At 49.0% G+C, this 72,089-nt stretch overlaps 1 protein-coding gene and 1 long non-coding RNA gene across 2 annotated transcripts; both read right to left on the bottom strand.

The window, feature by feature from the left end:
* Positions 1–24,952: 24,952 nt before the first annotated feature.
* LOC125518216 (26S proteasome non-ATPase regulatory subunit 7 homolog A-like) lies at positions 24,953–44,266 on the bottom strand. The gene is made up of 5 exons (XM_048683131.1): positions 44,080–44,266; positions 43,749–43,841; positions 28,608–28,610; positions 26,609–26,615; positions 24,953–25,046 (listed from the first exon to the last, which is right to left on the bottom strand). The coding sequence occupies exons 1-5, from the start codon at positions 44,264–44,266 to the stop codon at positions 24,953–24,955; spliced, it is 384 nt and encodes a 127-aa protein (XP_048539088.1).
* LOC125524046 lies at positions 41,101–42,763 on the bottom strand. The gene is made up of 3 exons (XR_007290525.1): positions 42,668–42,763; positions 42,464–42,567; positions 41,101–41,386 (listed from the first exon to the last, which is right to left on the bottom strand). It is a non-coding gene; the product is annotated as an uncharacterized LOC125524046 (long non-coding RNA).
* Positions 44,267–72,089: the final 27,823 nt, after the last annotated feature.

The raw sequence follows: 72,089 nt of genomic DNA, 5'->3' as shown, positions 1-72,089 counted from the left end.
CATAGCATTCATGATCTTTAATCTTAATTTTAATAGTAGGTTCCCACTCATCATAAAGTTTCCTAGGGATATAAACTTCTAATTCAAGCCTTTCTTCATAGGATTGCATTAAAGCATCAACGATATGATTAGTAAAAGCTTTATTTTGATCATAAACATGAGGAGAATTTAACACGGATTGAAACAAGGAAATACAATCTATCAAAGAGCAATTATCATAATTAAATTCCTTGAAATCCAAAATAGTGGGTTCATTGCTATGTAAAGTTTTGACCTCTTCAATCCCACTTTTACCAATTTTTTGCATCAATATCTAAAAACTCTGAATCATTGGGACGCCTTTTAAGTAAAGTTGACTCATCTCCAGTCTCATCTTTATCAAGATTCATATTGGAAAACAAATATTTAATAGGAGACACATCTATCACTTTTAGATCTTCATCATTAGTTTTATCTAGATCTTCCGGTTTGGCGGCCATCTTATTAACTAAGGTGGCTTGCTTATCCAAAATTTGGGCTATTAAGTTTTCAAGATGAGCAAACTGAGATTTCAAACCATAAAATTCCTTAGACATATCATCGAGCTCTTTATTCATGTACTCCATAAAACCTTTTTGTTCTTTAAGCTCGTTTCTGAAGAAATTATTATGCTCAAATTGCAAAGACATAAAGCTTCTAACATTGTTTTCAATTTCTTCCAATCTTCTAAAGTGATGATCAATGCTTTTTGGCAGAGCCATCTAAGCAAACAGGCACACTAACACCCAAGAACACAAGAAGCAAGCGAAAAGAGACGAACGGAAAATGGGTGAATAAAACGGCAAGGGTGAAGTGGGCGGGAGGAAAACGAGAGGCAAATGGCAAATAATGTAATGCGAGGGATAAGAGTTTGTGATGGTTACTTGGTGTGTCTTGACTTGAGCGTAGATCTCCCTGGCAACGGCGCCAGAAATCCTTCTTGCGACCTCTTGAGCATGCGTTGGTGTTCCCTTGAGGAGGAAAGGGTGGTGCAGCAAAGTAGTATAAGTATTTCCCTCAGTTTTTGAGAACCAAGGTATCAATTCAATAGGAGACTATACGCAAATCGCCTAGTACCTGCACAAACAACCAAGAACCATGCAACCAACGCGATAAAGGGGTTGTCAATCCCTTCACGGCCACTTGCAAAAGTGAGATCTGATAAAGATAATAAGATAAATATTTTTGGTATTTTTGTTATATAGATTGGAAAATAAAGATTGCAAAATAAATAGTAAACTAGAATTATAGATCGGAAACTTATAAGATGTAAAGTAGACCCGGGGGCCATAGGTTTCACTAGTGGCTTCTCTCAAGATAGTATATAATACGGTGGGTGAACAAATTACTGCCGAGCAATTGATAGAAAAGTGCATAGTTATGAGAATATCTATGCATGATCATGAACATAGGCATCATGTCTGTATCAAGTAGACCAAAACGATTCTGCATCTACTACTATTACTCCACACATCAAGCGCTATCCAGCATGCATCTAGAGTATTAAGTTCATAAGAACGGAGTAACGCATTAAGCAAGATGACATGATGTAGAGGGATAAACTCAAGCAATATGGTATAAACCCCATCTTTTTATCCTCAATGGCAACAATACAATACGTGTCGGTTCCCTTTCTATCACTGGGACTGAGCACCGCAAGATTGAACCCAAAGCTAAGCACTTCTCCCATTGCAAGAAAGATCAGTTTAGTAGGCCAAACCAAACTGATAATTCAAAGAGACTTGCAAATATATTAAATCATGCATATAACAATTTAGAGAAGAATCAAATATTGTTCATAGATAATCTTGATCATAAATCCACAATTCATTGGATCTCGGCAAACACACCACAAAAGTATTACATCGAATAGATCTCCAAGAACATCGAGGCGAACTTGGTATTGAGAACCAAAGAGAGAGAAGAAGCCATCTAGCTAATAACTATGGACCCGAAGGTCTGTGGTAAACTACTCACACATCATGGGAGAGGCTATGGTGTTGATGTAGAAGCCCTCCGTGAGCGAATCCCCCTCCGGCAGATCGCCGGAAAAGGCCCCAAGATGGGATCTCACGCGTACAGAAGGTTGCGGCGGTGGAAAAGTGGTTTCATGGCTCTCCCGGATGTGTTCAGGGTATAAGAGTATATATAGGCGAAAGAAGTAGGTCGGTGGAGCTACGAGGGGCCCACGAGGGTGGGGGGCGCGCCTACCCCCCTAGGCGTGCCCTCCTGCCTCGTGGCCGCCTTGTTGTGTCTCTGACTTCCACTCCAAGTCTCCTGGATTGCGTTTGTTCCAAGAAAGATCCTCACGAAGGTTTCGTTCCGTTTGGATTCCGTTTGATATTCCTTTTCTGCGAAACACTGAAATAGGCAAAAAAACAGCAAATTGCACTGGGCCTTCAGTTAGTAGGTTTGTCCCAAAAATAATATAAAAGAGTGTATTAAAGCCCATTAAACATCCAAAACAGATAATATAATAGCATGGAACAATAAAAAATTATAGATACCTTGGACACGTATCAGGCAACGGTGATGATGAAGTTACCAACGCAGGGCTTCGCCTATGCACTACGATGATATGACCGAGTTGTTAAACTGTGGAGGGGGGCACCGCACACGGCTAAGAGAAGACTTGTTGTGTCTCCAAGGGGTGCCCTGCCCATGTATATAAAGGAGGGAGAGGGAGGAGGCCGGCCCTAGAGGGCGCGCCATAAGGGGGAAATCCTCTTAGGACTCCTAGTCCTAGTAGGATTCACCCCCCCATTCTTTTCTTTCTCATGGAGGGGGAAAGGGGTGGCGCCCCCTTCCCTAGTCCAATTCAGCCTCACTAGCCGTCAACCTGTGCACCTGCACAGGCTAGCAATTTTAACAAAGCTTCGTGAAGTCGGAAATGTCAAACAATATTTTGCATATGTTGATACAGGTTATTATTATCACACATGCATATACGGTCCAATGACGTTACATTTTTTTGACTATTTTGTGATTAGATTGTTTGCATCCAATTTTATCAAAATGGTATAAATAATATCATTATGTGATGGTGAACCACCTTAGATTTATGGTCAATTGGTGTAAATATGGATTTCCTACTTTATCAACATTACATAAGGGTATATGTGTTATGTTGGTATAGGGCATGGTTACAAACGTAGAAGTTGTTGCATGCGTCATGTACTCGTGATCTAGAAGTTTCTAACATGTGGAAAGATGAAGTGCCCTATTGTACTCCCTCCGTTCATTTATATAAGGTGTATTTTTTTGGGTGCGGTGACCAAGCCACATGATTGAGGAGAATTTTGGACAAAAATACCCTTAACAATTAGGTTTAATTAGCGGCAACTAAATAACCAATGGCCCAATAAAAGGCAACTAAATCTCGCTGCACCAGAATAAAATCAATCGGTGGGATTGGATAGAGGAAAATGTGAGTGCATGTAATCAGGGAGAGAGATTCTTTTTTTACTACCTTCCTATTGAAAACTAGGTAGTATTTTTCTATCTAAGGTAGGTAATGGATGGTGGAAGGGCCTACACGGAAAACTGAAAGGAAAAGAGAAATACACCTGACATTGTGAAATTTTTGGGAAAAACAAATACACCTTATATAAAGGAACGGAGGGAGTATCATATATCTTCCTTTCTTATTCAACCTAAAAAAAAAATAAACTTCTTCCTTTCTGCCATAAAAGCATGGTAGAATTAGAAAGCCATTGTTGTATATAGAATAATTGACACATACATATGCATGACATTCTATCAACATATGTCATATCATAGCGAATAATATACATATTTTAAAAAGAGGTAGTTGTATATTTCTCATTATACTATATGCACCATAGATTACTCCAACTATAAGTTCTTGTCTGTACGAACAAATTTTTAATTAATTTTTTGATTAACATACATCAGAAAATTTAATATTTTCTATCCATACTATACATATCTATATCACACAGACAATCATGTTTATATGAAGAGGGAAAGTAGTGGCTGTAGAAAAACTGTACTGTTTATATGAGATCTTTGTGATGCATGACACAACCAAATTCTTTTTTATTAGTTCAGCAATTTATATGTATATAATGATGTTTTTAGGATAAAAAATACGTGCATAGACATACTATATATGCAAACACGTATTAGCAATCTGCACCTCCAAAGAATCAAATTAATCCTTTTTATACAGGAGAAAGCGGCCATGTACAGGGGTCAAGGGGGATGTTTTTTTTTCCTTCTTTCATTTTTAGGGAGAGATGTTGTTCCTTTCTTACGTGATTGTTTTTTTCCTTTATCAATCGGTAGAGGATTTTATTTGTAGACATTCAAGGGAAATCAAATGGATCTGTTTTTTTTTTTCATTGGTGGAGTCTTTATGGAAGGAAGCTATTCCTTTTTTATATAAGGAACCGATGTATGCTTTCCTTCTTTTCTTGCACCAAAGTTACGTGTAGGTGCTTTTTTTTGTCAGGGCCATTTATATGTTACATATATAAGTTTCAGCCGCCAGGAGTCGTGTGAGAGACATTTTCCCTTTTCCACGTGACCTTCTTTTTTTAATCGGGAAGTCAAACATAGCTGTTTTTTTTCAATCGTTGTAGTTTGTATGGAAGGAGATTATCCTTTTTTAAGGAACCGTGGAAGCTTTCTTTGTTTTGTTTCATCAAACTTGAACGTGTCACATGCGGCCTGTTTTTTTGTCTCTTTTGACCGTCCATCTTCTACGGAAGGAAGCTATCTTTTTTTAGGGGAAAGGAGGACATCTTTTGGAAGGAACCGTGGCTGATTTTTTTTGTTAAGCTTTCCTTGTTTTGCTTCACCAAACCTGAACGTGTCACATACGATCTGTTTTTTTGTCTCTTTTGACCGTCCATCTTTTACCGAAGGAAGCTATCTTTTTTTTAGGGGAAAGGAGGATATCTTTTGGAAGGTACTGTGGCTGATTTTTTTTTGTTTTCTTTTACCAATGTTGAACGTGTCAGATGGTCTTCTTTTTTAAAATCGGACCATCTGTGTTACATAAGTTTTCCTTTTATCTTAGATGTTAATTCTACAATCCAACGGTGTATTTAATTTTGAAGATGTGGATTAATAAGAAGGCTTGAAAGGTGCCTACAATTAGTAAATATACTAGTCCTCAACCCGTGCATCTGCACGGGCTAGCATTTGTATTATTAAATACGACAAAGTGGGTACCTATTATAAATGTTGGACAATAATATGGTAATGTTATTATTATATTGGTAGACAACATGGTTACAAATTCAAAATTTGTTGCATGTACCATGTATTTGTTACATATAAATTTTTAATAGGTATATGATCAAGTTCCCTATTGTAGCATACATGTTCATTTTCTTTCGCTATCTAAAAAAACATACATCTTCGTTTTTACCTCAGAATTACAGTAGAAGTTTATCTTAAAACCTCTTTGTGCATTTGTTCAACATTTAAGCAGACGTCCACCCTCGGGAGCATTGGATTGCACCTAGTTTTGTTTGATTAGAAAAAAAATTGTTTCTATAGACAACAATGAAACAATAGACATACACGGTTTTCTATCAACATATGTGAAACAATAGCAGAAGATATACATAAGAGAATTCTATTTTCTCATACCTTTAAGAGCCATACATTATTTAGATTTTAAGTTATTGTCTGAACCAATAAATTCTGACAAAATTTCTTTTATGATTAATGGAGCAGCCGGTAACTGTGATCGATTATTCGGATTTAATTTATGCACACCAAAAAATCTTAAATAATTTATTTTATAATTGTGCATGTTTTTTAATACTTTCTATTCCTACTACACACATACGTAATGATGTGTATATGAGATCTTTGTCGCAAATGGTACATCAAGATTTTTTTTGTTACTGTATAACTACATCATGAAAATTGGTACATGTGGCAAGCTGCGCTCATCCACATACTGACCAAATAATTAGTGAAGCAGATCGGCCTTGCCTTGCAGAAGAACGACATGCTCCCTCGTTCATACCGTTTAAAGCAGTAGAAATTTTGACTGGGTTTAAATTTTAAAAATACGTGTGGAGATGCAGGATAGATCTAAACGTTCTTTGATCACATGGATGTCCTTCGCTTTTCAATATTATGGACACATTTACTAAAGATGTTCTCTGCTTACAGTTTTATGTAGGACGCCCAACAATATAAATATGCTAAATTGCTTGACTGGACCATATACGTAATGGATTGCTGCACTTAAGAAGTGAGATTCAAAGGATGAGGTGGAACACAATTAACATACATGATGGCTTACCCCACAAAAAAAAATACTTGATGGATTATTGTAGTTAGAAGGTGAGATTAAAAGGTTGGAGAGGAACACGATTCGGAGAGCCTAAACTTTATTTGATGGAGAGCAGGAGGTGGCAGCCACGTACAGGAGTTCATAGTGATTTTGATCGGCTGAATTTCTTTTGAACAGCAGAATATTTTATTGATGCAGGCTTCTATGGGTAATCAGTCGGGCCATGTGTATTTCTTTCCTTTTTTATTGTACTTTTTATGGATGGATGCTTTCCCTCTTTCAGGACGTGGGACTTCCCTTTTTTATTCTGATTGAGGGAACGGATTGATGCTTTATTTGTTTTGTACATATCACTAATACAGTTGGAGGTGTCAAACGCCTTTTCTTTGAGACGGGACCATATGCGTTACGCATCTTTTTCCTTTCATGCTGAACATAAACTGCACAATCCAATGGTATATTTTTTCAAGATCACCCGCAAAAAAATCAAGATGTGGATTAATAAGAATTTGAATGGTGCGGGTAATCAGCCAGGTCGCTTGGATTTATTTCCTTATTTCCGTTGGACTTTATATGGACGGTGGATTTCCTTGTTTTTGACATGAGGCTGTCTTTTTTTTCATGAACCGATGAGAACTTTCAAGGTGCGGGTAATCAGCAGGGCGTTCTGATTTCTTTCTTTTTTTACGCTAGACTTTTAATGGCGGAGGCTTTCTTTTCTTTTTTATGTGAGGCAGCGGGGCGTTCTGATTTCTTTCCTTTTTTACGCTCGACTTTTAATGGATGGAGGCTTTATTTTATTTTTTATCGGAGGCGGTCCCTTTTTTTGGAGCAAAACTTTTTTTTTATTTTGAAGAACATATGAGAACTTTAATGGCACGCGTAATCAGCCGGGTCGTGTGGATCTGTTTCTCCTTTTTAACCGATGTACACTTTTTATCGCATGGAGACCTTCCTTTTTTAAGGTGCGGCTATTTTTTTTATTTTGAGGAACATATGAAGGCCTTATATGTTTTGTATGCGACTAACTTTTTTTTAAAACTGGGTATAACACTAACGTTGGACGTGACACATGACTTCTTTGTGGGATGGGACCATCTATGTTACGCGAGTTATTTTCTTTCTATCCTGATCGTTAATTCTACAATCCAACGATGTAATTAATTCTAATGATGTGGATTAATGAGAGATCTTGAAAGATGCCTCCAATTAGTAAATATAAGATAGAGAACGCGCCCCTCTGTCAGGCTGTGGACGCGGGCGAAGGTCTTCCATCCACGACGAAGATATATGACATGAGGGGCGGGGAAGTCGACATAAACCCGCATGTCGCCGTTCCCGCTGTCGGTGTCAAAACCGGCGGATCTCGGGTAGGGGATCCCAAACTGTGCGTCTAAGGCGGATGGTAACAGGAGGCGGGGGACACGATGTTTAACCAGGTTCGGGCCCTCTGGATGGAGGTAACACCCTACTTCCTGCTTGATTGATCTTGATGATATGAGTATTACAAGCGTTGATCTACCATGAGATCGTATAGGCTAAACCCTAGAAGCTAGCCCATGGTATGATTGTTGTTGTCCTACGGACTAAACCCTCCGATTTATATAGACACCGGAGGGTAGGGTTACACATAGTCGGTTACAAGGGAGGAGATCTACATATCCGTATTGCCAAGCTTGCCTTCCACGCCAAGGAGAGTCCCATCCGGACACGGGACAAAGTCTTCAATCTTGTATCTTCATAGTCCAACAGTCTGGCTAAAGTATATATTCCGGCTGTCCGAGGACCCCCTAATCCAGGACTCCCTCAGTAGCCCCTAAACCAGGCTTCAATGACGATGAGTCCGGTGCTCAAATTGTCTTCGGCATTGCAAGGCGGGTTCCTCCTCCGAATATCCCATAAAAGAATTTGAACACAAGGATAATGTCCGGCTCTGTAAAAAAAATTCCGCATACCACCGTTGTTGGAGTAATGGGCCACGGGTAGGCTCACCCGAAGCCCAGAACCTTTCAAGACATCGGGGCTGACTGCGCCCCTCAAGACGCCAAGATGAAGAGCCGCCTTCTGGAGGCCGGCTGGAGGAACGACCGACTGCCCACACGCGGCTGAGTCCTAGAGGCGAGGTCAAGACAAGCCGACTCCTACCTGGCGGCATCTAGAGAAGCCGGCACCGAGGAGTCGGCCCACGGCACTAGCAAAGCCCATGCCCTCATCAAGCGGGACGTGACAGGGGATGGCTACAGTATGGCCCATTCCCTCCCCTTTCTAGGGGCTGGCGTGGCCACAGTGCGCTGTACCCGCGGAGATCTCCGCCCGGCGCGGCACTGTTGCCATGTCATCCCTAACATCATCACCAGCAGGCGGAGTCCTGCTCCCACGACGGCCTGTCTATACGGCCCCAGGACAATGGGCCCCACCAGTCAGCGAGAGTGCAGAAGACGGCGGGAGCTCTACCAGCCGGACCCAAGGGAGGTCGGCTCCTAGGAGTCGGCCCGCCCCTCCCTCGGGCTCTACGCCATTAATTAGACGAGACGGGGAGTGGCTACATTAATCGCCCGCCAGGCGGCGGAGCTGTAGCCACGACCCCCTGACCAAGCCTGCGTCATTGGAGGCACGACTACAGTAATCAGTAGCCAGCAGGACCCACAAGCGGCGGGTACGGCCTGTCGGCTCCGTACCAGACCAGTCGGCTCCGTACCAGACCAGTCGGCGGGCCCAGGCAGTCGGCGAAGAAGCCAGCGGCCGCAGGGACTAATGGCTGGGCCCTGCGCCCAGCCGGATTACCATTGTACCCCTTGGTAGTAGGCCTATATAAACTCCCAGTGCACCCATGCAAAGGGTTGGAACCCATTAGATCTAGACCAGATACAAAGGAAGGAGAGAGCTAGCCTTGCCTTCTCCTACCTCCAGCATACAGCTCGAGGAGCACCCTTGTACTCACTTTGCCTTAGTGATCATGCGGAGACCCCGCAGAGGAGGACTAGGTGTGTTATCTCCTAGGAGAGCCCCGAACCTTTGTAAAGTACGCCGGCGTTCGTGTCCACGCCTGATCCCGCTTCCGGGCACCGGCGACGTTCTACTCGCTCCCACCATGATAAGCCATCCTTTGACATATGTCGCACCCAACCCCTGACATTTGGCGTCCACCGTGGGGCAAGGTGCACTGTCGTCCGGAGATCTGTTCAGGATAGGAACCGTTTTCCTCCCTGGCAAGCGTAGCCAGCCCGGCATGCCAGACGGAGTCTGCGCCGACGCACTGCATGGCGCGTAAATCGCCTGCGCGGCCAGTTGCCTCGCCGATCTTGTTGGTGAGTTTCGCCTCTCTGACGAGCCCGCGTCCGACGAGGGCACAGACGGCCCCGAGAGCCTCCTCGGGGGCCTCCTCGATCAGCTTCACGTTGCCAGCGAGCCAGCTACGTACCTGGAGTCTGTAGGCTCCACCGACCCGATGCTGGTCGACTCCGACACCGCGTCGCTCGACGCGTTCCCCACCAACGTGGTGGTTTATGATGAGCTGCTCCGTTGCGCGGAGAGAGGCGGAAGCACCGTCATGGAGGTGTTCGTCATCGGTCATGGCGAGCACTCCGGCGGGGGTGCTCATGACCCGCTCGACGCGGCGCTGTAAGACCTGACTGCACCCATTCCCGAAGACGCCGACAACGAGACGCTGGAGGCACGCTGTCAGTGTCAAAACCGGCGGATCTCGGGTAGGGGGTCCCGAACTGTGCGTCTAGGCGGATGGTAATAGGAGACAAGGGACACGATGTTTTTACCCAGGTTCGGGCCCTCTCGATGGAGGTAAAACCCTACTCCTGCTTGATTAATATTGATGATATGGGTAGTAAAAGAGTAGATCTACCACGAGATCGGAGAGGCTAAACCCTAGAAGCTAGCCTATGGTATGATTGTTGTTCGTCCTACGGACTAAAACCCTCCGGTTTATATAGACACCGGAAAGGGTTAGGGTTACATAGAGTCGGTTACAATGGGAGGAGATCATATCCGTATAGCCAAGCTTGCCTTCCATGCCAAGGAAAGTCCTATCCGGACATGGGACAAAGTCTTCAATCTTGTATCTTCATAGTCCAGGAGTCCGGCCAAAGGTTATAGTCCAGCTATCCGGACACCCCCTAATCTAGGACTCCCTCAGTAGCCCCTGAACCAGGCTTCAATGACGACAAGTCCGGCGCGCAAATTGTCTTCGGCATTGCAAGGCGGGTTCCTCCTCCGAATACTTCATAGAAGTTTTTGAACACAAGGATAGTGTCCGGCTCTGCAAAATAAATTCCACATGCCACCATAGAGAGAATGATATCTACAGAAATCTAATCTGCTGACGTATTCCGCAGCGTGACATGACACCACGTCCAAGCCTTTATTCGAATCATTTTACTGTCCCACCTCAGTGCGTTTAGCAAGGCGGTTTCCTTGGCACGTCTTGTCGAAGCAGAGATCGTGTCCCCTTATTCCGGGATTCTCATCAATACGATCGTGGGTAACCCAACCGTGCCATTGATTACGGCGCTTGGGAGATAAGCGAGTTTTACCAGGCGGGTGGGATGCGCAGTTTTCATCCGTCCATATAAGGGGATAAGGATCCACCTTTTCACCTACGCCTTCTTCCTCCGTTGCTTATTCATTTCCGCGCACTCGAGCCCTAGCACCCAAGTCTGCACACCCCACATCAACCTTCTCCAGCCATGTCCGAAGCGGGAGGCAAGTGGATGGTCTCCTCCGTCACGGAGGGACACATCAAAAAGGTGAGGAAGGCTGGATACTTGTCTAACGACATTGCGCACCGGCTTCCAGTAGAGGGGCAGCTCATCCCCACCCCCATGCCCCATGAGAGGGTGGTGTTCCTCACCCATTTCCTCCGCGGACTGGGCTTTCCTCTCCACCCATTTGTCCGGGGGCTCATGTTCTACTACGACCTGGATTTCCACGATCTGGCCCCGAACTTCATCCTCAACATCTCGGCGTTTATCGTCATGTGCGAGGCCTTCCTATGCATCCCACCCCACTTCGGCTTATGGCTGAAGACCTTTAACATCAAGCCGAATGTAGTGCACGGCTGCCAGGCAGAGTGCGGAGGTGCCATGGTGGGCAAGATGCCCAACATCCTATGGCTCGAGGGCTCTTTCGTGAAGACCCTAAAGGGGTGGCAATCGGGGTGGTTCTACATCACCGAGCCACGTGACCCTGAGTAGGTCGCAGCCCCCGAATTCCGATCCGGAGCCCCTACGCGGCTCACCTCCTGGAAGGAGACGGGCCTGTCGTGGGGTAAAAAAGGAGAGCTGACCGGACTCCAAACATGCGTCCAAAGCCTGGTGAGCAAGAAGCTCAAACTTGTCAATGTATTCCAGGTCATGCTCATCCGCCGGATCCTCCCGTGCCAACAACGGGCTTTCAGCTTGTGGGAGTTTGACCCGGCCCAGCACCGGACTCTGAGTAGGCTCTTCGACACAATGTACGAAGATGCCTGGAAGGTGCTATTTAAGGGCGCCGAGGCTCCCGCATCCGCTACCGAGGATCGCGGATTTAGTGCGCAGCGTCAAGCCAGCGCGGTAAACTATTTTTACAGGATATTTGTCTTTCATAGTTTGACTCTATGCAGGATCTAAACTCCCTTACCTTTGACAGGATTGGCAGGAGACGTCCGGACAGATCAGCTGTCCGGCTCCTGTCAGCACCGGGTTTTCGGGATATAATTTCCAGAAAATGGCCCTTGTGCTCACCAGCCCCAAGATTACTGTTAGCTGATGAGGCACCAACTTGATACAAAAATTCCAAGCAAAAAATACATAATATGTAGTACAGGACCATTCTGGTCTGTGAGTACTTTTGAATGTACTCGCAAACATTAAGAACACAGGTATAATATAGCCACTGATAATCATGCTTTAAAATATTCTCTGATCACTTCGTCAGTTATGCGATAAGGTTCATGATGCACGCAAGTAGATCATTTGAATAAATCATGATTAAACAAACGGGGTGTAAAAATATAAAGCACCGATCCGGTGTCTGAAGCGACGCCTCGAAAGGATAATAATATGCATCATGCCTCAGTCGGGCGTCTGAGCGACACCACAGAAAGGGCTTATATATAAAAGGAATAACAAGCATGCCACAGTCGGGTGTCTGTGCGACACCACATAAAGGGCTTATAAGTAAATGAAACAACAGACATGCCACAGTCGGGCGTCTGTGCGACACCACATAAAGGGCTTATAAATAAATGAAATAACGAACCTGCCACAGTCGGGCGTCAGAGCGACGCCACATAAAGGGCTTATATGAAAATGAAATAACAAACATGCCATAGTCGGTCGTCTGAGCGACGCCACATAAAGGGCTTATATATATACATAATCATAGTGACTATCCAGGAGGTGGTACTGTCCCAAGGATATTCATTATTTCAAACAATGCAAACGGTTAGTCCACAATGATAATAACCATAACCATCATATATCACAAGTCATAATAAATATTCTGGTTTAGTAGTTTCTCCTCCGAAGACCGACATTAAGACCGACACTTGACCCATCCCAGACTGTAATCCTTACCCGTGGACACGGCTATTCGAATAGATTTAGTACCTCTGCAGAGGGTGTACTCTTTACCCACGAGTAACGGATTTCTTTAGTCCATCGGAACTAATTCCGTTTACGGTCTTTTAGTCGAAAACATGCCTGACTTGCACACACCAACTTAACTTTACTCGTGTCTGGAATCACCCACGACACTTGTTAAACAAAACTCTAAGTGGGGAGGCTACAACCTCGCGTAGCATGGGATCAAATTTCTATCGCGCGCTCTAAGGGGTGGCCTCCCCTCTCGGTCCCAATCGGAAACACCCATGCCCCCGGACCAGGTGGCATGCCTACCGGCTACAACCGGTATCTTCCACCATGGCCTCTCTGTACGGTGTCTGCTAAGACAGGGGTTGACAACTTACTGAACCGTACCCTACCTGCGGCAGGGACAAGTGGCAGCACGAAACAAGTATGGGGGTTACTGGAACAAGACTCGATCTATGGCCGACTCAGGAGGCTTAAGTATTTCCTGCATGATTAGCTTAAAGGTAATATTTCACATCCGTCGGACACAGCCACCACTCATCATACCTCCCCCTGCCCCACCGGTCATAACCGTCTCGACGAGGGACAAGCTCGTGTCTACCCAAGACAGAGACTTTCCCGGATCCTTCCCGTAGGCATGAGAAGCATATGAGGGCGATTGCTATCACAAGTATGTCCATCTCCAACAGCAAAATTTTCGTTATGCACTCAATGCGTATGATCATATCGTTACATAAAAATAGCCGGTGCTTCATGTCGAGGTGGTATTATAACCGTATCAAACAACCCACAAAATATTATGCCAGGGATCAGAATGCTTGCCTTCAAGGTTGTGTAGGGGCAGGGTGCATCCCAAAACTTCTTGAAAGTTTTCTTCTCTTCCAAAAATCCTATTTTGAAAATATTGGAATTAACACACAACTTCAAAACAGCGCAAAAAAAGTTGTTTGAAATTTTTTCAAATAAATCTTAAAATAAACTAGACAGAATTTGAGAGATGTAGGAAAAAGAATCAATTCATTTAGAGTTATATTTAAAAAGTTATAGCCAGTCAAAGTCTAGGTCAAATCTGTTTTTAAAATAACAATAGAAAAGAAAACGTTTCAGACAGAATACGCTTTCTAAGTAGGGGATACGTACTGGGCAAGTTTGCGCTTCCACTTAACACGAGTGGCGGCGCGGTGGGTCACTGACAGTGGGTCCAGGGGGCCCACTAGTCAGGTTTGACCAGTCCCCCGTCCCTCTTCTTCCTCTGGCCGAACAGAGGCGGGGGCTCCGGCGATCGTCGCCGGCGTTTGGCGGCTCCTTGCGGGCCCCCAAGGGTGGGGATGGATCCACAATACTGGGGCGGTTCTCCCGGTGGTCGAGGGAGTGACGGGCATGGAGGGACTCACCGGCGATGAGCCTCATGGCGGACGGCGGCCTCGGGTGGATTTGGGGGCCGGGGCTATGGTGGTTCCCGACCAAAATTGAGCGTGGGGGTGTACTCATGAGAGGGAGGGAGAGCTCTTGGTGAAGAGAGTGGAGCGGGGGAGGCCCTGGTGGCGTCGGAATGGCCGGGGCAGTGGCGGCGGCTGTGGTTGCCGGAGAGGAAGAAGACGACCCCCTCTGATCTTTCCATTGCTACGGGAGGGTCAGTGAGGGAGTGAGAGGGTTTGCTTGAGGCCTGGACGAGCTCGGGTGCCTCTTATATAGCGTGGCCATGGCGGTTCTACGGCCAAGGATAAGGTCGCCGGCGAACCGACGTTCTGTAGCTTGCAGGGCGCCGTGTCGGGGCTGGGGATGGCGGCAGGAGCTAGCAGACGAGCGGGCACTGCTCCAGGGGCGAGCTGGCGAGCGGGAGTGGCTCGGGCGGCGCCAACCAGTGCAGAGGCTGTCGGGCGGCAGTGGCGGCTAGCTGAGGCGGCGCTGTGGAGCGCCAGGAGGGGGCCAGGCGGCTCTGCGACGAGGAAGGAGCCAGGGGCGTGCTGGCTATGCGAGGTGAGTGGCCAGAACGAGCGCGGGGAGGCGGCCGTGCAACGCGGCGGCTCGGGCGCGACACGTGCAAAACGCGCGCTCTGGGCGCGCCCAGAGCACGCGCACCAGGTGCTCGACGAAATGCCAGCATGGGCTAGAGAGCGTGGGTGAGGCTGGAAATTTGCAGGGTTAGGTTAGGGTCGTCTAGGTGCTTAGTGGACATGCTAGTTTGTCCAGAGGTGCAAGGTCACAGTGCAATGACAAAGTCATGTCAAAGTTGTTCATGCACTCAAGGTGTTTGATAAAATGCCACAGGCACCTAGGCATTTCTAGGAGTGGCCAAATCTTCCAGATTGGGGTCTCTTTAGATGATTAAGAGAGTGGTGAGGTTAGTTTGGCAAAACTAGAAACTTGCTAATGCAGTTTTATAGTAAAACCAATTCTGGACAGAAACAAAAAGGCATAGTTTCATGGTCCAAAATTTTTCCAATGAGCCCATCCTCCTGGACATAAGGGTTTTGTAGGGTGGTCTACAATCAGGGGAAATAATCAAGGGCTAAAGAGCAAGCAAAAATATGGTTGCTGTACAAACCATCAAGTTGGACCAGAATGAACATGAGGTCGATTCACTCAAAATTTTCAAATAACATCACTGGGTTTTTGCATGAAGTTGAATCATAGGCTACAACAAACATCCCCTAATTTTGGTGGAGGCTAGAAAGAAGTATTTAAATGTGTTGTAGTGCAAAATTGCCCACTGGACCAGAGAAGAAAATTGGTTGTAGTGCTCAAAATATTTCATGTATAAAAGATGTTTTTGCATAAAAGTGATTTAAAACCATCACATGACATCTCCAAATTTTGGTTGGAATTATGAAAGAATTTATCAAATGGTTGTAGTTCAAAAATGGCCATAAAACCATGGAAAAAAACCATTTTTCAAGAAATAAAGGTTTAGGAAAAAATTAAATAATTAATTCCATTGACAAAAGAAAGTTTTCTTGAGAGGGTAAACAAGTCCAATAACATATTTGAAAGGTTTTCTTTTTGGGGAAAAACTTCATTATAACAAGGGAGGAAATGGTTTAAACTCAAAAGGGAGTCCAGAAAATAAAAGTTTTAATCTCCTGGCAAAATTTTAATTAATAAAACAAGGTCAAAAATTTAGGATGTCACAGCTCCCTTGCATGAAGACCCAGCGGACGCCCGCTTGACGGGGCTGCTGGTTCCGGCAGCCTATGTGGTGCCGGAGAAGAAGGCCAAGAAGAAGGCCACGAGGACTCGAAAGAGTGCCCGACGCCTGGTGGTGTCAGATTCATCGTCCGACGACTCCGAGACGCACTCCTCCCGTGAAGACGAGGAGGAGAAAAAAGAGGCCTCTCCCCCTCCAGTGGGGGGAGGAAAGAAAAGGAAGGCCGTCCCAACTGGGGAGGCCGGAGGGTCCAATAAGGGGCAGACCCTTCCTCCGGACTACTCCACCAACGCCGACCACGGCGAAGAGGAGTGGCCGCTCAGGGCCAAGCCCCTAGCAAAATCGTAAATTTCTGAACACCAGAGTGATTCATAGTGTTCCTTCATTGCGTAGCTTTTCCTGACGCCGCATATAATTATGCAGTCCGCCCAAAGACCGGCTCGACGTGTCTACGAGCGGCTCCCTGGATTCGTTGGATGTGGACAGCACTTCACTTCCGCCCGCCTCCTCCCCTCACCCTACGGATAATGCCGAGGTGTTGTCGCAGGAGGCTCCATGCCAGGAGGAGGTGGTCCTGGAGGCGCCGCAAGGCGACCTCCCGGACTCTAGGCGCCAATGGGACAGAACCCCGGAGGGTTCTATGTCCGGCCCCAGGCCGGACACCGCACTGGAACCTTCAAATGTTCCGGAGTCCGGCAGGCTGCCCCCTAAGAAGAAGGGCAAGCCTACGACACCGGTGACCTCCGCCCAACCGGAGGCACCGGATAACTTGCTGGAGGTGCTTAACGGCGCCTCCATCTATGAGGAGCACCGCACTATTATGAGTGCGGTGATTCAGAAGGTTTAGTCCGCCAAGAGCGGGCTGACCGAAGCCTGTGCCAGCCTGCTGATAGGCTTTGAGGTATGTAAAAAATATGTGAAAATATTATCGCATAGACAGTAGCCCCTGATGCTCTGTTTGGCGGTCGGAAAGAAGAGCCAAATATAGGATCTAATAACATTCGCAGGAGTCTAACAAAAGTAAGTCAATATGCGTATGCAGGCTTTGCTACTGGCGTCTGCCGCACTGACTGCGGAGGTGGACACGCTGAGGCAGAACCTTGAGCGGTCCGAGCAAGAGCTCGGCCTTTCCAAGAAGCAGCTCGAGGACAAGGAAGGTAAGAGATACCTTACTTAAATATATAAAAGGTGCAATTGCAAAAAATGATAGGATTAACGTGGCTATTGTAGGGGCCACAACTGAGGTGGCGACCCTTAAGCAAGCGATGTCTGAGGCTGAGAAGAGGGCGGCCACGGAGCGCACCGAGAGGGAGAAGCATGAGGCACAGGTTGGCGAGGTGCGGCAAGAGCTCCAGGCTCTCATGAAAAAACATGAGAGTTTGGAGCTTGACTCGAACACGCGAGAGTCCGAGCTCGCGGCGGCCATTGAAAATGCAAAGTCTGCCAAGGCTGAAGCCCAGAAGGCCCTCCAGGAGGTGGAGGCGATGAAAAAGATAGCGGCGGGTAAGGCATTCTTCATGCAAAGCAAGCACGTGAAAGTGAGTTACTTGTTACTTACCCGAATCCGGAGCTCTCCAGGAGCATTCGCAGATTTGCCCCGTAGCGTGTAAGATGCTGTCGCCTTCTACTGGGCCGAGGAGGGGAGCTCGACGGAGAAGGTGTTTTGGTCTTAGTATGCTGAGGCCGGACACCCTGTGCCCTTGAGCGACCAGCTGAAGCAACTGGTCGAGCTCCATAAGGTGGCCGAACAGGCCATGAAGGGCCTCATAGTTCGGCTGTGGCCTGGAGAGGCTCTACCTGGGAGCCACTTCGGGCTGGTGAGGCGGCTGGTGGAGGCCTGTCCAAGGCTCGAAGTCATCAAGCGCTCCGTCTGCATCGAAGGTGCCCATAGGGCACTTGCTCGTGCTAAAGTGCACTGGGTCAAGCTGGATGCTGAGAAGCTTGTGAAGGACGGGCCGCCGCCGGGCAATGAGCATCGCAAGCCCGAGATGTATTATGAGGGCGTCCTGAAGGGTGCCCACCTTATGGCAGATGAATGTTCCAAGGATGTAATTTTTGAGTAAACTCGCTCGTTTTGTCCTGTGCGCTGAAAACTTGTTCGTATGCGCTAAGCAACGCTTTTTGAATTTAAAATATTACCTTCTGTGCGGCCGTTTATTCAGTCTGAGAGATGGCGGGTCGTCGGCTTCCGCCCCCGAGCCACTAGTGCTGGGGTGTTCGGGATAAACCTGAGCGCTCTTTTTCCCATTTTTGGGTCCTTCGAGGGAGGCGCTCAGCACAACGAACAAGGCAATCGGACCATAATGCTTGAACACTCTCACTTAGCAATAGAATTCTATAATTTTAAATTTCGGCGACGCCCCTAGTATTCGGAAGGCCGAGTTTGGGGCGCTATCCACGTCTAGGCCGGACAAAGCCGGCTCCTCGCTCTAAGCGGCATAAGTCTTTAGGGACTCGAAACCTCTCAAACAGCGATCAGCTCTCGCCCTATCATGACGGTCAATTTTAGCTTTCTCTACTGAGGTGCTGAACCCAGCTCAACCGGGGCACAATCGCAGTAGTTCTCCTAGCGCTACCTTAGCCAATATAACGGAACGTAAGGTACCATAACATAGGAGCCGGGCAAACCCAACTATTGACCCAAGACATGATTCGGAGCTGATGCATATAATGCTTTAAGTTCGGAGTGCCACACTTGTTAAAGTGTTTGGACTTCTCATGCCGTATTTATGGGGTGTTTGAGCCCCTGGCATATTAGCCGTACCAGAGTGTACGAGTGCATAATGTCATAACTGAACATATATATTGAAAAAAAGGGAAAAAATAGAGAATGCAATAATAAGCTGAAGCTAAGCATTGTTTATTAAAAGGCTGCTGTAAAAGCAGAACGTTACAAATAGTGTGATAAGCAAGAGATGGGACTATTTGACATGTCCCCCTCCAGGGGCGATCTGCGAAACGGTATGTAAGACAGGTATATTGCTCGTTATAGAGACCACCTGGACACTTGACGTAGCTTTCTGCCTCCCTGGCTGTTGCATTGTGTGTTCGGCGATTGTACTGCCGGACAGGCCTTCCAGAGAGTGGAGTCCTGAAAGTAAGAAAAGAAAAGTGACAACATCGGGAGCCCTAGTGCAGTTGAGCCGTATTTTGGGCATGCCGTGGTTGTGCCCCTCCCCCTACGCCCATGGTATTTCCAAAGCGTAATTATGTACGCGTAGTACTGGTTTCGCAATTTCGCAAGGGCTGGGGTTGGGGTCGCATTGCTACGCTTGCTTGGAACGTACGAGATGGTTTTGCTGTAGGTTACTCCCGGCACGTTTGGCGGTGTCCGGACCTTTGTTAGCCGGACTGGAGAATTGCCTTGAGAGGCTACTTTGTACCTCTGCTGCAAGGGCCGCCATATGCTCCTCCATTTGGGGAGAGCGTTCGGTGTTTCCATTGACCATAATTACTCCTCGAGGGCCTGGCATCTTGAGCTTGAGGTATGCGTAGTGCGGGACCGCATTGAACTTTGCAAATGCGGTTCGTCCGAGTAGTGCATGACAGCCTTTGCGAAACGGGACTATGTCGAAGATTAACTCCTCGCGTCGGAAGTTATTCGGGGATCCGAAGACCACCTCAAGTGTAACTGAGTCTGTACAGTTGGCCTCTACACCTGGTATGACACCTTTAAAGGTTGTCTTTGTGGGTTTAATCCTTGAGGGATCTATGCCCATTTTTCGCACTGTATCCTGATAAAGCAGGTTCAGGCTGCTGCCGCCGTCCATAAGGACTCTAGTGAGGTGAAATCCGTCGATGATTGGGTCTAAAACTAATGCGGCAAATCCGCCATGGCGGATGCTAGTGGGGTGGTCCCGTCGATCAAAAGTGATTGGGCAGGAGGACCGTGGGTTGAACATAGGGGCGACTGGCTCCAACGCATATACATCCCTGAGTGCACGCTTCTGCTCCCTTTTGGGGATGTGGGTTGCGTATATCATGTTCACCATCCGCACTTGTGGGGGGAAGCCCTTCTGTCCACTATTGTTCGGCCGCCGGGGCTCCTCCTCGTCATCGCTATGCAGCCCCTTGTCTCCGTTTTCGGCATTTAACTTGCCTGCCTGCTTGAACACCCAACAGTCCCTGCTGGTGTGATTGGCTGGTTTTTTGGGGGTGCCGTGTATCTGGCACGAGCGATCGAGTATTCGGTCCAAACTGGACGGGCCTGGGTATTTCTCTTAAATGGCTTTTTCCGCTGACCGGGTTTAGAGCCTCTGAATCCGGCATTAACTGCCGTATCCTCAGCATTGTCGCTGTTAATGCGGTGCTTGTGCTTGTTGCGACACGACCTGCCATTGCTGTCCTTGGTATCCGAATTACCAGGGCTCTTGGTCATGTTATTACTATGAGCTAGCAAGCTGTCTTCTCCCGCGCAAAAGCGGGTCATGAGTGTCGTGAGGGCTGCCATGGATTTCGGCTTTTCCTGTCCTAGGTGCCGGGCAAGCCACTCGTCACGGATGTTATGTTTGAAGGCTGCTAGGGCATCTGCATCCGGACAGTCAACGATTTGATTTTTCTTGGTTAGGAAGCGTGTCCAGAATTGTCTGGCTGATTCATCTGGCTGCTGAATTATGTGGCTTAGATCATCGGCGTCTGGTGGTCGCACATAGGTGCCCTAGAAATTGTCGAGGAATTCGGCTTCCAGGTCCTCCCAACAACCAATTGATTCTGCTGGCAAGCTGTTAAGCCAATGCCGAGCTGGTCCTTTAAGCTTGAGTGGGAGGTATTTGATGGCGTGTAGATCGTCGCCGCGGGCCATGTGGATATGAAGCAGATAATCCTCGATCCATACCGCAGGATCTGTTGTGCCATCGTACGATTCGATGTTTACGGGTTTGAAACCCTCAGGGATTTGATGATCCATTACTTCATCTGTGAAGCATAGCGGGTGTGCGGCGCCTCTGTACTGGGCTATATCACGACGTAGCTCAAATGAGCTTTGTCTGCTGTGTTCGGCCCGGCCGGATTTGCTGTATCCGGCATGACGGTTATCGTCTCGTGTCGTGGTGCACCCACGCGATCTGTAGATCGATCTTGTTTGCCTTGCCTTGTCCTCCAATATATCTCGCAGGTCTGGTGCATTTCCCCATGTCTTGGTATTTTTTGAGCGACGCCGGGGTGCGGCTTGAGTGGAGGGCCAAGAGGCCTCTCTGTCGCGGCCACGAGGTGGCCGATCGGCCGCGTCATGCGCTGGTGATGTAGGTTTAGGTGCTTCCTCCTCTAATCGGGGTAGCAGCCTACACTTGGGGTAGCTCTTGTAGGGGCGTTCGAGTTCATACTCTTCGGCCGCAAGGACTTCAGTCCATCTGTCGGCTAGCAAGTCTTGGTCAGCTCTAAGCTGTTGCTGTTTTTTCTTGAGGCTGCTCGCCGTGGCAATAAGCCTGCGTTTGAAACGCTCTTGTTCGACGGGATCCTTAGGTACGACAAATTCGTCGTCGTCGAGGCTTGCCTCGTCTTCGGAGGGAGGCATGTAATTATCGTCCTCTACCTCTCTGTCTGCCGCTCTCTCATGAGGGCTGGCTTCTCCATCCTCCTATGCAGAATCCTGCTGGAGGGGGTTGTCTTCGGCACTATCCGGGGTGTTATTATCTCCTGTGCCGGAATCACCATTTTTGCTTTGGTGGAATTTAGAGGGGTGCCACTGACGCCGGCGCTTAGGCTGCTTCTTGGAGGGGTCATCCTCCGCTGTTCCATCGCCATTGCCTTCTTTTGGGGTGTCCACCATGTATATGTCATATGACGAGGTGGCTTTCCAGTGCCCTATAGGCGCTGGTTCCTGTTCGTCTCCTACATCGTCGTCCATGCCGTCGATGTCTTCCGAGTCGAAGTCAAGCATGTCGGTTAAATCATCGACAGTGGCTACGAAGTGTGTGGTGGGTGGGCTTTGAATTTCTTCGTGATCCGCATCCCAACCTTGCTGACCATAGTTCGACCAGGACTCTCCTGATAAAGAGAGATACTTTAGTGAGTTCAGAATGTCGCCAAAGGACGAGTGCTGAAAGATGTCCGCGGCGGTGAACTCCATGATCGGCGCCCAATCGGATTCGATTGGCAGGGGCGCGGAGGGTTCGGAGTCCGGAGAGGAGTCCGACACCTTGGAGCCACGGGCTTCGCAAAGAATAGGGATGGTGTTCGGCTCGATCGCCGTAGAGATTGCAGCCCCCGAGGCCGTGTCCTGCCACCCGTCCTCAATTGGCGCAGTTGGCTACGAGCTAAGGGTCGGAGCGGACACGGGTGCGGCCTCCAGGGCACTGTTCGGTGGCAGAGCTAGATCATGCCCGCCGTGACAGTGCGGCACGCCCGGCTGTGGCTCCAAGCCGTCGAAGATCAAGTCCCCGCGGATATCTGCCATGTAGTTCAAATTTCCAAATCTGACCTGATGGCCAGGGGCGTAGCTTTCGATCTGCTCCAGATGGCCAAGCGAATTGGCCCGCAGTGCAAAACCGCCGAATACAAAGATCTGTCCGGGGAGAAAAGTCTCACCCTGGACCGCATCGCTGTTGATGATCGGAGGAGCCATCGGGCCTAAAAGCGACGACACAGAGGAACTCTCAATGAAAGCACCAATGTCGGTGTCAAAACCGGCGGATCTCGGGTAGGGGGTCCCGAACTGTGCGTCTAGGCGGATGGTAACAGGAGACAAGGGACACGATGTTTTTACCTAGGTTCGGGCCCTCTCGATGGAGGTAAAATCATACTCCTGCTTGATTAATATTGATGATATGGGTAGTACAAGAGTAGATCTACCACGAGATCGGAGAGGCTAAACCCTAGAAGCTAGCCTATGGTATGATTGTTGTTCGTCCTACGGACTAAAACCCTCTGGTTTATATAGACACCGGAAAGGGTTAGGGTTACACAGAGTCGGTTACAATGGGAGGAGATCATATCCGTATCGCCAAGCTTGCCTTCCACGCCAAGGAAAGTCCTATCCGGACATGGGACGAGGTCTTCAATCTTGTATCTTCATAGTCCAGGAGTCCGCCCAAAGGTTATAGTCCGGCTATCCGGACACCCGCTAATCCAGGACTCCCTCACACGCTGCCTTCAGCTTGTCGAAGGCGCCAAGAAACTGACTAGCATGAGACGCCTGTCAGAGGCCTATCAGCGCGAGATGGACTACGCTGTGGGCGGCACGCCGGGTCCCATCGGGTCCAGCCGCCTTGGCGTGGTCCAGCAGCGCGGCGTAGCCATCGCCAACCCGTTCAGGCCAAATTGCCCCGTCTACGCCACACCTGCGGAAAACATCCGAGCTGCCCAGGCGGCGGCAGACGAACTAGACAAGTTCGAGGGCGAAGAACGTCGCCTGATGACGAAGCGCGTCCAGTTGTTCCTCGACGTGGCCGCCGAGCAGAACGAGGCCGGCTGCCGCACTGATGCGCTGCATCAGCAGAATGACGACCTGCAACGCCCCCAAGACCAAGGCGCGACATCTCGGACGCCGACTGGTGGCGTCCATGGAAGAAAAGACAAGGAGCCGGCTGCCAGCCGCAGTCGAACTCGCATCACCATAGAGCGCGACCAAGACGGCCGCCCAAGAGCAGTGGAACGACGGGACGACTGTCTGCCTCCTCTCCCTCGCAGGGAAAGGCGAGTCTCCGCGCGGCCTGTTGACCACCCGACAATCGGCGACCGCCTTGGCCGCAAAGAGGGAGTCGGAGAGAATGATTCTCGCCACCGAATCAACCGTCTCCACCGATCCCTTGTGCTAGAAGAAGAAGATGAGTTGGGTCCGCCGTGTTTCGGCCCCCGCATTCGAGACAAGCCCTTCCCCAAGGGGTTCACACTCCCGAGAGACACACCCAAGTATACTGGCTCCGTGAAGCCGGAGGACTGGCTGGTCGCCTACTCCACAACCGTTAGCATAACAAACGGCAACAAGCGTGTTGCCATAAAATACGTTCCGCTCATGCTCCAGGGCACGGCTCGGACTTGGCTAAACAGTTTGAAGCCCTGCAGCATCAACAGTTGGGTCGGCTTCACCGACGCCTTCGTCCGCAACTTCACCAGCACGTATAAGCGGCCACCCAAGCCTCGCCAGCTTTCCTTGCGAGTGTAAGGCCCCAACGAGTCAACTCGCGACTACCTCACGCGCTGCGCCGAGCTCCGTAACTCCTGCGAGGGCATGCACGAGGTGCAGGCCATCGAGTACTTCACCGCAGGGTGCCGAGAGGGCACCCTCCTCAAGCACAAGCTCCTCTGTGATGAGCCGGCGACCCTCGATGAGCTGCTGATCATAGCAGACAAAGACGCCACGCCCGACTCCTCCATGAAGGCAGAGATCCAAGTTAGTGCGACTGGCAAAGTGGCTCCTAAGGCTCCTCGAACCCCGGTTGGAGACGCCAGTTGGCGTCAATAGCAGAACCACCAAAAGCGCAAGGCCGCTCAGCCGGCTTCCACCAGCCGGCAGGTGGCAACAGTCAAAGACCAGCAGCCGGAAGGGTAGCCTCCGCCCAAACGTCAGAAGGGCGGCAAGCCCAACTGGTTGCCGGCTTTCTCATATGAGCAGACTTTGGATTCTCCCTGCAAATTCCATAGTGCTTTCTCACCGTCCAACTACACCACTCGGAAGTGCCACTAACTCACCAGGATCGCCAAGGGATACTGCCTCTTGCCTCCCCCGCCTGCTGGGCATCCGCCTCCTCCTCCGCCCCAGCAGTCGGCGGTCAGACTAGTCGGCGCGATACAAGACGAGTACCCAGAAGAGCATGGAGCCTATGTCGTGTTCACCAGCGTGGCCGATGATCGATGCAGCAGGCGGCTGCAGTAGCCAGAAGTGAATGCGGTAGCCTCAGAGACCCCCGAGTTCATGCATTGGTCTGAGAAGCCCATCAGCTGGAGCCGAGCTGACCACCCGGAGGTGATGCCTAATCCCGACTCCTATGCCCTGGTTTTGGACGCCACCTTTGCCACGGACAGGCAAGCTGCTCGCTTCTCCTGAGTCCTGATAGACGGCGGCAGCAGCATCAACATCCTGTACAAGGATACCATGGAGAAATTAGGAATCAGACAGAGGCAGCTTTAGTCCAGCCGGACAGTATTCCATGGCATAGTTCCTGGCCTTTCCTGCTCACCAATCGGCAAGATCCTGATAGACGTCCTCTTCGGAGACAAAGATCACTTCCGCCGAGAGTCAGTTTGGTTTGAGGTGGTGGACCTTGAGGGCCCATACCATGCGTTGCTTGGCCGGCCTGCCCTGGCCAAGTTCATGGCTGTCCCTCACTACGCCTACCTCAAGATGAAGATGCCGAGTTCCAAGTGGATTCTGACCGTAGCTGGCGACTACAAGAAGTCGTCCGCCTGCGTTGTAGAGAGCAGTCGATTGGCCGAGTCCCTCGTGATCGCAGCTGAGAAGCGGCTCCTTGACCGGGTTGTGGCGATGGCAAGCAAGCAGCCAGAGATGTCGCCCGATAACAAGGAGTCAAAAGCTGAGGGATCGTTCAAGCCGGCCAAAGAAACGAAGAAGATACCCTTGGACCCGGAGCACCCGGAGAGGTACGCTGTCGTAGGTATGAACCTCGACAGCAAATAGGAAGGCGAGCTCGTCGATTTCCTCCGTGAGAATTGGGACATTTTCACATGGTCCCCCAAAGACATGCCGGGTGTCCCGACGGATTTCACCGAGCAGAAATTACATGTCCGGTCTGATGCCAAGCTAGTCAGGCAGCCCTTGCGCCACCTGTCAGAAGAGAAGAGAAGAGTCGTCGGAGAAGAAATTGCCCGGCTGCTGGCAGCCGACTTCATCATGGAGGTGTTCTTTCCAGAGTGGCTGGCCAACCCGGTCCTTGTGCTAAAGAAAAACAAGTAGTGGAGCATGTGTATTGATTGCACTAGACTCAACAAAGCATGCCCCAAGGACCCGTTTGCTTTGCTGAGAATTGACCAAGTGATCCGGATGCGGGCAGTTGAGTTTCTTAGATGCATATTCAGGATATCACCAGATCAAGTTGAACCCGGCCGACAGACTGAAGACTGCCCTCATCATGCCGTTTGGAGCCTTCTGCTACTTGACCATGACGTTCGGCTTGAGGAATGCCGGCGCCACCTTTCAACATTGCATGCAGAAGTGCCTCCTCAAGCAACTCGGCAGAAACACCCATGTTTACATGGACGATGTGGTGGTGAAGACGGAGAAGCTTGGAACACTGCTGGAAGACCTCAAGGAGACTTTTGAGAACCTATGCCATTTTCAGATCAAACTCAATCTAGAGAAATGCATCTTCGGAGTACCAGCCGGCCAGCTTCTTGGCTTCCTGGTCTCCGAACGCAGCATAGAGTGCAACCCCGTGAAGATCAAGGCCATCGAGAGGATGGAAGTGCCCACCCGACTGCTGGACGTGCAGAAGTTCACTGGTTGTTCGGCATCCATTAGCCGCTTCATCAGTCGGCTGGGAGAGAAGGCTCATCCCTTGTACCAACTCATGAAGAAACCCACTTTTTTTGAGTGGAACGACAAGGCGGACGAAGCTTTTCTCCAGCTTAAGAAGATGTTGACTACTCCACCTGTCCTGGCGGCTCCGACTCCTAAGGAGCCCATGCTCCTCTACATCGCCGCCACGAGCCGAGTGGTCAGCACAGTCATCGTGGTAGAGCGCAAGGAGGAAGGCAAGGCACTACCAGTCTAGAGACCAGTATATTATTTGAGCGAAGTGCTGTCGACCTCCAAGCAAAACTAACCCCACTACAAGAAGATGTGCTACGGTGTGCACTTTGCTGCCAAGAAATTGAAGCCGTACTTTCAAGAGCACCCAATCACTATGGTCTGCACAGCTCCACTAGCCGAGATCATCGGAAGCCGAGATGCTTCAGGCCGAGTGGCCAAATGGGCCATAGAGTTGCCCCCCTACACCATCTACCACCATCCTCGCACCGCCATCTAGTCAGAAGCGTTGGCCGACTTCCTCGTCGACTGGCCGAGACCCAGTACCTGCCGCTAGCGCCTAACTCCACCCATTGGCGGATGCATTTCAATGGCTCCAAGATGCGCACTGGATTGGGAGCCGGCATCGTCCTCACCTCTCCCAAAGGCGACAAGCTCAAATATGTGCTGCAAATCCATTTTGCCGCCTCCAACAACGTCGCCGAATATGAGGCACTCGTTCACGGGCTCCGGCTTGCCAAAGAGCTCGGCATTCGCCGGATCCTGTGCTATGGTGACTCCGACTTGGTGGTCCAGCAGTCGTCAGGCGACTGGGATGCCAAAGATGCAAACATGGCGAGTTACCGCTTCCTCGTACAGCAAAAGGACTCACTCCGGCTTTCCGACAAGTCGGCGGTCCGCTTGGCCAGTTCCTCGACGTTGGCGTCGAAGGCGGTCACGCGAAGATTGTGGTATTCCTGTGACAAAATTTCAGACAAGTGTTAGTACTTGGAACTCGCCGATTAGTGTTCCGAGCCGCCTGCTCAGCAGCCGGCCCGAAACTCGGGGACTACACCTAATGGGTGCGCTGGCGCGCCCCCACAAAGGAGCACATGAAACAGAAATGGAGAAGAAAGAAACATACTTGGACGGCCTCCTGCGCCGCCAGGTGCGCCTTGTTGCAGCTCAGGATGGCGTCACCCTCGGCTCGGATCTTGGCCTGGACGTCCAAAAGCGCCCGGTTCAATGGGCCCGTCCCGCCTCCCCGCACCCACCCAGTGGGCGCGGCACTCGTCACCTCGGTGTCCGGGATCGAGGAGCTCGTGGCGCCGGTCTCCAGAGGGCGCGCCGCGGAAGCCGCCTTCGCGAGACGGCGACGCGTCGGCGTGCCGACCTGGAGATAGGCCCGCCACCACCTCGTCCTCAGTTGGCGGCACCGAAGGGTCCAGGGCTGTCTGCCCTGTGCGCTCCCAGATGGCGGCGGTGGCGACACAATCACATCCGGCATGGAAGCATCGCCGCTGTCCCTCTCCATGACCGGGTTCTCACCGTCGGCTTCCCCAGTCTGTGCCGTGAACTCCGGAGGTCGCCGATTGGCGGTGCGCAGCTTCTTCAGCCTACTTATTCGCAGCGACGGCGGCCTCGGCCTCCGCCAGTTTCTTCTGGGCGGCGGCCTCCGCCTTCTCAGCCTCCGCCTTCTCTAGGAGGGCGGCTGCCCGCTCTTCGCGCGCTTCTCGCGCGTTCTGCTCTGTCGCATCCCGGAGGTCGGTGGCTGGATCGACCCGCCGAGTGTAGCCCACGATGGAGGCGGCTACGACCTAATCAAGAGAGAGGGGAGCCCTAGACCAAGGGAAACAAGTAAAGAATTCAGGCAAGATCAATGAAAGAAAAAATGAAGGCGCAAAGAAGGTAGCACTTACGTAGAGACCAGCGGCGGCTTCTTCACCTCCTTGCGGAAGCGGTTGGCCTTCGCAGCTGCCTCGTCCCGCTTGGTCGCCGCGGCCGAGCCCTTGGGTTTCTTCGGCCGGCTGCCGAAGAGGCTCGGCGCGGCCCTGCGCTTCTTCGCGCCGCCTTGGGCGTCCGGCGCGGCAGAAGAGCTCGTGCCCGGCTGGCCGGCTCCTGGCTGGTGTCGCGGGGCGACCTCCTCCGCGTCGTCGTCAGGCCAGTCCTCGAGACTGGCTCCAAGCCTCGGGCCGCCCGCTTCGCCGCCTCCTCCCTCGGCGTCATCCTCTAAGGCCGCAGCCCCCAAATCGGGGTCGTCGACGTCGCTCTCCGCCCGATCGGGGAGCAATTTGCGGTTCGTACCCGCGGTGCCGGCTGCTGGCTGGAGGAGGGGGTTCTGACCAAAGCCAATTGGTCAGATTGGACAAGACGGACTCGGCGACAAAGAAGTCAAAGAAAAAGAGAAAAAGAAAAAACTCACCATGGGCGGAGGATCGCGCGTGAATACGGCTCCTTGCCGAACTGCCACTCCTCTTTGAGCTCACAGTTCGCGAGATAGTTCACCATGTAGGCTACCTCTTCGTGAGGCATCACCTTGGTGCACATCCGACTCGGGTCCCGATGCCCGCTCATCTGGCAGATCATGTGGGGGCGACCTTGGAGTGGGAACACTCGGCGCGCCACGAAGGCGGCCAGCAAATCCGGCCCGGTCAGGCCCTCCGACTGCGTCAGCACTCGGAGTCGCGCGATGGCGCCGGCTCCTGCGGGCGTCAGCGTCCTGGCCCGGTACGACCAGTTGGGCTGCCTTCCAGCTGGCGGGCCGGCTACGTAACCCGGCAGATTGACCCAGTATCCCTCCGTGAAGATGCTCTTCACGTAGAAGTACGACCGCTGCCACATCTTCACCGACTTTATCAGCGTGATGGGGGGAAACGGGTTGTCGGCCCCTGACCTTCGCACGACGATGAACGCGCCACACTGAGCTGGCACGCCTGTGGCTTGGGTGCCGAGCTTGGAGTAGAAGAACTCGCCCCACAGCTCGATGGTGGGGAGAACGCCAGGAAGCCTTCGCACAAGGTGATGAAGGCAGACAGCAGCACCATCGTGTTGGGGGTGAGGTGGTGCGGCTTGAGGCCGTAGAATTCGAGGAAGGAGTGGAAGAAGCCGCTCGCCGGCAGGCCAAGGCCGCGTAGGCAGTGCGAGCGGAAGACGACCCGCTCGCCCTCCTCCGGCGCCGGCGAGATTTCCTTCCTCGGCGCAAGATGGACCCACACGAAGTCCTTGCCGGGCAGCTGCGGAGGAAGTCGATGTGGTCGTCGTGGACCTCCGAACCGTCCCAGGTACCGGAGTGCACCATGGGGGGCGTAATGGCGGAGGAAGAGCTCATTGGGAGCGAACTACCGCATCACTCAAATGTAGCTTAGGGCGCGGCGACAAGAGGAAGAAGAAGAGGAAGTAGTAAGGAGGAGGGGCACGCGTGCTCTGCCGCTCCCCCTCCTACGCCTACTTATAGGCCTATAGGCTGCTAAGCCAAGGGGGCGGTCGTGGGATTTACTGCGTGCAGTAACTTTGCGGGAGCCTCAAGCATCCACCTCGATCGCAGCGGATCCGCTCGTGCGCAGAGGCGTGGTAGTGGCGGGCCCCGCTGGAAGGTGTGTCCCGTCGCGCATGTGGGTGGGCAGACTAGCCCAGCCGCTCATCGCCACGTGATGGGCACAGAGCTGGCGGCGGCCTGGAAGCTTAGCTAGCACGCCGCTTGGATCCCGCCGAGGCATTCGAAAATTTTGGACAAGTCAGATTGGGCGAGTCCGACTCCTACCAGTCGGCCCGGCAGAAGTCGAACGAGGTTTCACCTCAAGCCCTCAGAGAAAGAAACTACTGAGGCTCCTCGACCAATCACCCGTGGCGCCTCACTAGCTTCGGGGATTACTGTCGGAGTAATGGGCCACGGGTAGGCTCACCCGAAGCCCAGAACCTTTCAAGACATCGGGGCTGACTGCCCTCCTCAAGACACCAAGATGAATAGCCGCCTTCTGGAGGCCGGCTGGAGGAACGGCCGACTGCCCACACGCGGCCGAGTCCTAGAGGCGAGGTCAAGACAAGCCGACTCCTACCTGGCGGCTTCTAGAGAAGCCGGCCCCGAGGAGTCGGCCCACGGCACTACCAAAGCCCATGCCCTCATCAAGCAGGACGGGACGGGGATGGCTACAGTATGGCCTATTCCCTCCCCTTTCCAAGGGCTGGCGTGGCCACAGTGCGCTGTACCCGCGGAGATCTCCGCCCGAGGCGGCACTGTTGCCAGGTCATCCCTGACATCATCACCAGCAGGCGGAGTCCTGCTCCCACGACGGCCTGTCTGTAAGGCCCCAGGACGATGGGCCCCACCAGTCAGCGAGAGTCCAGAAGACGGCGGGAGCTCTACCAACCGGACCCGAGGAAGGTCGGCCCCTAGGAGTCGGCCCGCCCCTCCCTCGGGCTCTACGCGCCATTAATCAGACGAGACAGGGAGTGGCTGCAGTAATCGCCCGCGAGGCGGCAGAGCTGTTGCCATGACCCCCTGACCAAGCCTGCATCATTGGAGGCACGGCTACAGTAATCAACAATCAGCAGGACCCACAAGCGGTGGGTACGGCCTGTCGGCCCCGTACCAGACCAGTCGGCGGGGCCCACCAGTCGGCGGGCCCAGGCAGTCGGCGAAGAAGCCTGCGGCCATAGAGACTGACGGCTAGGCCCTGCGCCTAGCCCGATTACCATTGTACCCCTGGGGAGTAGGCCTATATAAACCCCCCAGGGCACCCATGCAAAGGGTTGGAACCCATTAGAACTAGACCAGATACAGAGGAAGGAAAGAGCTAGCCTTGCCGTCTCCTACCTCCAGCATACAGCTCGAGGAGCACCCTTGTACTCACTTTGCCTTAGTGATCATGCGGAGACCCCGCAGAGCAAGACTAGGGGTGTTATCTCCTAGGAGAGCCCCGAACCTGGGTAAAGTACGCCGGCGTTCGTGTCACGCCTCATCCCGCTTCCGGGCACCGGCGACGTTCTACTCGCTCCCACCATGATAAGCCATCCTTTGGCATATGTCGCACACAACCCCCGACAACCGTAGAGAGCACAATATTTCCACAAATCTTATCTTCTGACAGCTTTTCATAATGCGACATCACACCATGGCCTGGTTATTATTCAAATCGTTTCTCCCAGCCTGCCACTACACGTCTCGCGAGGCGGTTTTATTGGCACGTCTTGTCGAAGCAGAGATCGTGTTCTCCTTATCACGGGATTCTCATCAATACGGGTATGGGTAACCCAATCATGCCTGTTGGTATGACTCCTCGATTTTAGGCAAGTTCCAAACGGTCACACGGAGGATGTTTGATATTCACCCTCTTTATAAAGGGGCCAAGGCCTGTCCTTTTCTGCTCGCACTCAATCGAATCCTTCCCCCACCTCGAGTTCCAACACCCAAGGCTCAGGCTAGGCGCTTCGGACATTCAGTCATGTCCGGATCCAACCTTCAAGGTCGGTGGATGCCCTCCTCTGTCACAGAGCAGGACATCAAGAGGCTAAGGGAAGCCAGGTATCTGTCCGCCGAAATCTCGCACAAGCTGCCTGCTCGAGGGCAGGTCATTCCCACTCTCGAACCCGACGAGAGCGTCGTATTCGTCTCCCACTTCCTCTGAGGGCTAGGCTTTAGTCTAGATCCCTTTGTTAGAGGACTCATGTTCTATTACGGGCTTGATTTCCATGATCTGGCCCCGGATTCCATCCTTCACATCTCGTCGTTCATCGTCATGTGTGAGGCCTTCTTCCATGTCACCCCACACTTCGGCTTATGGCTCAAGACCTTTAATGTGAAGCCAAAGATGATTAATGGGCGACATGCAGAATGCGGAGGTGCCGTAATAAGCAAAGGTGCCGATGTTACCTGGCCAAAGGGTTCCTTCCCGGAGGTGTCCAGCTTATGGCAACGGGAGTGGTTTTATATCACAGCTCCCCGAGGTACTAAGAGGGTAGCGGCCCCCGCCTTCTGCTCGGAGCCCCCGCCACAACTGGCGTCATGGATCAACAAGGGGCTAGACTGGGGGCCAGTAAATGATGTGCCGATATTGCAGAGTCGCATCCGAGATCTCCTCGAGAGAGATGTCAGCCTTGTCAAGGTAATGCAAGTCATGCTAGTTCGTCGAGTCCTGCCTTGCAAACGTCGACCTCTCCGTATGTGGGAGTTCAACCTGGAAGGACCGTGAACTCTCTAGCACTTCTTCGGCGTGACGCTCGAAGAGATGTACAGACTGTTCTTCGGATCACAAATAAAGTGTCCGCACACCACCGAGGATGCGGGTCTGAGCTGCAATCGTCCAGATACCCAAGTAAGTAGTTCTTCGGCCGAACATGCTGTCTTTTTATTTATCACAACATCATTCTGAAAAATGGCTCTTTGACCAGGACTGGGTAAAAAAGGCGAAGATGATCAGGTGTTCAACCCCCCTTCCCGAAGGCTCACCGGATCCTGTACTAGCGAGGATGCTTGAGCTTGCACCTTATGAAGTTCCATCAGGGGGAGATAAAGGGAGGAACCAAGAAGCCGAAAGCGAGCCTCACTCATTATTCATCCAGACCGGGGGAATTAGTGCCTCCGCGAAGGAGGATAGTCGGGGAGAAGAATTTAAAATTCCCTCTCCCCAGGGAAGGAAAAGGACCGCCTCGGATGACTTGGAAACAATGGTTTCCAAACAAGGGAAGAAATCTTCGTCAGGGGGTCCTACCTTAGAGGGTATCCTTACCACATAGTGCCCGCAAGGGGACCAGCCCTCCACCGAGCTCTAAGTAAACAAAAGTACTTTATAGTAAATATACCCTGCTTCATTTTTGAGAATGATAACCGAGACATATGTCTTGTAGTTCAGATCGTAGCCCTTCTCGACAGAGTTCGTCTTCGGGGGATCTTCTTCCGGAGATGATGGAGAGCGAAACGCCTCCCCGTGCCTCCCTACCTCGTGAAGCGGACGACCCTGAGGTGTCTTCACGGAGGATTTCTCTTGATCCGCCAAGGTCGTAAGGTAACCCTTCGGCCACCCGAAGTCCGGTGTATTCGTCTCCTAAGGAGAGCAACAGAAAGAGTCCAGAACTGTCCGGTGCGCGACCAGACGCACTGACGAATCTTCTAGAGCAAGCGGCTATCTCAGAAGCGCATTGTACGCTAATGGGTACGGTGGTTGAGAGGATTTCATCCGCCAAAAGCAGGTTGCATGAAGCTTTTATGAGCCTGCAGAGAGGCTTTGAGGTACGAAAAGTAATATATATTTTTTGACAGTACCGGACACGCTAGGTGTGCCCTATGCAGATAGTAGCCCTTGAGACTCTGGTTGCTATCGAAAAAGGCGGCAAACAGAAGATCATAGTCCCAGGTAATAACTGTGCTGCTATCATGTGCAGGCGGCTGAGGGTCTGGTGGCTAGCCGGACTAGCAAGTTTGCCAAACTGAAACGACAACTTGATGCGGTAGATGCCGACATCGTGTTTGTAAACAAGCGGCTTGATGAGGCACATGGTATGTATTCTCCGGTGATCAACATATATTAAGAGGAGCATGATGCTAGTATCTGTAATATGCTAGTATCTGGAGACCCTCCGGGCGGAACTTGCCCGGGCCAAGAAACAAGCCAGGAAGAGTGATGCGGCCGCCATAAATGCGGTGGAAGAGCTAAGAGCCGAACAGGCTGCACACTGCCGGAGCAAAGAGAAAATAGCCAAGATGGCTATTGAGTTGAAAGATGCCGCCGACCGTTATGAGCTTCTTGAGAAGGAAAGCCGAGCGAAGACGGTGGACCTGGAGAAAGCCATGGTAGCAGCCAAGGAAACACACTCTAAAATTAGAGCAGCGAAGGAGGATCTACGTCAAGCCGGAGATATCATGGTTGGGAAGCCGTTTTTGTTGCGAACGAAGTTCGGAGATCCTAAGTATGCCCTTCTAGATCAATTATGGAGTTCTGCGGACGCGTACCTGGATTTGGCAGCAAGTGCTGCTGATGCGACCAAGTTTTTCGAAGATCAAAAAGATCACAAGGTGGAAAAGTTGTTCTGGTCGCAGTTTAATGCTCCGGCACGTCCGCTGCTGTTAAGTGAGCAAATGGACGAGTGGGTCGAGCTCCATAGGTTATCCGGGCTTGCCATGAGGTCTGTCGTGGATCGTCTCTGGCAGGAAGGACCAAGGCCAAATAGTTATTTCGTTCTTGTGCAACGATTCCTTGGTGCTGTGCCACATGTCGACGCTGTAAAGAGGTCGGTGTGCGTTGAGGGTGCGCGGATGGCTCTAGCCTGTGTCAAGACATACTGGGCGGAGATGGAGGCCACCGCGATTGCAACCCAGAATCCAGCTATAGGCCAGGTTTCAGCCGAGCACTATTTTGAAGAAGTCCTGGAGGGAGCTCGTTTAATAGAGGCTCAGGGCTCAAAGAGTGTCATGTTCGAGTGACATGTATCTCGATTGTAATTACAATGCTATTTGAATTATAAAGGCTGTTTTTATACTTTTGCCTGAAAGTATTATTATGCCTCCTGTGCAGTCGTTTATGTATATACTAGATCATGAAGCTGCGCATTGCCGCGCCCGCCCATCGTTGATGCAATAACATAGATGCTTTTGAAAATTTATGTTTGTTTTGAACATTGCTTCATGATATGCTCAGGATATGGGTAGGAATGACAGTCTTTTCCTTTAATTAAAGATGAATGCACAAGTTTTAATTATTATTTTTATTTGTCCGAATTGTAATGCTAGTTGAGTGGGTAGTAGGAAGTTAATGATTCAGTTACCATTTTACTTTGCACTTAATTAATACTATAAAACTGTGTCTTGGTTTGCTCTTTATAATGACCTGATGTAAGCTGCGTGTGGGTTAGTGTCAGACGAAGCAAGATGGATCCATGGCTGCAGTGGCAAGAGGTAATATATTTCACATGATTAAATTATTTGTAACTGTCTTGGTGATTCTCCTTTCACAATTATATGTACGGGTTAGCCTGAATATACATATAAGTTGGGGATTTTTGGCGTCTCTCCGAAGGTAATTTTAGATGAAATTCTTAAGAAGATTGATGGAGGAAGAGCCGAGTATAGTTGCATGAAAGTCGTTATTATTAGCACAAACAAAATATGTCAGGTAGACTTGACCAGGCCGTTGAACACTGATGTTGATGCTGAGGAAGATGCAGCTATAGCCATGATAGGGAAAACTCACTGAATCATATAGGTTTGAGACTGATGATACGACGGAGGAATTGAAAAAGTGAAATCCTTGTGCTTGAAAATCTAAGAAATCAGCAAGTTGAAGCCACGAAGGTGTTGACGAACAAAGATTATATGTGATTTAGAAAGAATTCTGTAGAGAAAACAAAACCCTGCATCATGTCCAAAAACTTGACCTCTTTTAATATCATCAGTTAGTTCATCTTGCTTCGTTTTTTCAATGTCAGGCCAGATCTGAACTCAATTTATTTTCGAACAATAAACGGCGGTTCTTTTATAAGCATGTGTAACAATGAACCTGTAGCTGGGATGTAGCCCTACCACATCTTGTGTATGGGTTGTATTGGCCAGGTCTGTAATGGCAGCAATATGCATAATAATCTAGCATTTTAATTATTTTGCGAGCCTTGGGAGGTAAGAGGTGAGCATCAGTGTATTGAATGCCAAATGAAATTCAGGATCACCATGGGGGAATAATATTGAATACTACAAGGGCATAAGGGAATGATTTAAGTTGGAGATGTAGTGCAAGCCACGTTGCTTGTCATGCATGATAATATCTCTCTTGAATGTATCAGTTGCGAAAACACCAACAATTAGCAAAGCAATGTCGTCAGACGTAGGTAAATTGTATTGGACATCTGCATCTGATTGTGGACCCAATATTCTAATGGCTATGCACTGGTCAGGTTAGTCCTTTATTCGGTCCCTAGCAATTCTAAACTGTTATAATTACACAAAGCACATATTCTATTTTCAATTTCTTTGTCAGTCTCGTGATCATGGATATACAGTAGGGCAAATTCAGGCTTCTGGCCTGTTGGAGGAATTAATGAGCCTATCTGTCCGCTTATTCTTCCCACCAGAAAGCTGCATCACAGTGTCGGCATCTAAAGCATCGGTGAACCAAGATTTGATCGACCACAGTAAGTAGCTGAAATTACCAGCAAGAATGCAAAGTTAGATTTAAATGGGAAAAACAGGTTGCACAATATTTGTGTAGAGGTCAGTAATCTAGTGAAACCTTCAAGAGTATCGATGAATGGGGTTGTCCATTGGGATCAGATGGTGACCCTTTGCCGAACCATTTTAAATTGGTCCCTTTATTTGATGCACGCTTTTCCCTTGTGTGTCACACAGAGTAGTGACGGAAGAATTCATCTCCTGGTTTGTATGGCAGTATAGAACACAATTATCAAGGAAATAGAAATCTCGTAAAGTAGCACAAGTAGAGATGAATTAACACTATTTGTTTTTGTATATAGTAACTGGTTCATTAATCCTTGTCTGCCTACATTGCGGAAGGACTCCACTTGGTTCGCTAGGACAATGTAACTGGCACGCATCGCTTCCATGGGCTTGTAATCAAAATGTTTAGGCATTTTTATTCTACTTAGGTCCAGTACGTGTCATAGACAGATTGTATGAAATCTGAAAAAAAGAAAAGAAAAGGAAGCAAACAAAATGGATGTGGCCGGTTGGAGGGAAAATCAAACAAATTCCTATGTAACAACTAAAATCACAGTAATCCAGAAAACATATTTGATGATCAAAAGACAACCGTATGTAAGAATATTTGTGAGCATGATACATGTCCAGAAGCCATGGTTGTAATTGGGTGTAACGCACACATCCTCAAGCAATTTCAACACGCAAATCCCAAGGAATGAGGACTGCAAAACTGCAAGGAAGAAATAGGAGGTCACTTCCATAGATACGAAGACATGACACTAGTAGAAAAAGTGTCAAACGTGAAGCACATTAGTACTGGTTTGATTTTGGCCCGGTACTAATGGTACCATTAGTGCCGGTTCGAACGGATTTGCATTAATGCCGGTTCGTGTTGAACCTTTAGTACCGGTTCGTGCCACGAACCGGTACTAAAGGGGTGGTGGCAGGCTAGCGTCAGGCCGGGACCCCACGATCACCTTTAGTACCAGTTCGTGGCACGAACCGGTACTAAAGGTCTAACCTTTAGTACCGGTTCGTGCCATGAACCGGTACTAAAGGGGTCTGACCTATAGTACCGGTTTGTGACGCAAACCGGCACTATAGGGCAATTTTCAAACTCTACCCCCCCCCCCCCCTCCCCCCGTGTGTTGCCATTTCAGTTCTGAAAAAATCAAAAGAAAATGATAAAAACTTCAAAAAATAAAATCCTTCGAGAGGTAGTTATATTACTACATCTACTAGTTAGGAAAATTTGAAAACTACAATTTGGACATGTTTTGCAAAAAGTGTAGGGAAAATGTAAAACGGCTATAACTTTTGCATACGATGTCGGAAAAAACGTATAATATATAAAAAATTCAGCACGAAAATCCGCATCCGATGGAGACAACCTACGGCCTGTTTGGAATTTTTTAGAATCCTCAAATTCCAAAAGGAAAAAAAGATATGGTCAAATTTCAGTTTTTTTAAACAATTTTGGTTAAATCTGGTCAAACTACTTATTCAAGAAGTGTTAATGTTACTACATAATTATTCAACAATATTAGTGTTACTAAATAATTATTTCAATTTTTTGAATTTTGGTCAAATCTGGTCAAACTATGGTCAAACTATGGTCAAACTTATTCAAGAAATATTAGCGTTACTAAATAATTACTGTTTTTTAGAATAAGAGTTTCAAACTCAAACGGTGAAATGTGTGACTTCATGCTCAAGCTAAACTCCTGAGGGTTAATAGGATTGACATCTTACTATTGTCAGGAAAACAACAAGTGCAGACTCGGAAACGAAGGAGAATAGAACCCGAAAGTTAAGCGTGCTCGGGCTAGAGTAGTGAGAGGAATGGGTGACCGGTCGGCAAGTTAGATGATTTGGAATGAGTGATCCACACTTGAGTAGTTAAGAGAGGTGATTAGAGACTAAATCATCAAATAATTCAGAAGAATTAAAAATAAAAAAAATCTAAAAAATTCCAAAATTTTCAAAAAAAAATTCAAAACACCAACCGGTACTAAAGGTCCCCCATACCAGGGCGCAAGCTCACGCCACATGGTGGCACTTTAGCGCCGGTTCGTGCCGAACCGGTACTAAAGGGGGGGCCTTTAGTGCCCACCCTTTAGTGCCGGTTATGGAACCGGCACTAAAGGCCCTTACAAATCGGCGCTAAAGCTCCGTTTTCTACTAGTGTGAAGGAGAACTAGAGGGAGGAAGATGGATAGTCGGCAAGAACAAACCTAGGCAATAGGAATGGCCGAGAGAGACACTGAAGGTAGGAATGAAGAGATGGCGCAAGGAATAATATATGAAGCAGAATGGGAGTTTGGGGTAACGCACCAGGGCAAATTAATCACCATCGTCACGCCTGAAACTAATTACCACCATCACCATTATCACAGGAGGTAGACAGTGGATCTTTAATGCCGCAGTTTCAGCTTCGGTTACGGGATGGGAAGGGACGCGCGGTACAGTTGCAAGGCATGGAGAAAGGGTGCAGGAGGAGGGCAGCCGGCGATGGACGCCGACGGTGCGTACGGCCGCCGCAGCCGCCATGGACGAACATTGCAAGGCACGAAATTGAGAAACTATGAAGAAGAGATTGCAAATGAAGAGTACAGGGGGGTGAACGGCACCAGTGGGAGGAAGTCACAGCAGCAGCTCACGGACGATGGAACGTCGGCGCATCGAGGAGGAAGGAGCGGCGGCGCGGAAGGAACAGAGAAATTGTTCTCGTTTGGGGATGGCGATGTTGATATGCGGCGTACGACCTGGGCTGTTACCATCGAAATAAAAAGTTGTGGGCCTTACGCGGCCTGATTACTGAGAGAAAAACCAGCTAGCTCTGCGTTGCAGCGGCCCGCGAGACGGGGCGTGCAACGCGTTAGCGATCAGGGACGACCAGAATTGATCTGGAGCGTATGTTCGAGCCTTGTTATACTGTTTCTCAATATATATATATATATATATATCCCGGAAGTTTGCAGTCATCGGCTTCAGCCCCCACGCATATAATGTGGGGGTGTTCGCAAAAGCGCGTCTTCACACTTGATCCAACGTCTTGGTCCATTAAGGAGGTGATAGCGCAGCGAACGAGGCAATCGGACTATATTGCTTTAACACTTTCACTTAACCATAGGAGTTTGATAGTGGGGCTACTATATAGCCCCTGGTATTTCCGCGGCTATCCGAATACGGTGCGCGTACGTACATGACCGGGAAAACCAGTCCTTCGTTAATGTGGAGGAATCCCGAAGATTCCGCTAAGTCATCGAGTGGTTGACCAGTCTCGCGCTTTATCATGAGAGTCAGTTTTCGGCTTTGTCTACTGAGGTGCTCATCCGGATGAACCAGGGCACAATCGCAGTAGTTCTCCCGGTGCCACCTTAGCCGATAGAGCGGAATGTAAGGTAGCAAAACGCGGGAGCCGGGCAAACCCAACATTTGACCAAAGACATGATTCGGAGCTGATGCATATAAGGTCAATCTCGTGACGCCGAACACTCCCTAAGGTATTCGGTCTGTACAACATATACCGGGCTGAGTAATGCCCTTGAACCCTGAATTTCCAGGTACGTGCATTAGTCTGACGTGGCGAAATGCCAATAACGCCAGCATCCCTCTCGGTTGTGTTGAGTATCCGGAGGGTGTGAAGCAACAAGAGACAGTAAGAAAGGTTTACGAGGGTCTTAATCTAAAAAGAAACCTTTGAGCGGGGCCCTGCTGCACGTCTGTGCGTGTGTCTCCGTTGTGCCGTATCCTGGAGGGTGTAGCACGATTATCATCTGTGAAAAGAGAAGAACTTAAATGAAATTTGTCGTGCGAAAAATTGGTTATTCTTAATAAACCATTAAAATTCAAGATAATTAAGGTTGAGCCGAACTGTAGTCCCTTTTACATGCGGGAAGCCCCAGATACCGCCTATGTGGGTATATCCATCAAAACAATCTCAGGTTTATCTAAGCTGTTACAGCTAGTGATGCGCCGGACTCGTCTACACTACAAGAAATATGTCAACTTGTGACCACCACTATTGGTCACTGAAAGGTCAGAAATTTCCATTTGCGACCTTTTTGTGACCAAAAACAGAAGGTCAAAAGCTGGCAGTCGTAAACTGACTATATCGACCTTTCTTCTGGAATGTTCGAAGACGTTTATGACCAAAATATTCCTACTGTGGAGTTTTGGTCACTAGCAATCTCCCCAGGCCATGTAGGCATCCAGCATGTCAAGCTGATGTGGCACAAGATTCAGCCCGATCCGATTCGGCGTTTTACATGGGCCGGGCCCATTAATTCAGCCTATTTGTGTGTTTTTCATCAATTTTTGTTGGGTTCATGGGCCTAGCCCATTTTATTTTCTAGGATGTAGCCTTCTATAATTCATTTCTTTTTTGAGCCTCGACCCTTTTAAAATCCAGTCTATTTTGGGCCTCCATAACATGCATTTAGAAGCTTGACATCACAAGGGCAGATGGCTATTCCAGCTTACATCTCAGCATGTACGTATGTATCCATATCAGAACAAACAGAAAGCACAAATAATACAATGGTAATCACAGCCAAAATAAGTTTGTTACATCATATAACTTAGATACAATGGTAATCACGGCCACAAGCTCTACAAGTCTCTACAAGTGTAATCACAACCACAAGATCTACAAGTTCCCTTTGACAGCTTCGAGTGGCCCTTCGGTTTCTATCAGTCCCGATTTGAGGAACACACCAGGCTTCACGGTCTTCTCCATAGTGTCGACCAAGATCTCACCCTTCATGGGCATCAGAGTGATGCACCTGAACATGGCAGGGAAAAGGATTACCTGCCAAAAGCCAAATTTATACAAGATATCAGCCTTTGAGTGGTGCAGATTATCAGAGAACCATGCTTCAGCATTACAGGGCATGGGAACATAAAATGCAATTTTTTTACAAAGGGCGTACAGTTACAAATTTACTATCCACAAAATTAAATTAGAAAAAATGGATGAAACAGTAAAGTGTATGTCAGCCTTAGTGTTTCTAGTTCCTACAAATGACTGAGACCATGGTGTTTCAACCTTTTGTATGACACTAATATATAACAATATATATTGAGCATGCTACAACAGAAGCTTGAATTTATGGTTTCTATACTTCTACATTATACATCCTCAGTAATATAGACCATTCATCATTAATAGTTTTAAACACTATAGGACCAGAAAGTAGGTGCCGCTTCAAGTTTTAAAACTCAACCATTCATCATTAATAGTAGCAATTTAATCTTACTAAAGATAGGGGCATGTACAACGTGAGAGCACACTACGGCCAGAATTTGCACGCAAAGATCATGGAATTTTATGCACAACAACAGCAGATTAGTTATATGAACACAATCCCAGAATTTTATGCATCATGAATGAAGAAATAAAAATAGGATGCTTTGCTTTACGCGGAGGATAAGCAAAAGCAGCAGCACATGCTTTTCCTATTTGCTTTGCTTTCCTATTAGCATCTCCGGTCAATCAAACAGGATGCAGCAAGTGATTACATTAACCCCGATTCAAATATTTGAAGTACTGGACAATCATTTCATGCAGCCATTCATAAACATACTACTACAAGGGAACTACAACCTTTTATTTTTAAGCATAATGTTTAAATACGTAAACTTTCCTCGAGAGTCCCTACACACTACTACTCAACTACTGTAAGTGCATAGTACTCTATCAGTAAGCAGCAGAGGAGATTTAAAAGGAAGGACCATGTGTGTGTGTGTGTGGAAAACACACACAAAAAACTGAATATCACTAGTCACCCTGCACACAGCAAGTTTCAGATGTTCAGAACAGATCAACATGTTGAGCAGTTAGGGAATCACGAGAAGGAAGTGGGAGGGTGGATCACGATGGTCTCACCTTGTAGCCGTCGTCCTCATCCAACCCTGGCAACCAAGTACACATCCAAGCCAGTTCACGAATCCATGGGTGCTAGCTTGCCTACTAGCTCCAGCATTCTGCCCCTGGATGGCACAAAAAAAACCTGACTTGTAAACACAAGCTTCAGTTCAATGCAGAAATAAACAAGCCTCAGATTATGAGCAGCAGTGTTAGATTGTTTACCTTCAGAGTTCTTCTTCTCCCACCTCCCCATTCTACACAAAGCCACCCTCCACCGGACCAAATCAAGCTTTCAGTTCAACAATCAACACCATTCACCTCTTCATCCTCATTTATGCCAAGACACAGTCACATGAACAACATTCAGCTACACAGAGAGGAGGCAAATTGATCCGAGACGAAGGTACTAGGATACATTACCTTGTGCTGTCCACGGGGACACACTCGTAGTGGCACGTGCCTTGTCAAATGGGATGAGGTCCCCAACGAACTCTGAGACGACGTCCTCACTGGCATTGGCCTTGGCGGCCACCATCCAAGTCGGGCGCGCCCTCGCCATCAGGGGCGGCGAGCTCCTGGGCCTCCTCTGCCAGTGCGCCCTGGTCGGACTCGTCGTCGTACTCATCGTATTGGTTAAGTGCAAATCAATATATTATAAGACAAAAATAATGCTCATTTAAAAAAATAACAACAGCAAGCACTCATTCAACTACACCAAATTAATAGTACCATAATCATGTGAAGCTCACTACTATGAACATTCAACTGCAAGTGTATAAGCATCATTCAATTGCAAGTGTATAAGCATCATGTGAAGAACTCATTCAACTGCAAGTGTACCATAATCATGTGAAACACTCATTCAACTGCAAGTGTATAAACAGAACATATATAATTTGCAAGTGTAACATAATCAGGTGACCATCATCGTGAACTAGACATACGAATACTAAATATCAACCAATGCACATACTTTTATTACCAGGAAGAGAGATAGCTCAAAACAGAACATATATAATTTGCAAGAAGGAAATCACCCATAATTAACAGGGAGAGATACAACCAAAACAAGTTCATTTGTCTTCCAAGTATAAACCATCAAGTGCGCAAACTCACATCAGTTCACGTCATTACAGAATTTCAGATAACATGTTTACTGCAGAAATCAAGCATAGGCAGTAGTGCTGCTAGTGTTTCTTTCTGTGGTTGTGTTGGACATGCAACTCAATTTCTAGTAATGGTAATTCAACAGAAACAACTACACATGGAAATTTCAAGCCATGGTAATTCTAAAACAGCATACCGTTGATCCTCTTGAACATGGAGAACATAGACTCATGGTAATTATGGTCGAGGAACCAGATCCTTGGGTCCTTGTCATCCTCCTCAAACAGCACTGCAAGATCACAAGCCGACGCAATTCACAAATTCAGTAAGCCACCACCGTAGTAAATAGCTCTACATATCTAATCACGCAAGGGTTTCGCGCCAGCAGATCTAGCAGCAGCTACAGCCAGGGTGGGTTCCGTGAACCCTAGGCCCCACCAGAGGCGTGGATCCCCCGGAAACAGGCCGGGGACCAGGACAGCGCAAACCCTATCAGGGAAGAGGTGGGGGTTCGGTCGTTCGCTTACCGGCGTAGGAGTTGGTGACGTCGATGAAGCCGCGGGAGGAGGTGCCAAGGAGCACGCTAACGACGCGCTTCCTGGTGTCACGGGCGACGCGGTTGTAGTGGTCGATGATGCTGAGCAGCACCAGCGGGTGCACCATCACCTTCTCCAGCGTCCGCCCCGACAGCTGCGCCGCCTTTACCACGTCCATCTCCTCTCCCTCTCCTCGGCACGTCGTCAGGGAGCAGCGCAAGGGGCACGGCCCCGTAGGCGGAGAGGGAGCAAGGGCGCGAGCGGGCGGACGTCGTGGCTGCGGCAGGGGACGGGGAGGCGGCAGATGACGGGGCGCTTGGGTTGGATCTGGATCGGGGAGAAGGGGGAAGAGAGAGGCGGCGGAGAGGGGGAGAGAGAGGCGGGCACGGGCTGCTAGGTTTTGAATTAGGCTGCTGAGAGGTGGACGGTTCAGATCAGCTAGAACGGACGGTTCAGATCGGCTAAGGGGGGTGATCCGTGGGATGAGCCCTGATTGGCTTAGAAAATTTATGGTTTAAAATAGTTTCTAAGTACTAAAACTATGGGTGTTTTGTGAAGCAGGTATCAAAAATATTTTTCAAAACAGCACAACTAAATTTTTCTCTCAAGTTAGAGCACATTTTTTGGATGATCGCAAATTTGCATGCATTTTTATCTTTCTAGCTATTTTTAATCATTTTTCGAGTGCCCGAAAGGAGGTTTTTTTGTGAAGGAACTACAAAATAATTGTTGCAAAATTGGACCAAATCATTTTTATAAAATACTAGGCCATATTTAATGCACAATTGACAAAATGGTTGGGTGTAAAAAGTTTTGATCCACCTCTCGTGAAAAAGACAAATTTCCACCGATTCAGCTGGAAGCGGGTTAAATTTGAACTGCAGCTGCATCATAGTTTGCTATTTATTTTTTCCAAAAATCATTTCTAGGTACATAAGTATCTTTTTAATCAGAGAAACACCAACAAAATTCCAAGTTTCAACCACTAGCTAGGAATGGTCATTCCCGCCGTTTTGACCGCATTTTGAAACGGGCATAAAAAATTCAAAAAAAAAACAAAAAGTTGGGAAACCTTCGCATTGTGTTATCATATGTGGCCAAGTTCCTAGGAAAAATAACAAACTTTTAATACGGCAATTATTTTAAAAAAGTGTTCTCAGAAACGAGCTATCATGTGTGGAGATCAATGGCTTTCAAGCCAAATGATCAGTCTTATGGCCACATTCATGGCATAGTTTGTTCAAATGATCTCATATTGTGCACAAGGGTGCATATTGGAATGGCAAACAATGTTGCCTAAGGAAGTTTTCATTTTCGTTGGACGAAAAAACCATTTTCCATTTTTCGAGTGCCCGAAAGGAGGTTTTTTTAAGAAGGAACTACCAAATAATTGTTGCAAAATTGGACCAAATCATTTTTATAAAATACTAGGCCATATTTAATGCACAATTGACAAAATGGTTGGGTGTAAAAATTTTTGATCCACCTCTCGTGAAAAAGACAAATTTCCGCCGATTCAGTTGGAAGCGGGTCAAATTTGAACAGCAGCTGCCTCATAGTTTGCTATTTATTTTTTCCAAAAATCATTTCTAGTTACATAAGGACCTATTTAATCATAAATACATGGTTTGGTGGCCATACGTCGAGGTTTGGGCGCCGGCCGAGGGCCCCAACTCTAGAGCGCGTAAACTCGCATGCCCGCCGCGTGGTCACCGCGCGACCGTGACGTTGCCATTTGTTCTGCACGGCCTAGGCATGTCTAGTGGGTTGGGCACTCCCCAGGTTGGTGCTAGGAAGAAAATTACAACATAAGATTCTCACGAGGAGACCGATCGATGCTCAAACATGAATTAGCAGCCAAGTGTTTGATTAGCGGTACGGGAAAGGTACATGGCTAATTGGCGTGAGTTTTGGCTAGGGATGATCAGTTACTAGGAAGACCGTGTTCACAAATTTTCAGCTCAAAAGGAGGAGCCTAGGTGGTACTTGCTTTGCAAACTACCACTATGGACATAACTACGAATGTTGAAGCTCGGCTCAAAATAATGAATGTATTGAGCTAGCATTTGGTGGAGGATGGTTATTTGGGCATAGGAAAGCACTGTAGAAAATGGATACTATTTGGACATGCCAAAGTGGTACTTCCTTCACAAACTATTGTTCTGAACAGAATAGGAAAATGAATATTTTTGAATTAGTTTTGAACTAGTAAAGGAAGGTTTTTACATATTTGACGAAGATATGACCCAAAGAATTTATGAGATATTTTTGGGAATTTTGGGAATGACAGAAATATAGGTAGCTTCACAACCTAGGGCAAAAACTGCCACATGGACATGACACATAGGCAAAACTGATGAGATGGCGCCTAGTCATCGCAACCCACCACAATTTACAAGGCTATGACCATCTATATTGGTCGTTAACAACTAGAAATAAGGCAGCGGACTAGCGCTGTTTGCTTTATGACCATTTCGTGTAAGGAAATTATGACCTTTCTGACCAAAATGGTCGCAATGGTTTAGGGTTTGGAGCCCTCCAGACAGCTTTTGACCAATTGGTCTTAAATGGTCATAAATTTATGACCAATTCTTTGACGGTCACTGACAGAAGGTCATAAGTTGACATATTTCTTGTAGTGCTAGCCGTGTCCGCGGTCTTGACGACCGATCATTTATTCTGGTTGGAGAGGCCGTTTAGTGTACGGCTGCTAAAGCCACCACACATTCTTCCGCGCGTAAGGAATGCTCAACATTTCTGCTAACTGTGATGATGCCACATGGACCGGGCATCTTAAGCTTAAGAGAAGCATAATGCGGTATTGCATTAAAATGAACGAAAGCTGTTCTTCCGAGTAGTGCTTGATAGCCGCTTCGGAATGGAGCGATGTCGAAGGTAACTTTTCACTTTGGAAGTTGTCGGGAGAACCGAATACAACCTCTAGTACTAGAGAGCCCGTACAGTGGGCCTCTGGGCCTGGTATTACTCCTTTAAAGGTAGTACTGCTTTGGCTGATTATTGTCGGGTCTATCCCCATTTTGCGGACTGTGTCGTAATATATCAGATTAAGACTACAGCCGCCGTCCATGAGGACTTGGGTGAGATGGTATCCATCGATAATTGGGTCTAGCACCAAGGTAGCCAATCCTCCGTGCCAGATACTTGTCAGGTGAGCCCTGCGATCAAAAGTGATCGGGCAGGCCGATCAAGGGTTGAACTTGGGGGTGACGGGCTCTACGGCCCGCATGTCTCGGAGTGCATGTTTGCTTCTCCTCTTCATCACGTGAATTGTGTTCACTGTTTTGACCTCTGGTAGGAATTTTATCTGCCCCCAGTGTTTCTCTAATGAGGCTCATCCTCGTCTTGACTTGGTGTCTCCCTCCCCTTGTGTTCGGCGTTTAGCTTACCGGCCTGCTTGAAGACCCAGCATTCTCTATGGGTGTGATTGGCAGGTTTATCGGAAGTTCCGTGAATCTGACATAATTTGTCTAGAATCTTGTTGAGGCTGGATGGTTGTCACATCCTAGCTAGTCCATGCATTAGAGTGTTGCATCATGTTTACCTTTCATCAGAAACTTGAAATGGGGAAGGCAGAACCCCCAGCACCCCTTCTGAAATCAACTAGGGTTTACTAAAAATAATTTCAATGAACCTGAAATGCCCTTCTAAAATGTTCACCCCCTTTGTCTTGGGTTGGAACCTCTGGCAAAATAGGTGCACAATTTTCTAGGTCAACAAAAGGTCACTGGATAAAATCATATGTATGTTGCTTTTGGACATTTAAATGCTAATAAATATTTTAAATGTTCAAATAATTCTGGAATTTAGTCAGGGCTGTTAGGAATAATCTCAACAGAGCCCACAATTAATTTCAGGATTTTAGAAAGTACCTAAGTATTTTTAATAAAGCCCTAAAGCTACAAAAAAATAGAAAAAGGAAACAAAATAGAAAAACTTACCTGGCGCCACCCACCAGGCCCACCTGCCGTCCCAGCCCAGCCACCGCGCCAGCGAGCAGCTTGGCTTGGCCAGGCAGGCAGCCAGGTGCTCGACGGCGAGCACCGCATGCATGCCACGCAGCAGCCGCCGCCTCGCCGCTCCCCTCGTCGAGCTGTCGACGTGGGACGAGCTCCCTCGCTCTCCCCGACCTCACAGACACCCGCACCTCCCTCTGGTCTCTCTCCCTCGCTCTCCGTCCGCCATGGCCAACGCTGCCGCGCCCGCGCCACCATGAAACCGTGCTCCCCGTCGTCCCCGCGTTGCTCCACCGTGTCCTGAAGCTCTGCCACTTCCTCCTCGATCGCTCCACCAAGACACGCCCCGCCGGAGGCCTGCAAACGACTCCACCGAGCTCGTCTTCAACCTTGGGCTGCCCAGATCGCCTCCGCCGCCCGCTTGCTCCGGCTCGTCCCCGAGCGCGCCGTCTGCTCCTACGTGACCGCCGTGAGCTGCTGCACCTTCCCATCCTCTCCGCTTTTCTTTTCGTGCACCGTAGCAACTGCGCGAAGCTCACCAGCACACACCGCCGCGGAGCTCATCGCCGACGTGACTCGGGCCAAACACCGGCCACGCCACCTTGTCTAACCACCTCACCGCATTCCCAGGAGCTTAACGCCCCACTCCACGCGCCTCGCCGTGCCCCGTTGCCTCGGGCTCACTTTCACCCGACTCCGGCGACCGCAAAGCTCGTCGCCGGCGACGTTTCCGGCCACCCCGAGCCCAACCACCGCCACCAAACGCCGCGGCATGCTCCCAGCTACCCGTGGGTGGTCTTCGTCGTCCATTTGGTCGCCGAAACGTGCAAATTCACTTCCACCGCCGCGTCTGGCCTCGCCGGCGGCTAAACGCCGGCGAGTTTGACTGTTGACTTTGACTGGGTGGGCCCAGGTTGACTCCTCTGAGTCAATGACAAGTGGGGCCCCCCTCTGCTAATTATCCAGATTAGTTTCTAACTAAAAATAATTAGATTAATTAACTACTGACACGCGGGACGCACTGGTCAGTTTGACCTAGACGACCCCGTTGACCCTGACGCACTCTAACGCAATGCTGACGTAGTAATTACATTACTGGAATTATTTCTGTACAGGAAATTCCAGAAATTAGTCCAAACTTCAAAAATTCATAGAAATTAATCTGTAACTCCAAATGCAAAGATTTATATATGAAATTTGATCATAAAAATCCAATCTATCCATTGGTACTGGTTTCATGCATGTCAGAACAAATTAACCCTGCTGTTTAGGCAATACAAGATGATGCACTAATATGGTCATGTTAAATGAGCTAACACTTGAATCTTTGGTTCAAATAAGCACATTTCTTTCTGTTCTAGCATGCACTAGGCCAAAACACATTCATATTGCCATGTCATAGCATGCATCATGTTGTCGCATATCGTCATGTGTTGATTGTGTACCGATGTGTTCTTTGTGGTCATTCCTGCCTCTGAGGATATTCACGAGTATCCAACTGAAGGGCAGTATCCCACCACCACTCCATCAGGAAAGCAACCCATTGATCATCCCGATACAAACCCATGCTCTCGCTCCTGCTCTTGTTTTACTGCATTAAGACAACGCTATTCAAACTGCTGTGTGTCGCGGTAGTTGAACCCACTTCCTTTGCATGACCTGTCATTGCCACAGTAACTAGATGAAAACCACTAGCATGTGTAGGAGTTGATTGAGCCATATGTGTGTTTCCTACCATGCTATGCTTGCTATGCTTAGAGTTGTGTTAGGTCTGGCTCATCGGGATGATGAACTGGAGTGAAAGGTTGTGTCGGTAACGAGAGTGAAGTGTTGAATACGATTTGGTAAAGGAATCGATGAGAGGCCATGTAGGAGTACATGGTGGGTTGTTTCATTGAGGCCGTCCTTAAGAACTGAGATCTATGTGTGTGATTTAAGATTCAGTTACTACCACGCATTGGGCCCGAAACCAATGGACCCTCTCGGCTTATTAACCACACTTGTCCTCTGTCCGGGAGTTGCAAAGTCGTTTCTGGTGTTTGTAGTATGCTGGGGGTCGCACGCAGCGCTGACCATAGGGGTGGGCTGTGTTGTGGTAAGCACGTGGCCCGGTGTACCGATTCACCCGTTTGGTGTTTCGGGAACCCTGCTCACATCGTTCAGGGCCGTTAGTGGAAACCTCAGCTGGACTCCCTGCGGATGGAACCCGGATAGGCAATAAACCTGGACTAGGGACTCGTGTGTTTAGTCAGGTCGTGGCCGACACCCTCGCTGGGCTTCCGCTTGAAGGTTGCCGAGTACATGTCGTGTAAACGGCGATAAGTGGTGAGAGCGTGTGTGAAGAAGTACACCCCTGCAGGGTATAAAACTATTCGAATAGCCGCGTCCGCGGTAAAGGACTACTTGGTCACCTATGCAATTCATAGACAAGTAAATGGATACTACTAAAAATCTCAAGATAAGTGTGAGTACCGCGGATGGCCCTCTCGTAGGATGACGAGAGAGGATCCACGGTGGAGTATTGTGTTGGTGATAGTGGACTCGTGTGCGACAAATGATTTACAAGTTGTGTCTATCGTAGGCTAGCTCAGCCAAGAGTCAAAGCTGGCTTGCTGCAATAACTCCACTACCTTCTTTAGAATGTGCATGTATAGTAGGATCCTGTTGTAAGACTTGCTGAGTACCTCTGTACTCATGTTGCTTTAATTAATGTTTTCAGACGACAACACCGCCCCCTCTGATGGGTTCTATGTAGACCTCGACGTTGACGAGTGACTTATCACCCAAGTGGTGATCCAAGACTTGTGAAGGGTCAATGTAGATAGACAGGCTTCATCAAGCCTTCTTTCTTTCTAGTGTCTGTACTCAGACTACTTTGCTTCCGCATGTGCTTGTAGGTTTGTATGACTTGAGTGTCGGGTCATGTGACCCCTACCTGTATGGATATGTTATGTATGGATCCTCGGAGCCTTTTAAATAAAGTACTTGAGTTGTAGAGTTTTGTTGTAATGCCATGTTGTATTTACTCATATCGGGCATATTGTGTGTATGATTGAAATGCTTGGTATGAGTGGGATCCGACTATCTAGTTGTTTATCCTTAGCAGCCTATCATATGGGGAAATGTAGTCTAGTGCTTCTGAGCGATAGTAGTCCGCTACAGCCTGGTTCACCGTAGTCCTGCTAGCCCAGCACTACTGCTCGGAACACTTGACTGGCCGGCATGTGATTCACTTCGTTCCTGTGTCTGTCCCTTCGGGGAAATGTCACGCGGTGACTTCCGGAGTCCTGCCTAGCCTGCTACAGCCTGGATTACCAGAGTCGTGTTAGCCCAGTGCTACAGCCCGGATTCACACGTTGATGACCGACATGCTCGATGTGATTCATGTATGCCTATCCTCATGGGTTAGCGCCGCTTTGGGTTCACGACTAGCCATGTCGGCCCGGGTTCTTTGTCATATGGATGCTAGCGACACTATCATATACGTGAGCCAAAAGTCGCAAACGGTCCCGGGCTAGGTAAGGTGGCACCCGTGGGAATACCATGCGTGAGGACGCAAAGTGATATGATGTGTTACATGCTGGATCGGTGTGACTTAGGATCGGGGTCCTGACAGCGTTGGCATCAGAGCCGGACTGCCTGTAGGTTCGCTAAGCCAAACTGGTCAATGTCGAGTCTAGAAATGCTTTAGTTATATGTAGGGGAATTGATTGTGGGAGGGAACGTAAGGCTCTTTTTACTCCTTTACCTTATGCCCTCTGATCTGAGTCATTCTCTTCTCATTCTACATGGGTTAAGGACTAGGCTCTCTTCTCTCTATCAGGTTCACGTGTTACTAAATCCGTAGTAACTTATAGGATTGTTGGTTACAACCCAGTTCAGTTCTACTAAATTTTAGTATGTTGCCAGTTGAACCAGAACCTTGATATGATGTTGTTGAGTGGTTTTGCAAACTGTTGTGGATGTCTCAAACCTTTTCTGAGCATTTACAGCCGTTATGCTGTCCAATTTCTCCTAGAAAATTCTAATGCCTTCGCATTATTTTGTGCTTCCAGATGGCCACCCGTCCCCAGAACCAAGTGGTTCGTCTGACCCGTTGCATTGGTATATGTGGTCATACAGCCATGTTGGTCCGACTGATGGTCGAGACAGGTTACCGATGGTATCCCGAATATACCGTTGAGGAGCAGTTTAGAGACTTTTATCAAAGCCAATATCTGTGCACGGTCAGGATATATCCATCTTATCCCGGAGCTACTGAAGAGCTCCACTGTTCTTATGGACTGGGGATTACTATTGGGATGTCGGTGCAGGATGCAGCCTACTCGATGATGACTATTATTCGAGCCAGAACTGCCCTACTATGCAACACCGATTTCCGCTACATGCCAGCATCCCTCCCTGGGGCGCATGGGTATCTCCAGCCTATGTACAGTGACGCATCCCATGAGGACTCACTCCTCCGCACCACTACTAAGATGTTGGAAGACAAGGACCGTGAAAACCGGGCCTTGCGTATGGAGCTCTTTAATGCTCGTTCTGATCACTGGGCCACTTTGACGAGGTTTGCACCTGCCGTGCAAGCCGGATACATGGACATGAGGGACTTGTACCCTGTGCGGGCTGGTCTGCCAGATTTTATGGAGTGGCGTGAGGTGGGAGGCATCACCCCTCCTCGTGGACCTCGTCTGCTGCCGTCTGTTGGACCAAGGCCACATCCGAGTCCCTATGGTCCGCAAGCGCCACAGGACCGTCTGTTCCCAGATGATCATGTTCCGCTTCCAGGCTTGGGTGGTTACTTTTATGAGGACAACTACAGAACTGTCTGAGCTAGTGGTAGTTTCGTTAGTATTGTAATAGTTGTATTTCCACCGTCCTGCGCGACTTGTGGAATATGACTTAGGTGTATCCAATTCCGGAGGTGTAGAAAAATAATGTATAGGAGCTTGGAATGTCTCCGATGAGATGTAACGTCTTTCATCATAGTTGTACTCTAGCTTGGGCTTGTACTAAACTATGTATGGTGTGTATGACCGTTGGTATATATATGGCAGTTTCTATATTACCATGTCATACGGATGAACATCTCTGCATTCCGTGTTGTCCATTACATTCCGCACTTCCATGCCAGATTTTGCCATCCTTGTCTAAATCGTTGTCTTGTTTTCCTTGGATGGTCAACACCCGCAACAACCCTGCTGCTCCGGAGCAGGGTGAAGCTAGTGCAACTAGGGATGAAAATCTACCTCAACCGCCTTCTCTAGCTGAAGTTATGCTAGGGGCAGAACGAAACAAGCGTGAGACTAACCGCTTGCTGCAGCGGATTGAGCAGAATAATGCACGCCAGCAGAGGAACAACCTGGTGTCAATCAATGACTTTGTCAAGCTGTATCCACCGACGTTCAGCCATTCCGTTGAGCCTCTCGATGCGGATGACTGGCTTCGCAGCATCGCCCACAAGCTACGTTCTGCCAACGTAGCCGAAGATGATAAAGTCACCTTTGCTGCTTATCACCTCGAAGGCCCTGCTAGCCTTTGGTGGGAGAACTTTGAAGCTATGCGCCCGGTCGGCCAAATTACTACTTGGGCTGAATTCAGTGCCGCTTTCGGTGAGCATCACATCCCGGAAGGTCTCATGGATCGCAAGAGGGAGGAGTTCTATAACTTCACCCAGGGTAGACTAACTGTGGATGCATACAGTCGTGAGTTTGGAAAGCTAGCACGCTATGCTCCCGAAGAGGTATCCACCGATGCCAAGAAACAGGCAAGGTTCCGCAAGGGACATAGCCTTGAGCTTCGCTGTGACCTTCGTCTGTACGATTGCACCTCTTTTCCGAAGTTGGTCAACAAGGCCATCAGTGCTGAGACAGGGCAGACTGACTTTGAAGCTTCACGCAAGCACTCCCGTGATTTTGGATCTTCATCCGGCTCTGGCTCTCAGAAGCGCCGGGTGTGGATTCCGAACACCGTTGTGCCATCCAGGTTCACTCCGAGGCCATCCTTTGAGGCGCCTCGCCCCAACCAGCAGTATGCACCGCCCAAGACTTATGGTGGTCCCGCTGCTAATGCTGCTCCACGCCCCAATATGATAACTTGTTTCAAGTGTGGAGAGACGGGTCACTACATCCGCGAGTGTCCCCAGAACAACCCCAACCAGTTCGGAAAGTCTATTGGTCGTGGCAAGCCAGCAGGAAAGGTGCTCATCGCCATGCCGGCCACCACTGCTCGTGACCATGTCAACTACGTCTCAGCTGAAGAGACTCAAGAGGATCCCAACGTTGTTCTCGGTACGCTCCTTGTTAATTGCCATCCGGCAACTGTTCTCTTTGATACTGGAGCATCTCATTCATTTATTTCTGAGAGCTATGCTCGATTGCACAACACCACATTTAGTGACATGCCCACCTCCATGGAAATCCAAACTCCTGGTTCTAGATGGCAAACCTCTAGGATCAGCCATGGAAATGAAATTCTTGACGACAGATTGGTCTTTCTTGCATCACTAATAGCTCTCAAGTCCTCGGACATAAACATCATCTTGGGTATGGATTGGATGTCAGCCCATTACGCTAAGATTGATTGCTCTACTAGAACCGTTCAACTCACCCATCCATCGAGCAAGACAGTCCGTGTTTTGACCTGAGTGTCTGAGCGTCAGCTCTACTCTCTAAATGCCAATCCACTTCCAGACCTTGAAGATATTCCGGTAGTTCATGACTTCCCGGATGTCTTTCCAGAGGAACTGCCAGGTGTTCCACCTGACAAAGATGTCGAGTTCGTGATAGATCTTGTTCCAGGAACTGTCCCAATCTCTAGAAGACCTTATAAGATGGCACCCCTAGAACTAGCCGAGCTTAAGAAACAACTCGATGAGTCCTTGCAAAAGGGTTTCATCCGTCCTAGTTCTTCTCCATGGGCTTGCCCCGTCCTCTTCGTCAAGAACAAGGATGGAACGGATCGGATGGTTGTAGATTACCGACCTGTCAATTTGGTCACTATCAAGAACAAGTATCCGCTCCCCAGGATCAACGATCTGTATGACCAGCTCGCTGGATCCTCAGTCTTCTCCAAAATGGATTTGAGGTTGGGCTACCATCAAATCAAAATCAAGAACGGGGACATTCCCAAAATGGCCTTTGTTACTCGTTATGGTCAATACGAGTACACCGTCATGTCCTTCGGTTTAACCAATGCTCCAGCCACCTTCTCTCGGTTAATGAACTCGATCTTCATGGAGTATTTGGATAAATTCGTCGTGGTTTACCTCGATGATATACTCATCTACTCAAAGAATGAGGAAGAACATGCCGAGCATCTAAGGTTAGTATTGATGAAACTTCGAGAGCATCGCCTTTATGCCAAATTCTCTAAGTGCGAATTCTGGTTGCCAAAAGTGACCTATCTAGGCCATGTAATCTCTGGTAAGGGCATTGCTGTCAATCCCGAGCGAGTTCAAGCCGTCCTTGACTGGACTCCACCTGAAACGGTCAAGCAAGTTCGGAGTTTTCTTGGGTTAGCAAGCTATTGCCGCCGCTTCGTCGAGAATTTCTCCAAAGTTGCTAAACCTCTAACTGTATTCCTCAAGAAAGATAAAAAGTTCGAGTGGACCCCAAAGTGCGAGTTCAGCTTTCAGGAACTGAAAAGACGCCTGACATCTGCTCCCGTACTGCTACCACCAGATTTTTCTAAGGACTTTGTTATCTATTGCGATGCCTCGCGACAAGGACTAGGTTGCATACTCATGCAAGATCGTCATGTGATTTCCTACGCTTCTCGACAGTTGCCTCCACATGAGGATAACTATCCCACACATGATCTAGAGCTTGCAGCTGTAGTCCATGCACTCAAAACCTGGCGACATTACCTTCTTGGTAATCGTTGCGAAATCTACACTGATCACCAAAGTCTGAAATACATCTTCACCCAACCGGATTTGAACCTCAGGCAAAGACGTTGGGTCGAGTTGATCACGGATTACGACTTAGGAATAACTTACACCCCAGGCAAAGCCAATGTCATGGCTGATGCACTAAGTCGTAAATCTTATTGTAACAACCTGATGTTACAACAAAGTCAACCACTTCTCCACGAGGAATTTCGTAAGCTTAACCTTCACATTGTTCCTCGAGGATTCCTTTCCACCCTGGTGGCGAAACCCACCCTTACGGATTAGATCATCAAGGCACAGAAGGTGGATCCGGGAATTTCCCGTATCAAGAGAAACATCAAGAAGGGAGTTGCAGATTGTTTCTCCATTGATGATCAAGGTGTCGTGTTCTTTGGAGACCGCCTAGTGGTTCCCAAGGTACGCAACTTGAGGCGATTGATCCTTAAGGAAGCTCATGAATCCCCTCTCACCATTCATCCCGGTAGTACTAAAATGTATCAAGACCTACGCCAGAGGTTTTGGTGGACTAGGATGAAGAGAGAAATCGCTCAATACATTGCTAATTGTGACGTCTGTCGTCGCGTTAAGGCAGAGCATCAACGGCCTGCTGGCACCCTTCAACCTTTGGAAATTCCTGAATGGAAATGGGATAAAATCGGTATGGATTTCATTACCGGGTTTCCCAGGACCAAAAGAGGGAATAATTCCATCTTCGTTGTTGTCGATCGTGTTTCCAAAGTAGCCCACTTCTTACCTGTTCGTGAGAGTATAACCGCTAGCCAGCTAGCTGATTTGTACATCTCCCGAATAGTATCTCTTCATGGTGTTCCATTGGAAATCAACTCAGACCGTGGAAGTCTTTTCACCTCTCGATTTTGGGAAAGTTTCCAAAATGCTATGGGAACTCGTCTCTCCTTTAGCACCGCCTTCCATCCTCAATCAAGTGGTCAAGTAGAACGAGTCAATCAAATTCTGGAGGATATGCTCCGAGCTTCTGTCATCTCTTTCGGTATGAATTGGGATAAGTTCCTTCCATTCGCCAAGTTCGCTTATAACAACAGTTATCAAGCTAGCTTAGGCAAAGCTCCTTTCGAAGTTCTCTATGGACGAAAATGTCGAACGCCTCTTAACTGGTCAGAAACCGGGGAAAGACAACTCTTTGGCCCGGATATGATCCAGGAAGCAGAAGAGCAGGTTCGCGTTATTCGTGAGAAATTGAAAACAGCCCAATCTCGACAAAAGAGTCAGTATGACCGCAAGCATAAGCCTATGGCTTATGAAGTCGGCGAGATGGCTTACCTTCGGGTTACACCATTAAAGGGAACCCATCGGTTCGGTATCAAAGGCAAGTTGGCTCCTCGTTACATTGGACCTTTTCGCATTCTTGCCAAACGAGAGGAAGTTGCCTACCAGTTGGAACTACCTCCGCACCTCTCCAGAGTTCATGATTTCTTCCACGTTTCACAACTCAGGCGTTGCTTCTCGGATCCTATCTGTGGAGTGGACCACGAAACGCTTGATCTCCAAGATAACCTCACATATCGAGAATATCCCGTTCGTATCCTTGATCAAGCCGAGCGTACCACTCGATGCCAGAATATCAAGTTTCTCAAAGTTCAATGGTCACACCATTCCGAGCAAGAAGCTACATGGGAAAGGGAGGATCGTCTTCGACTTGAGTACCCTACCTTCTTCCCGACGGATCCTAAACCTCGGGACAAGATTCTTTCGAGTGGGGGTGAGTTGTCACATCCTAGCTAGTCCATGCATTAGAGTGTTGCATCATGTTTACCTTTCATCAGAAACTTGAAATGGGGAAGGCAGAACCCCCAGCACCCCTTCTGAAATCAACTAGGGTTTACTAAAAATAATTTCAATGAACCTGTAATGCCCTTCTAAAATGTTCACCCCCTTTGTCTTGGGTTGGAACCTCTGGCAAAATAGGTGCACAATTTTCTAGGTCAACAAAAGGTCACTGGATTAAATCATATGTATGTTGCTTTTGGACATTTAAATGCTAATAAATATTTTAAATGTTCAAATAATTCTGGAATTAAGTCACGGCTGTTAGGAATAATCCCAATAGAGCCCACAATTAATTTCAGGATTTTAGAAAGTACCTAAGTATTTTTAATAAAGCCCTAAAGCTACAGCAAAATAGAAAAAGGAAACAAAATAGAAAAACTTACCTGGCGCCACCCACCAGGCCCACCTGCCGTCCCAGCCCAGCCACCGCGCCAGCGAGCAGCTTGGCTTGGCCAGGCAGGCAGCCAGGTGCTCGACGGCGAGCACCGCATGCGCGCCACGCAGCTGCCGTCGCCTTGCCCCTCCCCTCGTCGAGCTGTCGATGTGGGACGAGCTCCCTCGCTCTCCCCGACCTCACAGACACCCGCACCTCCCTCTGGTCTCTTCCCTCGCTCTCCCTCCGCCATGGCCGACGCTGCCGCGCCACCGTGAAACCGTGCTCCCCGTCTTCCCCGCGTTGCTCCACCGTGTCCTGAAGCTCCGCCACTTCCTCCTCGATCGCTCCACCAAGCCACGCCCCTCTGGAGGCCTGCAAACGACTCCACCGAGCTCGTCTTCAACCTCGGGCTGCCCAGATCGCCTCCGCCGCCCCGCTTGCTCTGGCTCGTCCCCGACCGCGCCGTCTGCTCCTACGTGACCGTCGTGAGCTGCTGCACCTTCCCATCCTCTCCGCTTTTCTTTTCATGCACCGTAGCAACTGCGCGAAGCTCACCAGCACACACCGCCGCGGAGCTCATCGCCGACGTGACTCGGGCCAAACACCGGCCACGCCACCTTGTCTAACCACCTCACCGCATTCCCAGGAGCTTAACGCCCCACTCCACGCGCCTCGCCGTGCCCCGTTGCCTCGGGCTCACTTTCACCCGACTCCGGCGACCGCAAAGCTCGTCGCCGGCGACGTTTCCGGCCACCCCGAGCCCAACCACCGCCACCAAACGCCGCGGCATGCTCCCAGCTACCCGTGGGTGGTCTTCGTCGTCCATTTGGTCGCCGAAACGTGCAAATTCACTTCCACCGCCGCGTCTGGCCTCGCCGGCGGCTAAACGCCGGCGAGTTTGACTGTTGACTTTGACTGGGTGGGCCCAGGTTGACTCCTCTGAGTCAATGACAAGTGGGGCCCCCCTCTGCTAATTATCCAGATTAGTTTCTAACTAAAAATAATTAGATTAATTAACTACTGACACGCGGGACGCACTGGTCAGTTTGACCTAGACGACCCCGTTGACCCTGACGCACTCTAACGCAATGCTGACGTAGTAATTAAATTACTGGAATTATTTCTGTACAGGAAATTCCAGAAATTAGTCCAAACTTCAAAAATTCATAGAAATTAATCTGTAACTCCAAATGCAAAGATTTATATATGAAATTTGATCATAAAAATCCAATCTATCCATTGGTACTGGTTTCATGCATGTCAGAACAAATTAACCCTGCTGTTTAGGCAATACAAGATGATGCACTAATATGGTCATGTTAAATGAGCTAACACTTGAATCTTTGGTTCAAATAAGCACATTTCTTTCTGTTCTAGCATGCACTAGGCCAAAACACATTCATATTGCCATGTCATAGCATGCATCATGTTGTCGCATATCGTCATGTGTTGATTGTGTACCGATGTGTTCTTTGTGGTCATTCCTGCCTCTGAGGATATTCACGAGTATCCAACTGAAGGGCAGTATCCCACCACCACTCCATCAGGAAGCAACCCATTGATCATCCCGATACAAACCCATGCTCTCGCTCCTGCTCTTGTTTTACTGCATTAAGACAACGCTATTCAAACTGCTGTGTGTCGCGGTAGTTGAACCCACTTCCTTTGCATGACCTGTCATTGCCACAGTAACTAGATGAAACCACTAGCATGTGTAAGGAGTTGATTGAGCCATATGTGTGTTTCCTACCATGCTATGCTTGCTATGCTTAGAGTTGTGTAGGTCTGGCTCATCGGGATGATGAACTGAGTGAAAGGTTGTGTCGGGAAACGAGAGTGAAGTGTTGAATACGATTTGGTAAAGGAATCGATGAGAGGCCATGTAGGAGTACATGGTGGGTTGTTTCATTGAGGCCGTCCTTAAGAACTGAGATCTATGTGTGTGATTTAAGATTCAGTTACTACCACGCATGGGCCCGAAACCAATGACCCTCTCGGCTTATTAACCCACACTTGTCCTCTGTCCGGGAGTTGCAAAGTCGTTTCTGGTGTTTGTAGTATGCTGGGGGTCGCACGAGCGCTGACCATAGGGGTGGGCTGTGTTGTGGTAAGCACGTGGCCCGGTGTACCGATTCACCCGTTTGGTGTTTCGGGAACCCTGCTCACATCGTTCAGGGCCGTTAGTGGAAACCTCAGCTGGACTCCCTGCGGATGGAACCCGGATAGGCAATAAACCTGGACTAGGGACTCGTGTGTTTAGTCAGGTCGTGGCCGACACCCTCGCTGGGCTTCCGCTGAAGGTTGCCGAGTACATGTCGTGTAAACGGCGATAATGGTGAGAGCGTGTGTGAAGAAGTACACCCCTGCAGGGTATAAAACTATTCGAATAGCCGCGTCCGCGGTAAAGGACTACTTGGTCACCTATGCAATTCATAGACAAGTAAATGGATACTACTAAAATCTCAAGATAAGTGTGAGTACCGCGGATGGCCCTCTCGTAGGATGACGAGAGAGGATCCACGGTGGAGTATTGTGTTGGTGATAGTGGACTCGTGTGCGACAAATGATTTTACAAGTTGTGTCTATCGTAGGCTAGCTCAGCCAAGAGTCAAAGCTGGCTTGCTGCAATAACTCCACTACCTTCTTGAGAATGTGCATGTATTGTAGGATTCTGTTGTAAGACTTGCTGAGTACCTCCGTACTCATGTTGCTTTAATTAATGTTTTCAAACGACAACACTGCCCCCTCTAATGGGTTCTATGTAGACCTCGACGTTGACGAGTGACTTATCACCCAGGTGGTGATCTAAGACTTGTGAAGGATCGATGTAGATAGACAGGCTTCATCAAGCCTTCTTTCTTTCTAGTGTCTATACTCAGACTACTTTGCTTCCGCATGTGCTTGTATGTTTGTATGACTTGAGTGTCAGGTCATGTGACCCCTACCTGTATGGATATGTTATGTATGGCTCCTCGAGCCTTTTAAATAAGTACTTGAAGTTGTAGAGTTTTGTTGTGATGCCATGTTGTATTTACTCATATCGGGCATATTGTGTGTATGATTGAAATGCTTGGTATGAGTGGGATCCGACTATCTAGTTGTTTATCCTTAGCAGCCTATCATATGGGGAAATGTAGTCTAGTGCTTCTGAGCGATAGTAGTCCGCTACAGCCCGGTTCACTGGAGTCCTGCTAGCCCAGCACTACTGCTCGGAACACTTGACTGGCCGGCATGTGATTCACTTCGTTCCTGTGTCTGTCCCTTCGGGGAAATGTCACGCGGTGACTTCCGGAGTCCTGCCTAGCCTGCTACAGCCCGGATTACCGGAGTCCTGTTAGCCTAGTGCTACAGCCCGGATTCACACGTTGATGACCGACATGCTCGATGTGATTCATGTATGCCTGTCCTCATGGGTTAGCGCCGCTTTGGGTTCACGACTAGCCATGTCGGCCCGGGTTCTTTGTCATATGGATGCTAGCGACACTATCATATACGTGAGCCAAAAGTCGCAAACGGTCCCGGGACAGGTAAGGTGGCACCCGTGGGAATACCATGTGTGAGGCCGCAAAGTGATATGATGTGTTACATGCTGGATCGGTGTGACTTAGGATCGGGGTCCTGACAATGGTCCATCACTATTGCCTTTAAAGGGCTTTTTCCATTGACCGGGTCGAGAGTCCCTAAATTTGGCGTTTACCGCCGTGTTGTCTGGGCTGTCTTCATTATTTTGACGCTTGCTTTTACTACGTCGTGGTTTTCCATTACCATACCTGACTTCAAATGTGCCTGGGTCGCTGGTGCTACTACGGGCCAGCCAACTGTCTTCGCCCGTGCAAAAGTGGGTCATAAGGCTTCTTAGGGCTGCCATTGTCCTTGGTTTTTCTTGGCCGAGGTGTCTGCCGAGCCATTCGTCTTGGATGCTATGTTTGAAAGCTGCTAAGGCTTCAGCGTCGGGACAGTCGATGATTTGGTTCTTCTTAGTGAGAAATCTGTTCCAAAGCTTTCGGGTTGACTCTCCGGGCTGTTGAATTATATGACTTAAATCATCTGCATCCGGAGGTCGGACATAGGTCCCTTGAAAGTTAGCCCTAAAAGCATCCTCAAGCTCCTCCCAACTTCCAATTGAATTTTCGGGGAGGCTCTTCAGCCAGTGCCGAGCTGGTCCTTTTAGCTTGAGGGCCAAGTACTTGATGGAGTGGAGATCATCTCCGCGAGCCATATGGATATGGAGGATGAAGTCCTCAATCCAGACCCCAGGGTCCGTCGTTCCGTTGTACGCCTCTATGTTCACATTTTGAATCCCTCTGGAAATTCGTGATCCAGCACCTCATCGGTGAAACATAGGGGGTGAGCGGCACCCTTGTATTTGGATGTGTCGTGGCGTTCCGACGGTTGTACTGTTCGGTTTTGATTATGCGCTGGAGCGCGCTTCCTAGATCCGTAGATGGATCTGGTCACGCCGACATTTTGATGCAAGTCCTGGCGTGGGTCATGTGCTGACTTATGTGCGGCCTCATTAGCCGCCCTATTGCGGCCACGAGGTGGTCGATCCGACCAGTCGGCCGTTTTACTTTTCGGCTGTGTAGGATCTAAGGCCTCATCATCGAATTCAAGCAACAGCTTGCGCTTTGGATAGCTCTTTGTGTGGCGACTACCACCATACTTTTCTTCAGTGTCGAGCACTTTGTTCCATCTACTGTTGAGCGCATTCTGTGCGGCCTTAAGCCTTTGCTTCTACTTCTTCAGACTGCTCGCGGTGGCAATAAGCCTTCTGCAGAGGTTCTCTTGTTCCAAGTGCCTTTTCGGGATGATGTGTGCGTCGTCGTCCGGACTGTTTTCCTCTCCGGAGAGAGGTTTATGAGCTTTATCCTCGGCGTCGCCGTGATCAGACAGCGGCTCCGTACTATGTTCGCCGTACGCTGGTTCATCCTGCTCTGTCGCTGGGTCCGTGTGGTCATTGTTTCCTCTGGAGTCAACCGGGGTATTATTTTTTCTTGCGCTGTTATCGCGGTTTTTGCCGAGGCGCCGTCTCTTTGGTTGCTTCTCGAGGGAGCTATCCTTAGCTGCATCCTTCTGTTCCTCGTCATTGTTCTCTTTGGGTGTATCCACCATATATATATCGTGTGATGAAGTGGCTGCCCAGCGCCCTGTGGGCGGTGGTTCCTATTTGTCTCCTGCATCGTCGTCCATACCGTCGTTGTATTCGGAGCCGAAATCGAGCATGTCGGTTAAATCGTCGACAGTGGCTACTAAGTGGGTGGTGGGTGGGGAGCGAATTTCTTCGTCGTCCGCATCCCATTCTAGCTGGACATAGTTCGGCCAAGGTTCTCCTGACAAGGAGAGAGACCTTAATTAATTTAGCACATCGCTAAAAGGCGAGTTCTGAAAGATATCCGCGAAGGTAAACTCCATGATCGGTGCCCAATCAGATTCGATAGGCACGGACGTGGGCGGTTCGGGGGCTGCGGCCGGGGATGGATCCGAGGATCCGGCGACACGGGTCTCATAGGAGGTGAAGTCAGTATTCGGCTCTATCGCCACTGAGTGTGTGGCCTCCGAGGCGGGGTCCATCCTCCCATCCTCGGACGGCGCAATCGACTCCGGTTCTAGGGCCGGAGTAGGCATAGGTGTGATCTCCCGAACACCGTCCGGCGGCAGAGCTAAGTCGTGCTCGCCGTGACTGTGCGGCGCACCTGACATGGGCTCGAATCCATGAAGATCAAATCTCCCCAGATGTCGGCAGTATAGTTCAAGTTTCCAATCTTGATTTGATGGCTGGGGGCGTAGCTCTCGATCTGCTCCAGATGGCCAAGCGAGTTGGCCCGCAGTACGAAGACGCCGAATACGAAGATCTGTCCGGGGAGGAAAACCTCACCCTGGATCGCATCGTTGCCGATGATCGAAGGAGCCATCTAGCCTTACGGTGATGACACAGCGGAACTCTCAATGAAAGCACCAATGTCGGTGTCAAAACAGGCGGATCTCGGGTAGGGGGTCCCGAACTGTGCGTCTAAGGCGGATGGTAACAAGAGGCGGGGGACACGATGTTTACCCAGGTTCGGGCCCTCTTGATGGAGGTAATACCCTACTTCCTGCTTGATTGATCTTGATGATATGAGTATTAAAATAGTTGATCTACCACGAGATCGTAGAGGCTAAACCCTAGAAGCTAGCCTATGGTATGATTGTTATTGTCCTACGGACTAAACCCTCCGGTTTATATAGACACCGGAGGGGGCTAGGGTTACACAGAGTCGGTTACAAGGGAGGAGATGTACATATCCATATTGCCAATCTTTCCTTCCATGCCAACGAGAGTCCCATCCGGACACGAGACGAAGTATTCAATGTTGTATCTTCATAGTCCAACAGTCCGACTAAAGTATATAGTCCGGCTATCCGAGGACCCCCTAATCCAGGACTCCCTCACCCGCAACCCATCATGTGCAACCTCCGGGTCTGTGGTGGGTCGAGCTCCATCTCCCGAGCAAATGGAGTGGGAAGACAAAGACGGCGGTGCAACGGCCGGTGCAGCGTGATGAAGAATTCGCGAGGCTGATCCCCGACGTTGCCCTCCATCGGAGGACAGACTGTTGGTGGAGGCGAGGCCGATGCGCCGCCCCATCCTCCTCTTCCTCGAGCGCCGTGACGACCTCGCCCTCGCCCCCTCCCCCTTCCTCTCGCGGCCGGCTCCGCCACCACGAGCTCCTGGGGAGGAGGGGCGCGTTGTCGAGCGGAAACCCTTGACGCCACCGTCGAAATGCCACCGCACCCTCCCGCCATAGCAGAGGAAGGAAAGGAGCCAAGATGAGAAGAGATGGATACTGAGAGATCGAGGAGCGCAACCCTCCCCCTCCCCTTCATATAAAGGGGCAGGGTCAGAGCTCGGCCGCCCCGCTCAACCAATCCAGCCATGGGGAGGGGTGCAAGGAATCAGGACCGACCCGCGGCCCCAACCGGCGGCGCCCGGCCCCCCACCCCAACGCAGGAACCCGCGCCTTCTGCGTCTGCCGCCTGCCCTCCCTGATGCATGGGGAACACGTGGCAAACAAGTCAGGGCCCGGATGGCAAGTGGAACGGCCATTCCACGCCCCGTGATCGGGGGAAGGCGTGGGAATCATAATGGCCACGACCCCGGTCCACTTAGTAAATGAGCCGCGCCTCTGCAACTCCCTTATTTTTAAGAGGGAAACGCAGACCACCTCTTTACTATTAGACCCGTGAGATGACGCAAGTAGGCCACAATCTCCCCACGCATGACCCCCACGTCACGCATTCAACACGAGTCGTGGGGAAACGTAACGGGCGAGGAAGTTACTACAATAAGAATAATTCTCCCCGCCTGCCTGTGCACTGTTCTGGGCCTAGCCCAACAACACACTGCGCTTATGTGTGGCCCAGGCTCGGGGGCTCCTGTCGGTGTACAAAAGTAGAGGCTCTCCTTTTGACCCCTTACTTGTGCACGTGCAGTCAGAGCCATGACTGTGGCCACTCTTAGCAGGGCAAGGAAGGCAACCGGAGCACAAAACAGTCAGAAACAACGCCAAGACCAAGAACACTAAGAGCAGAGGTGCAAAGCAGGCTCCCCCGGCAAGACCCTTGCCGGGGCAGCCCTGGCAAGAGCCTTGCCGGGGCAGCTCGCCCAACACCAGCGGACTGCGCCACCCTTGAGCCCACGGCTTCCAACGTGATCAACCATGTTGGGACAAAGGCTCGGGAGGCACCTTCATGGTGGCATGCAGATCTTTGTCAAGATCATAGATACACAAGATCAGATGAGAACTAAAAGACGGCGATCCTTGGCAAGATCCTTACAGAGGAGATCCACAAGACCCCTGGCAAGATCCTTGCCGGAGACGACCACGACACCGCGGCAAGACCATTGTCGGGGCCCTGGCAAGACCCTTGCCGAGCGCATCAGCGGGGCCACAGCCAGGCCCACATCTACCAAGACTCCATCGCCGTCCCCATGCAGCTGCCAGCCCAACCATCTGGGCAAGCACCTACGTGGCGACGTGCGGCTTCCGAGCCAACTCAGCAAGCACCAGCGTGGTGGCATGCAGATCTTCATGAAGATCCTCCCATCGCGCCACCTCAGCTGCCTGCCTGCCTACATGGGACAGCACGCATCGCTGGCCTGGGCGCGTGTCGGAGCGAGGCGGGGCAGCGACGGATGGGACGGGCCTCGTTCCCATCCCCGATAAAGCTAATGGGCTCCTAAGTAGCGCATTTAATGCGTTTCGTCCCCTAATGCCCGGCGATAAGCTTGTGCACTGTATGCCTTTTCCACCTCCTGCATGCCATTGTGGTAGCCCTTTCAACTATAAAAGGAGGCCCGAGGCATACTAGAGACGAATTCGGCTCTTTTGAACTACGCATCCACCATAGCTTGTTAGAGAGCTCAAGAACTCTCTCAAATACACACCAAAGCAGGACTAGGGTATTACGCATCCTCGCAGCCCAAACCTGGGTAAATGAACTGTGTTCTGACTCGCTAAACCTGCTCTTCTCACAAACCCGTGCCCCGCAACCGTAGTAGGGATTCCTGTGAACCCATAGGTGTCGTTTTCCCCGACAGCCTCCCCCTTTCCTTCTCTTCCCACCTCTCATTCCTTCCCCCTTCAACACTTATGGAAGGGGGGGAGGCCGACTTGTGGGAGGCGCCCAAGTAGGATTACTCCTACTTGGGGCGCCCCTTGCTACCCCTCTCCCTCTCCCACCTATATATATGTGGGGGGCACCGCTAGAACACACAACATTGATTCCTAGCCATGTGTGGCGCTCCCCTCCACAGTTTACGCCTCCGGTCATATTCACGTAGTGCTTAGGCGAAGCCTTGCGCGGATCACTTCACCATCACCATCACCACGCCATCATTCTGATGGAACTCTCCATCGACACTTTGCTGGATCAAGAGTTTGAGGGACGTCATCGAGCTGAACGTGTGCAGAAATTGGAGGTGCCGTACGTTCGATGCTCGATCGGTCAGAACGAGAAGAAGTTTGACTACATCAACCGCGTTGTCAAACGCTTCCGCTTTCGGTCTACGAGGGTACGTGGACACACTCTCCCCCTCTCGTTGCTATGCATCTCCTAGATAGATCTTGCGTGAGCGTAGGAATTTTTTTGAAATTGCATGCTACGTTTACAAAAAGAGATGACGATGGTGATGTTCACGAGCATGAGGACGAGAAGGACCTACATACTCATTGTGAATGAAATGTGCCCTAGAGGCAATAATAAAGTGGTTATTTATATTTTGCTTATATCATGATAAATGTTTATTATTCATGCTAGAATTGTATTAACCGGAAACTTGATACATGAGTGAATACATAGACAAAACAATGTGTCCCTAGTATGCCACTACTTGACTAGCTCGTTAATCAAAGATGGTTAGGTTTCCTAACCGTAGACATGTGTTGTCATTTGATGAACGGGATCACATCATTAGGAGAATGATGTGATGGACAAGACCCATCCATTAGCTTAGCATTATGATCCTTAAGTTCTATTGCTATTGCTTTCTTCACGACTTATACATATTCCTCTGACTATGAGATTATGCAACTCCCGAATATCGGCGGAACACCTTGTGTGCTATCAAACGTCACAACATGACTGGGTGATAATAAAGATGCTCTACAGGTGTCTCCGAAGGTGTTTGTTGGGTTGGCATAGATCGAGATTAGGATTTATCACTCCGAATATTGGAGAGGTATCTCTGGGCCATCTCGATAATGCACATCACTATAAGCCTTGCAAGCAATGTGACAAATGAGTTAGTTACAGGATGATATATTACGGAACGAGTAAAGAGACTTGCCGATAAAGAGATTGAACTAGGTATGATGATATCGATGATCGAATCTTGGGGAAGTAACATACCGATGACAAAGGGAATAACGTACTTTGTTATGTGGTTTGACCGATAAAGATATTCCTAGAATATGTAGGAGCCAATATAAGCATCCAGGTTCCGCTATTGGTTATTGACCGGAGATGTGTCTCAGTCATGTCTACATAGTTCTCGAACCCGTAGGGTCCACACGCTTAACGTTCGATGACGATTTGTATTATGAGTTATGTGTTTTCACTAGTAGAAAAAGGGTCAAACGTGAAGCACATTAGTGCCGGTTTGTATTTGAGCCGGCACTAATGTATACATTAGTGCCGGTTCCAACGGCTAGCCGGGCCGCTTTCATTAGTACTGGTTCGTGGCGAACCTTTAGCACCGGTTCGTGCCACGAACTGGTACTAATGAGAGTGGTGGCAGGATGTTGTCAGACTGGGGCCCCTCCAGCACCTTTAGTACCGGTTCTTGGCACGAACCAGTACTAAAGGTCGTCCTACATAAACCCTTCGTCCACCCGAGCTCACTCTATTCTTCCCCTTTCCCCTCTCCTCTCTGTTCTTCCCCTCTTCCTCTCGAGCTCATCACACATTTTGCCCAAAATTTGTCAAGATTTGAAGGGCCCCATCCATTGAAATGATCACAAAGGTTAGCAACTTTGTCCTTTCATCTCTCATTGCTAGATTAGCTCTTGCAATGCTTTATATAGTGATTAATTTGTGAGTTTAGTAATTTGGGAGGAAATATATATATGTGCTAGTATTTGATTTATATGCAATTTGAGGTCAAAAATAACACTTAGTTTGCATATGTAGGTGTGGTTTACTTAGTGCCTTATAAATCTCCGTCGTAACCACCGTCGATCGCCCGCACCGTCCCGTCGCCGGCACCACCTTGTGGTGAGCCTCTTTGTTCATGAAATTTTATATAAAAATTGATGTTTGTGTGATTTGGATATATAGTTACTCGTATAATTATCTTACCCGTACGTTGTTTGTTATACATATAGTGCCATGGTTTTGATATCCGTCCCCGTCGGCCCTTGTCCTTGTTATGATTCGGATGTGGTATATATATTATCTTTTAAAACTAGTTGCATTTCGTGTTTATGACAAATTATGCCATCAAGTTGACATAGAAATTTTTTCTAGGAGGTATGTGAACCGGAAATTCCAACCGACCCTATTGTCGAGAGGTTAAATTTAGTTGAAAGAGAAAACGAGTACTTGAAAGAAAAATTGAAAAGAATTGAGGGGGAGAAGATGGAATTGGAGTTGCATGTTGCCGATGTCATCGATGATCACAAGATCAAGATGGAGAAAATGCGCTTGAAGATTAGAAAGATTAGAAAATATGCCATCGATAGTGAGGCTTGGTATCATTATGCTGTTGGATCCATTGTTACCTTAGTTGTGATCTTGATCGCATTGTTGTTGCATTTAAATGCTTTAGCTAGAGAGTTATTTGTTTGTTGCATTTAAGTGTTGTATGAACTTTATGTATGAACTTGTATTAATTTGGTCTATTCGGTGTTGTGTAATGAAGATGAGCCGGCAATGGATGTACGATGACCGATGCTCTCCCCAGTTTGTTGAGGGCGTGCATACTTTTCTGCTTGCGGCTGAGGCAAACAAGCGGGCGGATGGTTTTATGCCTTGTCCATGTGTTGGCTGTAAGAATGGTCACAATTACTCTACGTCAAGAACCATTCATGTCCACCTGTTTAATTCCGGTTTCATGCCCCACTATAATGTTTCGACCAAGCACGGAAAAAGAGGGGTTATGATGGAAGACAATGAAGAAGAAGAGGACGACAACAGCTATCCTGGCCATGGGTTCCCTGAATATGATGATACAACAATGGGGGAAGAAGCTGAGCCGGTAATGCGGGAAGAAGCTGAGCCGGCAATGCGGGAAGAAGCTGAAGAAGAGGCATCAGATGAGCCTGTTGATGATCTAGGTCAGGCCATTGCCGATGCAAAGAGAAACTGCGCAAGTGATTTGGAGAAGAAGAAGTTGCAGCACATGTTAGAGGATCACAAAAAATTGTTGTACCCGAATTGCGTAGGTGACAAGAAAAAGCTAGGCACCACACTGGAATTGCTGCAATGGAAGGCGGAGAATGGTTTATCTAATAAGGGATTTGGAAAGTTGCTGGTAATGATAAAGGATATGCTTCCAAAGGACAACAAATTGCCCGAGAGTACGTACGAAGCAAAGAAGGTTGTCTGCCCTCTAGGGTTAGAGGTGCAGAAGATACATGCATGCCCTAATGATTGCATCCTCTACCGCAGTGAGTACGAGGATTTGAACGCTTGCCCGGTATGTGGTGCATTGCGCTATAAGATCAGCCGCGATGACCCTGGTGATGTCGAGGGCGAGCGCCCCTGGAAGAAGATTCCTGCCAAGGTGATGTGGTATGCTCCTGTAATACCACGGTTGAAATGTTTGTTCCAAAACAAAGAGCATGCCAAGGCGATGCGATGGCACAGAGAAGACCGTAAGAAAGACGGAAAGTTGAGAGTACCCGCTGACGGGTCGCAGTGGAGAAAAATCGAAAGAAAGTACGGGAAGGAGTTTGCAGATGACGCAAGGAGCGTATGGTTTGGTCTAAGCGCAGATGGCATTAATCCTTTTGGGGAGCAGAGCAGAAACCATAGCACCTGGCCTGTGACTCTATGTTTGTATAACCTTCCTCCTTGGTTGTGCATGAAGCGGAAGTTCATTATGATGCCAGTGCTCATCCAAGGCCCTAAGCAACCCGGCAACGACATTGATGTGTACCTAAGGCCATTAGTTAAAGAACTCTTACAACTGTGGAATGGAACAGCTGTACGTGCGTGGGATGAGCACATGGGGGAAGAATTTGACCTAAAGGCGTTGCTTTTCGTGACCATCAATGATTGGCCTGCTCTCAGTAACCTTTCAGGATAGACAAACAAGGGATACCGCGCATGCACGCACTGTTTGGACGATACCGACAGTATATATTTGGCTAATTGTAATAAGAATGTGTACCCGGGACATCATCGATTTCTTCTGAGCAGGCATCCCGTAAGAAAGAAAGGCAAGCATTTCAAAGGTGAGGCGAATCACCGGACGAAGCCTCGCCACCGTACTGGTGCTGATGTACATGATATGGTAAAGGATTTGAAGGTGGTGTTTGGAAAGGGTCCTGGTGGACAACCTGTTCCGAATGACACTGACGGACGCGCACCCATGTGGAAGAAGAAATCTATATTTTGGGACTTGCCCTATTGGAAAGACCTAGAGGTCCGCTCCGCAATCGACGTGATGCACGTGACGAAGAATCTTTGTTTGACCCTGCTTGGCTTCTTGGGCGTGTATGGGAAGACAAAAGATACACCTGACGCACGGGAGGACCAGCAACGTATGCACGGAAAAGACGGCATACATCAGGGTCATGCAAGCTACGCTCTTACCAAAGAAGAGAAGGAAATGTTCTTTGAATGTCTGCTTAGTATTAAGGTAATGTATGGCTTCTCGTCGAATATAAAGGGAATAATGAACATGGTAGAGAAAAAGTTCCAAAACCTAGTCTCATGACTGCCACGTGATTATGACACAACTTCTTCCGGTTGCATTGAGGCGGCTTCTACCGGAAAACGTTCGATTAGCCATTGTGAAGCTATGTGCATTTCTCAATGCAATCTCTCAGAAGGTAATCGATCCAGAAATCATACCAAGGTTACAGAATGATTTGGTGCAATGTCTTGTCAGTTTCGAGTTGGTGTTCCCACCATCCTTCTTCAACATTATGACGCACGTCCTAGTTCACCTATGCGAAGAGATTAACGTTTTGGGTCCTGTATTTCTACACAATATGTTCCCCTTTGAGAGGTTCATGGGAGTCTTAAAGAAATATGTTCATAACCGTGCTAGGCCAGCAGGAAGCATCTCCAAGGGCCGTCAAAATGAGGAGGTCATTGAGTTTTGTATTGACTTTATTCCTGACCTTAAGCCGATTGGTGTTCCTGAATCGTGGCATAAGGGAGGACTGGATGGAAAAGGCACGCTTGGAGGGGAACAAATAATATGTATGGACGGACATTCTCTCATAGAAGCACACTACATAGTTCTACA

The sequence above is a fragment of the Triticum urartu genome, chromosome 7 (assembly GCF_003073215.2).
Source record: "Triticum urartu cultivar G1812 chromosome 7, Tu2.1, whole genome shotgun sequence".
Taxonomy (NCBI): Eukaryota; Viridiplantae; Streptophyta; class Magnoliopsida; order Poales; family Poaceae; genus Triticum; species Triticum urartu.
This window is presented reverse-complemented; position numbering and strand designations above follow the sequence as displayed.

Excerpts from the sequence above, each read along its gene's own strand:
- LOC125518216 (XM_048683131.1), bottom strand. The coding sequence starts at position 44,266 with ATGGACGTGGTAAAGGCGGCGCAGCTGTCGGGGCGGACGCTGGAGAAG. Across the intron at positions 43,842-44,079 it reads CGTCACCAACTCCTACGCCG|TGCTGTTTGAGGAGGATGAC; the intron begins GTAAGCGAACGA and ends GTGATCTTGCAG.